The 72,089-nt window shown below is 35.6% G+C and overlaps 3 protein-coding genes and 2 long non-coding RNA genes across 6 annotated transcripts in view; 2 read left to right on the top strand and 3 right to left on the bottom strand.

Annotated features, from left to right (window-relative positions):
• LOC107629865 (putative serine/threonine-protein kinase At1g54610) overlaps positions 1–6,187 on the top strand; it is a 6,193-nt gene extending 6 nt beyond the window's left edge. The window contains exons 1-8 of one of the 2 annotated variants that reach the window (XM_088509854.1): positions 1–704; positions 1,112–1,621; positions 1,982–2,191; positions 2,378–2,695; positions 3,091–3,318; positions 4,268–4,368; positions 5,089–5,197; positions 5,762–6,187. The exon at positions 1–704 is cut by the window's left edge and continues 6 nt beyond it. In XM_088509854.1, coding sequence (XP_088365980.1) covers positions 1,205–1,621; positions 1,982–2,191; positions 2,378–2,695; positions 3,091–3,318; positions 4,268–4,368; positions 5,089–5,197; positions 5,762–6,052 — 1,674 coding nt within the window. In that variant the 5' untranslated portion in view covers positions 1–704; positions 1,112–1,204 and the 3' untranslated portion in view covers positions 6,053–6,187. Of the gene's footprint in view, positions 705–1,111; positions 1,622–1,906; positions 2,192–2,377; positions 2,696–3,090; positions 3,319–4,267; positions 4,369–5,088; positions 5,198–5,761 lie in introns of both variants that reach the window. The other variant, XM_088509853.1, reaches the window with a different exon arrangement.
• Positions 6,188–23,667: 17,480 nt separating this feature from the next.
• Positions 23,668–25,021, bottom strand: LOC148570031 (uncharacterized). The gene is made up of 3 exons (XR_015907679.1): positions 24,797–25,021; positions 24,304–24,440; positions 23,668–23,865 (listed from the first exon to the last, which is right to left on the bottom strand). It is a non-coding gene; the product is annotated as an uncharacterized LOC148570031 (long non-coding RNA).
• Positions 25,022–26,883: 1,862 nt separating this feature from the next.
• On the bottom strand, positions 26,884–29,547 carry LOC107629867 (heavy metal-associated isoprenylated plant protein 3-like). Its single transcript, XM_016332803.3, has 4 exons — positions 29,172–29,547; positions 28,940–29,081; positions 28,640–28,833; positions 26,884–27,667 (listed from the first exon to the last, which is right to left on the bottom strand). Exons 1-4 carry the CDS (start codon positions 29,178–29,180, stop codon positions 27,170–27,172), a joined length of 843 nt encoding a protein of 280 aa, XP_016188289.1. The 5' UTR covers positions 29,181–29,547; the 3' UTR covers positions 26,884–27,169.
• A 943-nt stretch (positions 29,548–30,490) lies between these two features.
• Positions 30,491–32,745, bottom strand: LOC107629868 (uncharacterized). Its single transcript, XR_001618060.3, has 2 exons — positions 30,990–32,745; positions 30,491–30,922 (listed from the first exon to the last, which is right to left on the bottom strand). It is a non-coding gene; the product is annotated as an uncharacterized LOC107629868 (long non-coding RNA).
• A 2,257-nt stretch (positions 32,746–35,002) lies between these two features.
• LOC107629869 (aminodeoxychorismate synthase, chloroplastic) lies at positions 35,003–42,880 on the top strand. Its single transcript, XM_016332804.3, has 14 exons — positions 35,003–35,151; positions 35,734–36,156; positions 36,500–36,631; positions 37,163–37,230; positions 37,537–37,601; positions 37,761–37,827; positions 38,245–38,502; positions 38,602–38,728; positions 38,975–39,300; positions 39,541–39,620; positions 39,924–40,026; positions 40,838–40,920; positions 41,091–41,708; positions 42,071–42,880. The coding sequence occupies exons 2-14, from the start codon at positions 35,823–35,825 to the stop codon at positions 42,549–42,551; spliced, it is 2,742 nt and encodes a 913-aa protein (XP_016188290.1). The 5' UTR covers positions 35,003–35,151; positions 35,734–35,822; the 3' UTR covers positions 42,552–42,880.
• Positions 42,881–72,089: the final 29,209 nt, after the last annotated feature.

The raw sequence follows: 72,089 nt of genomic DNA, 5'->3' as shown, positions 1-72,089 counted from the left end.
ACATAGACTCAATATCCATCGTTCTTTGTTAGAGCAAAAACATAGTGGATGAAGTCATCACTCTCACTCATTTACTCATACCATAGCACCACTCATTCTAGAGAGAGAAAGTGCTTTCTTTTGATTGAGCATAGGCATAGCTAATAAAAGCATATAAGGTTGTTTTATGCTTCATCATCAAATTCTCTTTTTCTATTTTTCTTTTCTCTCTTTATTTTAATTTTTTTTAATACAAGTTTTTGAACTTTTTTAGAATCTTCCTTGAGAAAAGAGAATGAAATAGCATCCTTCCCTACTCCTAGGATAAATGGCCTTTTTTCAAAGAATAAATTCCTTTTCTTAAGCTTAAGCCTATGTACTTTTTTTTCAGTAGAATCTGCTTTCCTAGATTCATCGTCTAACCTTCTTTCAAAGCTCACTTGAAACTCTATACCTATTGTTTGATAGGGTCAAGAGTCCTCCTCCTTCAGTAGCTCTATTATTTAGTTAGAATATGCTTACTAAATCCCACTTTTGATGAGCAGAAGTCACACTCAATTTGATTAGTATTTTACTACTAGGTGATATCTATGAATATTCTCATATTTGTGCAAACTCCAGTCGAAGACAGAATATTCACACATATTGTTTATGCTCCTGATACTGATACTGATACCATACTTAAACCACATCTTAATCCCAATTCTAAGTTCCTACCACTTGAGGTATATTTTTTATTCATTAATTTGTTTCAATTTTTAATTTTTTAATTTGATGGCTAAATTTTCTTTTCATTGTTGTCATTACTATCTAGTATTTTTTTCTCTTTGTTGAACGTTGCTTTTTTTTGCTTAGATTTTATTTGTGAAAAGTGTTATTTTTTACGGTGGTTAACTATTACTAACAGTGTGTGAGTTTTGTATGTTTGGTTTAATTGAGTCAAAGTAAAATATTCAATTAGACTCCAAAATTGTAGTTTTTTGTGATTTGTGTTTATGGTATGTGTTGCAATAGAAAAAGTATCTGTATATCCCCATAGAGAAAAAAAATTCTAACTTTGATTTTATATAGAATAAAATTAAAAATTTTATTTATTTAGTTTGTGACTATTCATGAATTTTTTGGTTTGCAGTTAGAAGATGATGAAGTACTAGTTGGTGGGTGGTAGTCCTAATTATTATTTTATTAAAAGGGCAATTTTATATATAAACTTTGTTACTGCAACATGGGTTGTATATGTTCAAAGAGTTCGAACATAGAAGACTGTAGAGAATGGATCACAAACAAATTATCATGTTGCACTAGGGCATCAGATCAAAATATTTTACAGTTGAATTCCTCGAAGATGGTTGAGGGTATTCAAGTTAAAGATAAGTCACTTGATAATTATGATGTGAAAGTTTCATCAATTGATAAGAAAGACAATGGTTCAGTTCAGCCATATCATGATCAAACTGGGAAGAAGAAGATAGAGAAACCTGAATTGACTATTATTGACCATCCTGCTATTGGAAGGATTCCAAAGGCTGAAAAGGCAGAGCAAGTTTCAGCAGGATGGCCGGATTGGCTTTCTTCTGTTGCTGGTGAAGCTATCAAGGGATGGATACCAAGGAGCGCAAATACTTTTGAAAGGTTACATAAAGTAAGATGCTAATTACTTTTTTTCGTTGTCTATCTATGTTTGTATTATGATTCAACTATTAAGTAATTTTTAATGTTATTCTGTGAATGTGCTTGCGAGGCTTTTTTTAAACTCTACCATGATAAAGAGACCCTTCTTTTTCTGTTGTGGTTAAAATGTTATTCATTGGTTTTGTAAATTGTGTACTTTGAATCTTACGAAACAAATTGTACACTGATACTTTTATCATTGATGATATTAGTCTATGGCACTGAATGAATCTTTTGATGACATTCTATTACGTAGATTGGGCAAGGAACTTATAGTACTGTTTATAAGGCACGTGATGTGACTAATCAAAAGATTGTTGCGTTAAAAAAGGTACATTTTGACAGTCTTAACCCTGAGAGCATCAAGTTTATGGCAAGAGAAATCCTTATTCTTCGTAGGCTCAACCATCCAAACATAATAAAGTTGGATAGCTTGATAACATCAGAGACATCCCACAACTTGTACCTTGTTTTTGAGTATATGGAACATGATCTTAAAGGACTTGCATCAAATCCTGCCATTAAATTCTCTGAACCACAGGTAGTCATGTTTCTTTTCATTCTATGTCTTCTATTTTACTTAGAATTGAGATCATTATGCATACGTGTATTGAATAAGATAAGAAGCAACATAGGAAGCATTATCCCTTTTCAAAGCTTCGATTATTGACTATCTTTCTACATCATTTTTTATAGAAAAACTTCTAACAATACCTTTTTGTGTCAGCTAAAATGCTACATGCAACAACTTCTTAGTGGATTGGATCATTGTCATAGTCATGGTGTCATCCATCGTGATATAAAGGGATCAAATATTCTCATTGACAACAATAATGTCTTAAAGATTGCAGATTTTGGTTTGGCAAGTTTTTTTGACCCCCATCATAGTATTCCATTGACAAGACGTGTTGTAACTCTTTGGTATAGACCACCAGAACTTTTACTCGGAGCAAACCATTATGGGGTTGCTGTAGATTTATGGAGCACTGGTTGCATATTAGGAGAACTATATAGTGGCAGACCTATATTGCCAGGAAAAACCGAGGTGTGATGTTCTGGTGTCCATCATTTAGTTATTACGAATGCTCTATTAGCCATTTATCTTTGTTAATAGTTAATATGATATCTTTATATTTTGTGGTATGCCTACCAATTTCAAAAACTAAGATCTATCAAAATTGCATATACATACAGTTTTAACATGACCAATAGAACTACCAAGAAAAGGCGTTTTCCCAATGTTGTTACATTATGAAATTGATCTTATTTAATTAAAATGAATTATTTTAGCCATCTTTGAAACATTAATGAACTCTACTTCCTATGTACAACTCTAGTTTTTAATTCATATTTACTATTGTTGACTGTGAGTTCAAATTTTAATGCACAATGTTATTGATGGTATATAAGAGGTAACTGAAGGTTACTTCTTCCTTATAGGTTGAGCAGATACATCGGATTTTTAAACTTTGTGGTTCCCCATCTGATGATTATTGGATGAAATTGCGGTTGCCACTTTCAACAGTATTTAAGTCTCCACACCATTATAGGAGATGTATTGCAGACACATTCAAGGATTATCCACATGCTGCTGTGAAGCTTATAGAGACTTTATTATCTATTGATCCAACACACCGAGGGACAGCTGCCGCTGCTCTCAAAAGTGAGGTATGAAGTTTTCTTTTTTTAGCAAGTAATTTATCTAATCTAATTCAGCTAGCTTCATCATTCTCTTATCTAATCTAAGTGATATTTTGAGGTCATTTACTTACTGTTTATAACATGCATGATAAAAAGTTCATGATGTTTCCTACTATCATATTGTTCATATCACAAAACTCTACTATAACTGATAAGCCAATAGATTTTGTGAAAATTTATTCAATGACTCAATGCTATTGTGTTGTTTGATAAATAATTTAACTTGAATTTCTCCAATGTACATGGAAAAACTGATGTTTTTTATGCTCACTTAACTCATAAATGTTTTTTTTTTAGAATTTTCAACAATTGTGCAAGAACATTTGCCATAACATAAAGGAATTTTTTTATAATGAAAATATCCAAATTACATTCATTTGATGAGATATTTGACAGATGTCCAGAGATATCTTCATAATTCTACATGCAGTTTCTGCCGTAATTTCTTGTTAAACAATAAATACAATGGAAATTAGTTAATGAAAAAAAATTCAATTGAATTTTAACTTTAGTGTTCTTTATATGTGTTTTATGTCATCCCATCTGTTATAGATCATGCATGCTACATCTAGAGGAGTAATGATAACTTTGTTCTTTCACCCCTTAAACAATGTATTATTCTCAAATTTTTAAGATATATTTTATTTTTTATAATTCCTCATGTGCTTAAATAGCATCTTTTTGCTATGGCATACAAGAAGTGATACCCACAGTGGCCAGTATGTACTTACCGAGGCTTAATTTGTAATCTACAAATAAATTATTACAAATAAATATAACCTCTGTGTGTGTGTGGAATAAATGAAGAAATAATAATTGTTACTCACACTCTTGAGTTATATGTAATATTGTTTGAACTTTTTTGTATTAGAGGGGTGTGATTTTCTATTTTAAAATTTTTTTTATTTATTCACAGTTCTTTACATTAGAACCTCTGCCTTGTGATCCATCAAGCTTACCAAAATATCCTCCCAGCAAAGAAATCGACGCCAAATTGCGAGATGAAGCAAACAGAAGGTACTTGAATAGTTGATTTTTTTAAAATTGAGACAAAAATAGTTAATTTTTGTTATCCTTTTATTTTATTACTAGTTTGTATTATTAGTTATCTTTCACCCCCTAATAAAGTCCTTGGATTATAATTGTTGTTAGTAGTCATTTTTTTATTCCAGCACTATGTATATTTTTTTTTACATTTTATAATACATGATAGATTTTTTCATTTGCTTTCCCTATAACCACTAGTATGGAATTTCATGTCTTAATATATTATTGGTTAACTAAGTTGATCTCTTATTTATTATTTAATTTGAATGTTAAACTCTACTATGAACAAAAGAATCATTGATAGAGTTTTGCATGTACTTGTAGTAAATATGATAATCCCTCCTTCTTCCAAGTCTTGCATGCTCACTCATACGAAAGTTTAAACTTTATAGTTATTTAATTTTTGAATTAATCTCATGAATAGACTATCTTCAATGCTTAAACTATTAGGAGAAGATCAATCAATGACTTTGGTGGCTTCTTGAAGATATTATTTTATATCATAGCTAGTTAACCTAAACAATATTGCAAATGCAACAAAAATTGTATGCTTCTAATAATTCAATTGCTATTTTTTGTCATACTTTTTAAGTCACTCGATCAATTCATTTTTAAAAAGGTGTTCCTTGTTCCATAAGTCTATTGTTGATAAGATAACTAATACATATCCATTTTTTAATATCCTTTCAGGCAGTGTTATGCTGGAGATAGGGAGAAAAAAATTGACTCAAGAATTAGACAAGTATCAAAGGCATATGTCACGTCAAAAGACAATATTGGTTCAAAAACATCAATACAGGTAATTCAAAAAAAAGATTCAATTTTTATTGTAACAATTTTTATTGGATACCTCTTGAATCATGAAAATATCGTATAGTATAGTAATTAAGAAATTAGGGAAAGGAAGAAGTTATAATTCTTTGGACTTTGTATTGATTCAGTTAACAAATTTGTAGATAGGAAATGAATCATTGTGAAATATAAAGAAATTTATTTGTTTGAAATTTAGTTATTTACCTGATATTATTATTAAAGTCAACAAAAATATTTAACTAATGCTTTTTTTGCTAAGTTATTTGTAACACATGCTAATTGTGTTATGGTTGCAGTTGACTTTTTAGTCATGTGGCACATATTCTTATTTAATTTTGAGATGTAGAAAAGAAATAATGTATGAGCACAGAAAAGGATGTAGATTTGTATGACTATTATTGGTTGCTTATTTCGTATATAACATTTTATTAACCCATTAATATGCTTTGCAATAATAATCTTTTTTTTTACCCTACATTTGTGGTTATTTTTCATTATCTTCTTTTTATCTCTCTTTTTATCCCTCAGTTGGTTATATTGTTTGATGCAGCAAGTACAACGATATTCATTTACAAAGAATCGAAGTGAAGTCTCCAACTCTCATAGAGAATATGTGTCCAAACAACTAATTTACCTACCTAAACATTCAGAAGATGCTAAAGAAACCGAAAACAATCACTCTGGGCATATCCATAGGAGGCCTTTGCATATAGGTCCATTGGTTCATGTTAGTTCTGGTTGGGCAACAAGTGGAAATAAAATTGATGATGAGCCTCTTATTTCGCACAGAATAGATCATATGAAACTATCTAGGTTAATAGCATCTAAGACTCAAGTCTAAAGATTGGAAAGAAAAATTAGTTCCCTCACAATAATTTATTGCAGATCTCAACTGAATATAAAATAGAAAGGGCCTACTAAAAAGTCAAACATTAGTTAATTTCTTTTTCTAGTTGTTATTTCTTTCCCTTCTTCATTTCTTGTCTTTTCTCTATGTTATTAATTCTAAGTATTTGGAAGTGACTATTTAAAGGGTCTCATTTTATAATTTTGTAACCAATGAATAAGTACTAGTTAGGCATAAACACATATGATATGGTATGTCAAACCACTCCTAATTCACAAAGTTATAGAAAATTTTGACAAATTAGGAAAACAAACAAATCAATTTAGAATTATTGATGAATGATATGTTGAACCATAGCAAAATCACAAAGTTATGTAAAATGGAGTAAATAGCCATTTTAGCCCCCGAAAAATTCTGGTTTTGTCAAAATGGACCCTACCATTTGTTTTTGACAAAATGAACCTAAAAAATTATGCACCATTTGAAAAAATGGCCTCGACGTTAACTCCTCACTCTAGACATTAATGGAGATGTTTATGTGATGCATTAAGTATTTACCTGGAGGATTAGAGTGATCTACATGGGGAGTCCATCACATTTTAACCTGAATTAAACCCTAAGCACCAAATTAAGTAGTTAGTGGAGCAAAAATACGGAAAAAATATTTGTTGATGGAGAATGATGATTCTATCTATGAGAACAACTATGAGGGCTGCACCAAAAGAAGGGGAAATCATTTGATGGAAGCTGCTTCTGCCGTGAGGAGGTGGTGATGCTAAAATTGAATACGCATGCCAATCCTAGGCATTGGTTTTTTCATCGTCTTTCTTGGCAGGTATATCGTTTTGAATGAAACCCATTGAAACAAATTTTATGATTCTTTTTATTTGTTGAATCTTTCCCTTTTTGCTTTCTATTTTAACAGAAATTGAGAATGGGATGTGAGTATTTTGTTTGGGTTGATGAAGTGGAAGAAGATATTAAGAAAATTAATCTGAAAACTGGAAAGAGTGAAGGAATGAAAATCTTGGACAATGAGGGAGTTACAGAGCACATAGCTATGAGGTCATATGTGATTGAAGAGCACATGAGGATGATAGATACTTTGTTGTTGGTGCTTGTAATTGGGGTAGCTTTTATTATAATAATGAACATTTTGTCATTATTTAGGTAGTAGTGGTAGTGTTGTTGTTGCTATATGGTGGTAAAAATTATTAGTAGTAGAGAGTGCTATCTTTGGGTGTGCTTAATGCTAAAATTGTAATTGAAATGAACATGTATTTCTTGCTATTTATGAATGAATAATGACTACATTGTATTCATTGCATATTTTTGCTTATGTGTGAACTTGAGAATGTTGGAATAGATTAAAGTATCCATGTTACATAAAGTAGTACAAAATAACAACACCAAATGCTAGAAATGTTTATAACTAAATACAGTTGTGGCAGTCAGGGATGGACCCAAAAAAAATTAACAATGGGACAAAAATATATAAAGTAAAATTTATGTATAGATATTTTATTTTATCTTTTTTTATATTATATTCTAACATAATAGATCAAAGATTAATCTATCGTAGATCTAAACTCTATTTAAGAGTCTGTTAATGTCCAATAAATTATTATATATACAAAGTAAAATTTAAATTCTGGACATTTTCTTAAATGAACTACTGATATTTAAGACATATTCCAAATAACTCCTAATTAGCTAGTTCATGAAGTTAATTATCACTATTTTTTAATTAATTAATTAATTAATTAATTAATTAATTTTAAAAATAAACATAATATAATAAAAAGATAAATATTAACATTTATATATAATTATATTTTTTTTATCAAGATTTTTGTGGGGGCAAATGCCCCCTTTTACTTCTACCTGGATCCATGCCTGGTGGCAGTAAACTCAAAAAACAATCAAACCATAAAATGTTTATACCTAAATATAATTATGGCAAAAAATAAAAAAGCCACCAAGAAAGAGTTGTTCAGCATATATTTGACATAATTCTTGTTAAGCCTTAATTGATCAAAAACCATTAAAAAAAAAAGACTTGCAGTTCATGTTGGGACCTTGTTTGGGACTGAGACACTTGGTCCACTTTGGGGCTGAGTTGTCAAAGTTGATGTGGGCATGAATTGCATAAATATGCTGCTTGTTGCAAGACTTGCTGCTTCCATGGTTTCAACACTCACAGATAGCCTTATGCTTGAAGATGTAGCCCTATTCACTACTGTAGAAGGCCTCACCGATGTTGGTTTTGAATTAACTGGATTTAAAGGCCTATATGTGGCTAATTTGGCCCTGTGCTATGGTGCATGTAGTCTGGTTGCTGCTACAGTTGGTCTAGTTGGTCTTTGTAATGCTCCTGGTGGTTTGAATGGTGCATAGTAGCTGATCTTGTCTGACTTGTTGATACAGTAACTCTTTGTGGTCGTTCTTAAGGTGTGGTTGGGATGACATATGACTTTGTTGGAGCACCAACTTTTGTCTTCTTTTTGTTGTTATCCTTTCTTACTAGAACTTGCTGCTGACTTAGTTTGTTTGGTACATGCTGCATTTGGCTGTTATGCCTAAGAAAAATTCATAAATTTTTGTAATTCTCTGTTTGAGAAAAAAAATAATCATTCAATGATATAATATGTAATGATGGTTCTTATCACAGCAGCTTGTTCCTGTGTCTGAGGATGCCTTTGTGTCAATGCCTCTTCCTTAGTTACAGCTAAACTTTCTTCATGGGTCTGATCCATTGTCTCTTCCCAATTAGCCTCTTACTCTCTTTGCTCATCGTCCATCTAATCTACTTCTAACTGCTGCTTCTTTTGGGGATAAGTTCTTCTATTGTGTCCATCCTAAAATAATATTAAGTAGTGTATCATGCTGCTTTAAAGTATCTTTTGACCAAACAGGATGCTAAGCCCAGGTTAATAAGATGGGTGCTCCTTCTTTAGGAGTTTGATGTTAAGATCAGAGATAGGAAAAGTATGGAGAATAAGGTAGCCGACCACCTTTCCAGTTAATGAAGCCTTTCCTAATGAGCAGCTATTTGCTATATTTGGAGCTCCGTGGTTTGCGGACATTGCAAACTATAAGGCTAGCCAGATTATTCCTACTTACACTAAGCAACAAGTTAGGAAGTTGCTCTATGATGCCAAATGTTTCTTGTGGGAGGAGCCTTATTTGTTTAAGAGACACTCTAATGGAATCATTTGTTGATGTATTCCGGATGCAGAAGTACAAGCCGTGCTCTGTCACTGTCATGGTTCTGAGTATGGTGGCCATTTTGGTAGAGAGAGAACTGTAGCAAAAGTTCTCTAGTGCAGGTTTTATTGGCCTACCCTCTTCAGTGATGCCAGAAAATTTGTGAGGAACTGTGACCAGTGTCAGAGGACTGAGAATTTACCTAACACAATGAGATGCCACAGCAAGCTATCCTAGAGATTGAGTTGTTTGACGTGTGGAGAATTGATTTCATGGGACCTTTTCCTCCCTCACACTCAAACAACTATATGTTGGTAGCTGTAGATTATGTATCCAAGCGGGTGGAGGCGATAGCCTTGCCCACTAATGATGCCAGAGTTGTGATGAGCTTCCTTCAGAGGTATATTTTCAATAGGTTTGGTGTCCCACGGACTTTGATTAGTGATGGGAGAAGTCACTTCTGTAATAAACAGCTAAATTCTCTTCTTTAAAAGTATGGAGTTTGACACAAGGTAGCCACCCCTATTACCCTGAGACAAATGGACAGGTGGAGGTCTCTAACAGAGAGCTAAAACAGAGTCTAGAGAAGACCGTCAATGCTTCAAGAAAAGATTGGGCTAGGAAGATTCATGATGCTCTCTGGGTGTACCGGATAGCTTTCAAGACTCCTATCGGCATGTCCCCTTACCAGTTGATCTATGACAAGGCCTGTCACTTTCCTGTGGAGTTGGAGCATAAAGCTTATTGGGCTACAAAGTTCTTGAACTTTGATACAAAAGTTGTTGGAGAAAAGAGGCTCCTCCAACTCAATGAGCTTGATGAATTTCCAAACACATCATATGAAAAGCCAAGCTCTACAAGGAGAAGACAAAGGCATGGCATGATAAAAAGATAGCCACCAGAGTGTTTGAGCCGGGTCAGAAAGTCCTTTTATTCAATTCGAGGCTCAAGATCTTTCTCGAGAAGCTGAAATCCCAGTGGTCAGGACTATTTCTAGTCACCAAGGTTTCTCCTTATGGTCATATTGAAATCATGGATGAGAAGACTAACAAGAGGTTCACTGTAAATGGCCAGAGGTTGAAATACTATCTTGAAGGCAACGTTGATCGCCAGAAGACTACTAACATGCTCACTTAGCAGGGGTGAACCGTCAAGCTAGTGACATTAAAGAAGCGCTTGTTGGAAGGCAAATCAACGCCTTATTATCCTTTAGTTATATTTTATTCTTCGTGTTTTATTTGTTTTATTTTCATATCTCATAGTTTTCCTTGTTTTTAATTGTATTTGAGTCATGCATTCTGAGAAAAACAAGAATAGGTGCGTTTGGAATGGAGCTGGGAGCTCCATGAAGGAGGAATTTGATTCTGGTAGTTGGGCACTAAATGTCGAGACCTGGCGTTTAGCGCCAAGAGGCACATAACTCGAGGAAGGTTCACTGCCACCCTAGCGTCTAGCGCCAGGGGTGGTACTTTTGTTGAATTGTTCTTTGCCACTTTGGTGCCCAGTGTCAGTCTTGGGCATTTAGCACTAGAGTCTACAAAAAAAAGGAGTTGGCGCTAAACGCCAGCAACCCGACATTTAGTGCTGAGAGCACGCAAAGGTGTGAATTCAATTCGAGAAGGGTGGCGCTAAATGCCTACATCCTGGCGTTTAGCTCCGGGTGCGCAGTAACTTCTCCTTCCCTCAATTTGAATTCAAATCTTTCACACATTCCCAATATTCTCTCTACAACTCCTCTTCCCCATAATCTTCTCCCCTATCCTATCAATCCCCTTCCCCATTATTCTTTCCTATTCCCTATAACCAACCCAAATCACATTTAAATCCCCCACCAACCCCCCTATTCAATCCCCTTTTAACCACCCTCCACTATAGATACCTCTTTCTCCCCTTCCCCATTCCACACACCATAATTCATATTCTTTCTTCCTCTTCTTACTTTCTTCCTTCCCTAACCCCCAAAAATTGTGCCGCACCCTCCCTCTCCCCCTATTATTTCTTTTTCTTCTTTTCCCACCACCACTCCACTTTCACATACCCAATCTCCATTCCTTCTTCTTCTTCTCCCTCTTAACTCTTCTTCTCCACAAGTCATGCCCTTCTTTGCTCTCTTTTATTTTGCTCGGAGACGAGCAAACTTTTAAGTTTAGTATTGTCGTGCCACTCTTTCTATTTTTCATCAATGGCACCAAAGGGAGGAGACCCTTCCTCAAGGAAGAGAAAGGGCAAGACACCACAATCCGATGACTTCGAGTCAAATAGGTTCTCCTCTAAGTTACATGAGGAGCACTTCCTTGAGATCACAAGCAAGAAGAAAGTGATTCTAGAAATTAAGTTCAACCTCAAGCCGGATGAATATCCAGAGATTCGACAACAAATTGATATAAGAGGTTGGCAATTGTTGAGCAATACACATACCGATGTGGGCCAGCTGAAGGTCTAAAAATTCTACAGTAATGCATCGATTACTTACAAGGATTTTGCTCGTGGGGTGAATGACAAGAACTACCGAATTTAGGTTAAGGGGAAAGTCTTAGACTTTAATCCAAGGATTGTTAAGGCGACTCTTCGACTCCCACCTCCAAATTATGGTTTGGATTCTTACAATGAGAGGATGAGCCAGGACCGAAGGTATGATTAAATACTTACAGACATTTGTCTTTCGGAAGCTCAGTGGAGGTTGAGTGCGAATGGATAGCCGAACCAACTAGGGCGGCATAACCTCAAGCCAGTTGGTAGAGGTTGGTTAGAGTTTATCCAATGCTCCATTCTTCCCACTAGCAACCATATGGAATGCACTGTGGATAGAGCCATCATTCCACAACAAATATATAGCATCGCCTCCAACACCTCAATGCATGCAAAGCTAGCCTTCCCTCACTTTCTTTACCGGCTTTGTGAGGTCGCAAGAGTCCGCCTGGATAATGATATCCCTATTCCCACAGAGCAGCTGATCTCAAGGAAGACTATGGAGAATGCAAGAGAGTATGCAAGGGTTCCGAGGAGAGGTCAAGTCGAAGAAGAAGCTCAACAAGTTCCTCCACCACCTCTTATGCCTCAAGGGTACTACTTTCTGCCTTAGGAGTACTAGCAGCAGCTGACATCATCCCTTGAGCATATGAGGGTCACTATGTGTCCTCCTCCATCAGATTGTGGCAGAGCAAGAGGGTCAACGCCACGAGCTTCGCCAAGCGAGGCAAGACATAGGGCGTCTAAGAGGACTATATAAAGCGCAGCCTAAGGAGGGAGATGACCACCATGATGACTGAGGTGGTTGAGTTCTTTTCATCCTATTTTCCTTTCTGTTATGCTGACGTTGTTTTCCTATTTCTTGTTTTCTAGTATTTTTCGTAATGCATGATTTCTAGTTTTTTGTTTTCTTTAGTTTCTAGTTCATTTTTAGTTTTATATTTTTTATTTTCAATGGTGTCTCATGTACTGTTCTCAAGTAGTATTAAAAAAAAAGAAGAAAAAAAGTGGTGTTTAATGTTAGAAAGTTAAGTTTATTTTACAATTACCTTGCTACATTATATGTGGTGGTATATATATACTTGTGGTTGTGATTGCACTAAGAGAATAATGTGTGATATTCCTTGAGCAAGAGTAAAATTGACTCTTGAGGAACAAGAATTTAGAGAAGTGTTATGAAACCTCCACAAGTAAGCAAGAGGTTGATCCTTGAACCAAAAGAATTGAAAAGAAAAACAAGAAAAAGAGAGAAAAAAAAAAAGAGCAAGAAAAAGAAAAATAATATGAAAAGAATAAAATGAAAGCTAAGTTGCAAAACTTTGAGCATCAATGGCTAAGACCCAATTATGTGTCTGTGATGTTCATAGTCCAAGGACGACTTGGGTGATTAGATCCGAAGGGTGCTTCATCACTCGAAAACTTGGATCAACTAGTCCGGGATTGTCGATTGAAAACCCGTTACACAAGCTACCTTGAGACAAGACACAGTCCAAAGAGACTCTAGGCATCAATGTTTGGAATCAAAGTCTTATGTATATGCTTGTAGCGCAACCGTTTCAAGGAGAGGCTTGAGTAACTAGATCTGCGAGGTGCCTTATCACCCGGTAACTTGGACTAACTGGTCCGGGATTACCAATCGAACGTTCACTATCAAGAGTTGCCTTGAGACGGAGTATTTAGAGTTATAAATAGAAAAGTTCTCTCTAAGTTCAAAGAAAAGGGAGGATCAATCTGGACTTAATGGGAATGAGATTTCATAATATCATCCGGGTTCTAGTTCCTTTAAGGTATTGACATTCCCAAGTCTTCAAGGAACAAGGAAAAGTAAAGGAGCATTCATGATCACAAGGTTGCTAAACCCCACTCTTAGGACAAGTATGAGCTTCAATGGAACTTCAACTTTTAACCGACCCCACTTTAGCTTTTCGGTGCTTAAGTTGCTTGAGGACAAGCAATACTTTAAATTTAGTATTGTGATGCGTGAGCATCATTAGTATATTCTCTATATGGTTTATATGGAATTCTATTGATTTGTTAGAGAATTTTAATGGATTATGCCCCCATTGGATGCTACTTTGAGTTGTTGTGGATTTTGATTGATTTCAGGTAGCATTCGGATGAAGATTTGATGAAAAGTGCATGAAGAAGCAAAGGAGCCTTATGCGTACGCATCATGCATGCGTACGCATCACTGGAGCAACAAGGGAGGTCATGCGAACACATGTGCTGTGCGTACGCACGATTGGAAGAGCTCAACAAGGCCAATTCTCCACTGTATAGGTGGCGTTAAATGCCATGACTCAGCGTTTAGCACCAAGTGCTTCATAAATCGTGCTTATCTTTCTAAATAGCTGGCGTTAAATGCCCAGCCATTGCCGTTTAGCGCTGAGACTCTTATTTTGCGTGCAAGGCTTTCTGGATGACTGGAGCTAAACGCCCATTCACTGACGTTTAGCGCCGATAGCATGGACAAGAATGCAGACCACACGTGCATATTGAATCAACGGAAGCATATCTTTTAATTTCAAGTCAATTTACTAATTAGAAAAACTTTGTTATGGTTTTATTTAAGTTTTAAATCAATTTTAATTAGGATTATAAAGAGGACAAAGATCCGCCCTCGCGGGACTTCTCTTCTACTAATTTGGATTCCACAATTTTATACTTTTCTCTGCTAGGGTTTTATTCTCACTATGAGTAACTAAACCTCCATTGTTAAGGTTAGGAGCTCTGTTTACTTTGATGGATTAATAATTATTTGTTTTTCTACTCTTAGATTAAAGAAGATTGAAATACCTAGGAATAGGAATTCAATCACTTGGGATTTACCATAAACTAAATCATTGCATGATCAAGGTAGTTGATATTGAATATTAATCCGCATATTTAAACATCTCTAAAGCCTTAACTCCATTCTCATTCTGTTTTCTCGACCATTCATTGTTTGCTTTCCTTAATTTACTGTCTTTTATGCTTTTGGATACTCTAAACTCTTATTTCAACTTGTCTAACTAGAACAAATAATCAATCATTGCTTTCTTAGTCCATTAATCCTCGTGGGATCAACACTTACTCACCCGAGTTTATTATTTGGTACGACCCGGTGCACTTGCCGGTAAGTTGTGGTTAGAAATTCCGCACCAGGGGTCGACCTCATGGGCCCCTTCCCGACTACGCCAGGCCAGCTCAAATATCTGATAGTGGTCATTAATTACTTCACTAAAAAGATCAAAGCGGGCCACAATAACAGCTGCCCGATGCGGCAAGTTCTTTTGGAGGCAAGCAATCAACCGCTTCGGAATCCCGAAAATCGTCATATCCGACAATCATATTCAATTCTCCAACAAAAATTTTTGGAGTCTCGTTGATTGGTTGGGGATCCAATAGTGCTTCACCTCCGTCAAACACCCTCAAGCCAACGGCTAGGTAGAAGCCACCAACAAGGTAATCCTAAAGGAGATCATGAAGAGGCTGGAAGCCTGGAACAAAAGAAAGGGGATTGGGCGGAATAGCTCTGCTCAGTCCTTTGGTCCTACCGCACCATACCGTAGTTGGCAATGGGAGAGACCCCCTTTCAGTTAACTTACGATACGAAGGCTGTGATCCCAGTAAAGATTGGGAAACTTAGTCCCAGGTTCCTTAGTGGGGCGATTGACCGAGGGCAGGGCTAGACTTGCTGACGAAGTTCGGGACCTAGCTCACCTAAGAAAAATAGTATTTAAGCAATAATTGGCCCTTAAGTATAACCGAGACGTCAGTAAAAGATCTTTCGACGTAGCGGAACCTAGAATTCCAGAGAAGGCAAGTTAGCAGCAAAATAGGAATGATCCTACCTTATTCGGGAAGCATGCGGCAAGGGAGCGTATCAGTTGGAACGACTTAATGGTTTGGCCATCCCCAGAACTTGGAACGTCGTCAACCTCAAGAGATTCTACTCATAAGAAGTATGATTTGTAAAAGGTTTAGCCCCTATGTATCTTTGCGTCCTTTCTCGTTTAGTTATTTTCTCATGGGTACTCTTTTCTCACCTCTCGGCCTACCAGTGACCTAAGAAAGGTTTTAATGAGACCCAAATAATAAAATGATTTTAAGTTATTTCTCTTTAGTTTCACTTACAAGTACTAAAATATACAAGGATAATTGCTAATGTTATACACTTTAAAAACATTTGGAGGAAAGTAACAAAAGCGACACCCTGGTCCTGATCAACCCGGTAGCCTAAAGGCCATCCGCACGGATATCCAAAAGATGAAACAGCATTTACAGAAAAGAGTACAAACTAACACGATCTCACAACAAGTCGGCCCATCGGGTATAAATACAGAATACAAAGAAATCCAGTATATGGCAAACATAAAAATAAAAAGACAGGGAAGCCGCTACACTCTCTTATCAACACTGAGGTCCACGATTTAGCCATAATTGTCTTGAAGGCACCAATCCGGGATATGTCAAAGTTAGGAGCAAGAAGAGCTACCTGCAACTTCAAGGATTCCTTGGTGGCAGAGATGGTCTCTTTCGCATTCCGGACGACCTCTTTATTTCTCTTCCTCAAGGTATCCACCAAAGCCTCGGCAACCTTCATCTTCTTCTTGGCCTCTATCACCCGAGTCTCCGCCTTCGCGGCCTCTGACCTCAGTAGCATCTCTAGATCCTTAAGGCGTTGAACTTCATTAGCAGCCTCTTGAACCGACTTCTCCGCCTTAACCCTGGCCTCTTCAGCCGATTCCTTCTCTTGATGAGCCATCACTAGGTGCACCTGAGCCTGGTGGAGGTTGTCGTCTAAGATGTGAAATTGCCCTAGAACTGTCTCTATCATGCGCACCACGACAGCTAAGCGAAGCAAAGAGCGATAAACCCACTTTGCCTGCGTCGCCACATCACAGTTGGCAAAGAATTCCTCAGTCCCCGAGAGTAGCTGCTCGTTAATAAAGGCAGGGGCATCGAAGGACTTCTCCATCACAGAGGGGACAATGACCCCTTTTTCCCTTCTCGCCAGGCGCGGTCTTCCTCTTCTTCCGAGGCAACAATGCAAAATACCAAGACACCTACCCACATACTAACGACCGGCATTTCGATCACTCATCACATGGCGAGGGTACAATGGCCTATTCCCAAATATGGTCGTCAACACCTCAACAATTTTCTTGCTTTCCCGGCTCAAACCCTTGTAAGTCACTTTAACGAGGTAGTCGGCCACAGCTTCATACTTTCAGTACGCAGGGAACCGGTGCTCCCCCTCCAGGGAGGCCAGAAGGGGTGATGACCCCTGGCCGGCCCTACTTTGAAGTACTCCTCCTTGAACCTGTGAAACAAGTCCTCGAAGAGACCAATGATCTTCCAGCCATGCACAGCCTGGAAGGACATGCACCCTTTTCTTTAACTTATCCTCCCGATGGGGCACGGTCAGAAGGAAGAAAAACAAGAAGACCTCCGCCACAGCAGGGATCTCCAAATACTCGCACGCGAGCTCGAAATATCTAATTGCGGCCCAGCTATTAGGGTGGAGCTACAACGGAGCAATGCTGCATTGGTTCAGGAGTCCGATGATGAAATCGGGGAATGAGAATCAAACTTTAACAACGTCAAACATGGGTTTGTAAACCTACATCTAGTCAGGAACCCGAGGAGCATTCGTGTTGATGCATTAGACTCGCTCGTAGGGCTTGGGAAGTGAAAGCCCGTATTGTTCTTCCGCGGCGAAACCCACACCGTAGATCGCTCCAGCATCCTAGAATTATTGGAGAGCCCCCTTAGTAAGACTTGAGGGGGTCCCCACCACCTCCGTATTGCACCAAAAATATGTCCAGGGCATCCCCCTGCCAGAAAGATAAGTCCCCGAGGTTTGGCCCTCCTTCGCGCCATTCCTACAAATGGGGGGCACCACCACCATTGTGAGCCTACAAGCTACGACTGAAACATGAAGACCAAAATACTAAGGGAAATAAACAGAAGAAAGCTAGCTTAAAACCCTGGTCGAGACAATAGCGGCACCCTCATTACACCACCCAACGCCACCGCCATGGTGGCGTCTAACCACCATAGCCATGTAGCAAGACGAATAAAGAACAATGCAAGACTTACGTATGGCTAAGTAAATGAAGACTCATTGAGAAAATAAAGACTTACTTGGACAACGACGATGATAAGTGAGTGAGGAGAGATTGTCAAAGCAAGCAAAACAGAACCCAAAGCGAAGAAGGAAGCTAAGAAAAATGGCAAAAATATGCGGAGGAAAGTAGTAAAGCTTGCGAAGAAGAAGAAGTGGAATTAGAGGAGTGGGAAAAGCAAAACTGAAGCCAAGTTTTAAATGATGGCTCCCCAAAAAGCGCGAACTGAAAGGACTGAAGGGGTGATATGGGGAATTCGGCCCCATGGCAATAAATGTCCTTCCCATCAAACTGACATGATGCCTCAAAAGTTGCAAGTACGTCCACCACGATTAGGAGCTTCTGGAAACCATTTGTCTCCAGCTGAGCTTCCGTGATCGACACCACCTCGAGATCCCTGAAACGTGACAACGCTGTTAAAACTCAGTATGTCACGTTTGGGGGGCTATTATTTCGGGCCAGGGTTCCGGACCCGATGGCCCAACAATGAACGAGCCCTGAACTTGACTCGTCAGGGACCTGCACGGTAACTCGACCAATCACGAGAAATCCGCTCGTCTCATCTCTAACACTTAATACTGCAGATATGCATCGTATCTTTCCGATTTAAGGACCACCCGAGTCTTATAAAAGGAGAACCATGATTCTTCCAAGGTATGCATGATAACCTTAACTTTTGACCTCGTAAACACTCTTTTGACTTTAGCATCAGAATATCATTGCAAGTCCATTCCCCATCCGATTCTCACCCAGCGCCACGGAGTGTCGTAGCAATGGCACACCCACTATCTAGTCGCAGTCCTGTAGAGTCAGGTCAGACCTGAACATATATTTATTTCGTTCTCATTTTAAACAATATGTGTACATGCATAAAAATGTAGATATTTGTGTATATTGATAGTTATTATATTTGTTTAAAAAAACCTATGGGGTTAGTTAGAGAATATTTATAATTTTTTTAGTTTTTTTTTTTCATCAAATTTGTATATAAGAGCCCGTTTGGTTGGTGTTTATGTTTATTAGGTTGCGTTTGTTTATAGGTATGGGACACTAAAAGAGGAGCACAAAGACATAAAAATATATTTGATAGATAAGACATGGATAAAAATATTGTATTCAGAGACATTGAATTAGTGTATTTTGTGTTCTTTCTGTCAGAAAGGACGCAAAACACTAACAAAAGAAACAACTTATTTTTCATTTTTTCTTTTATTATTTTTAACAAATTTTCATAATTATATTTTTCTTCCTAATTATTTTTTTTATAAAAAATAGAATAAATTATATTTTCATAATTTTTTTTAGTTTGTCACCAAACAAAATACAAAAATACTAATTTTTGTATCTCTGTCATTTGTGTCTTATTTTCGGTGTCTTCTCTTGTCCTGTTTCTAGAGCCAAACGCAGTCTTAAAGTCATGAACACAGTTACACGTACAGTGTTTATTTTGTGAGACATAAAAAAGAAAGAAATATGGTTACATACAAAAATACATAAAATACGTGTATGTTGTGTCTCTCTAAAACGATGCAACACGAATTTATTACCTGAGACACAATATAAACTTTATTTTTAAGACGAATTTACCCTTAATATTTTTTAAAAAATTTAAAATTTATCCTGTCCATTTAACCTTTTCACTATCTTCTTCTCTCTTGCATTCTCACTACTATAGCAACTTTCTTACTCTTTCAAATCAATTTCACTTTTATCCACAAAACAATTCTTTTTTTCATTTTCTTCTCTCTCAAATTTGACCGTGAAACTCCTCTTACTTTTGAGCCTCTGCATCTCGCCATGCCTTCTTCCTTCTTTGTCACAGTTGTTACCGCGTCGCCCCACCTTTACCATTGTATTTCATCACCACCATGGGTTTTACTACGTCATTATCGTCATTTTTCAAATCTATTTCGGCTCCCTCTTTTTCTTTTTTACCATGTTTGCACTCTTCTATCACCTTCTTCTTTGCTTCGTCATTTTTCTCAATCCTCATCACATTTTTTTCACCTTTATTTTTGTTTTTTGATTTTGTATCAATTTTGATTTTTAAAATATAATTGTTGAATTTTTTGACTTTGTTTTAACTTTTTTATTTTATTTTTTTGGTGACTTTTTAATCTTTTTATTTGGTTGAACTAGTAACTGATTTAGATTGAGGTTTAAAAATTAATAGTGGTGGTGAAAATAAATGATAATGATAGTGGTAATGGTTATACTTAGAAATAAAATAATTTGAATTAGATAATTGTATTATGTGTATTATTATTAAACATGGAAAACAAAAATTTGTACATATATATGTGTGTGTCAATGTCTACTTAGCTTGCATATTTATGTTTGTGTTTTTGTGTCTAAATGACACTAACTAAATGCAGTCTGAGTTCAAAAACAAATTTCGGACAATTGTTGCATACGCTAAGGGTGTATCAATCATATCAGTATGAAAATATTGATTGTGCTGAACGATGTTGGGATTGTAGACTGTAACAAAATCACACAACCAAATCAATTAAAAGAAAAATAACTATGAATCTTAATTTATTTTCTACATTTTTAAATAGAATTTTAAATTTTACTTTTTATGTTTATAAAAAGCGACATATATGTTTAAATTTTTCTTTCTTTAAGTATTAGAAGGATAATTAAAAAATAAATTAGAATTTCAATAATTACTCTAGTTAAAATATAGTAGTGATTTTGAGAAACATTAATCGTGAATAAACACTGTAGGCCGACCTCTACGTTGTCATCTTGTGTGTTATTTGCTTATTTCCGAATAAGAGTTGATTTTGGAGGATTGAGCGCATAAGAGTTGATTTTGGAGGAGGGGGAGTCACAATGACACCATTATACACATATAAAAACCTTAATTTACAGTTTTTTTTCTTTTTTGGTTCACTTATCTCCACTATTTAAGAAATTAGGATGATGATCTAGTCACAATGACATTATTATACACATATTAAAACATTAATTTATAATTTTTTCCCTTTTTTATTTCACTTATGTCCACTATTTAAGAAACTACTATAATAGAAGTTCATACTCGATCCCGATTTTGACAATCTTAAAATGTTTCAACTATTAAACGGTCTTAGTTATAAAATATGTTGTTTAAATCTTTTAATAATGATCAAATAACCTTTCTTTAATTTTATTTATTAATTTATTAATTAGTTCTTCATATATTACTTAATTTTAGAACCAACTTTCTATTTTTTAGATTATTATTTTATTATTCATCCTGTATTTTATATTTACAATTCTAGCATTAACAATTTGATATTCTATCAGTATCTATTTTTAATATCCTATCCAATTTTATTTTGAGTTTGAAATTCCGATCTTATCTTTTCATTCCTAAGATTAACAATTTCATATAGCGTGGTTTGTAAACTCGAACAGTCGCTCCATAAGCTGAGACAAGCCTCAAGGTAGTGGAACACCAAGCTGTGAATTGTTTTACTCATCTCTGAATACACTCAATCCCGTGCTAATCACTCACAGGTCACAAAAAGATAGATCTAGGCTTTACCTCTATCTTGGTATATGTTAATGACTTAATCCTAACAGGAGACGATATGCATAAAATTGACGTTATTAAGAAGATGTTGGACACAGGACACCGGATTTACGATTAAAGATATTGAGAAGTTGAAATTCTTCCTAGGATTGGAAGTGGCATGCAACACTGATGGAATTTTCTTGTATCAAAGGAAATATACACTGGATTAAGCGAGAACAACCCATCACTTTGTACTGCGACAATCAAGCAACACTATACATTGCCGCCAACTCCATTTTCCACGAACGAACTAAGCATATTGACATTGATTGCCATATTGTTCATGACAAGGCTCAAGAAGCTAAGGTGTGCTAAAGCTCTTCCCAGTCACCTTTGCCAACCAGGTTGCTTATGCACTCATGAAATCCCTTGCTCCTGGCCCATTTTCATTGTTTCATTCCAAGTTTGATATGGTTGATTTTCATACGCCAAGCTTGAGGGGGATGTTAGTGTATAGCTCAGTTCCATACAAATTGGTGCGTGAAGTTAGTTAGAATTTAAAGTTAGAATCAATTACTAATGCAATTAGTTAGCTAAATCCCATGTAAAATGTTTTTTTTTTTTGAATGAACATAAGCTCAACACACTAACCTGGAGCAACAAAAGAAATACAGAAAACAATTCATAAAAGCCATAAAACCCCTGTTACTTCCGGCAATGCCATCAACCACCAAATGAATCACTCTTGGTCCATTCGTTGTAGCTCAGAACCGTCTTCTTGATGACAAACTCCACATTTGATTCCCATATAAAATGTTAGTTAGTAATTAGCTCGGTGCTCATAGAAAGTAGTATATAAGGACATAGTATATCACTTATAAACACATTTCATCACTCTGTTATTGGAATTCATTTGAATGCTCTCAAAATTCTGCTCATGCAACTTCTCTCTCACCATCACTTCTAAGTTCTCTGTTAACCAAGAACAAATTTTCACAATAATCTATCATTATTCCCTTTCTCAATTACCCAATTTTATAATTGAAATCATTTATGAATCTCTTTGCAGTGTGATTATCAATTTGTTGTAGCGACTCTGACCGTTTATCAATTGCCAGATATACGTTCTTTGAATCTTTGTAGTTAGAGAAATTGCAATTTATAAAAGAACAATCAATTTTTTCGTTCAAGTAATCGATTGGTTAGGAAATGGATATTGTTTTCCTTTTAAAACAATCGGTTGTTTTACGTAGAGACAAAAATTCTATTTTTCTTTTACTTAGTCCATTTTATTACTTATCCAATTGATTAGATCTCTTCACAATTTATTGTTTTTTTTTTTATACAAACAACACCCAATTGATTGAAAGATTTTTTAATCGAGGAAACATATATCTCATTCACTTTATTAATCGATTTCTAACTTAAAGAAATCGATTTTTTTATACATATAATCGACTTAGTGAGAATCCAATTGACAATTGATGTTAAAATTCAGATTCGTTACCTACTAATTGATTGTTATTTTATTCAATCGATTTTATTCATAAAAAGCATATTTTTGCCATCATTTATGCTATTGAACTGATCAAACATTGATTTATTATATAACTTCTTAAATGATTGACGTTGCTTCTCCTTTTTCTTCCAGTAACATTTCAATTCAAAAGAACGATAAAAGTTGAATCTTAATATATTATAATACTTGACTTTGGAAAATAGCAGAAGTTGTTCCTACGGCTTTTTTATTAAAATAAGCAAAAAAAAATTCATTATTTCCTGAAATACGCATGCTTGATAATAATGCCTAGAATACGCAGGTCCATTTCAAGCCAAGCACCCACTAAATGGGTTTGGCCTCCATTTCACTAGAGCCACCCACGAAATGGACCAAAGTTTCTGACACAGCTCCAACTCAAGCCTGGCATAAACGAAATGGCACAAATCCTTGGCGGCGGCTGCGAAATGGGCACCTCAAGCTGGGTGACCGCGAGTTGGACCAATCCAAGACTGGCGGAACATTTTTATGATTCATATATTTACACTAATTGATCCTTAAACCTCAAGACCTTTTTTTTTTTGCCATAATACCTCACAAACTAAAGCTACATTTAAATTTTGCATCTAATAGCTTGAGAATTGCTAATTTATCCTGAAAACCTCAAAGCAGAGACAGCAGCATCACAACAATGTCAAATGCTAGTTATTCTTTTCTTTAAATAAACAAAAAAAAAGTCCTGAAGACTGCATGATGTATAGTTCAATTAATGGACAATTCATGAAATCAATCAAACTAAAATTTAGAAATTATGCTGCTCCTTTGGTATCACAGTTTCAGCAGACATGAAGAAAATCATGGTAATATATTGTTGCAAAGAAAAGCATGTTATCTAACATTACAAATTATGGTATCAACTACATTAAAAGAGTCCTAAAACAAGTTTGTCGAGTGATGATAATGCCTTCCTCACTAAACTGCCCATTCATGCTTAGGTGCTTGAGTTTACAGATTTTTCCTGGCAGAAAGAAACATTAAAATTGATTAGTCCAAATGGAACGACGAAATACACAAGTTAAACTCAATCTCGCTCAGTATGTTTTTCAACCATGGAGATTAAGGTGTGCTTGTATTATCTCCCCCCGCCGCCCAAAAAAAAAAAAAAACAAAAACAAAAACATCCCAACAAAAAAAAAGTTGAACATTTATTTGGATAAATTTTCAAAATAGTAATTTGTTTTCAGCTAAGATGAAACAAAAGCCTTTCATTTCCGAAAATTCATTAAGCTTTCCCAATTATATAAAAGGTCTGAGATGTAAAATATTTTTTTTTCCAAACGCCGAAACAATTAAACAAATGCACCTAATCCTTCAAAAAGAAGTTGTATACAACATTCAATATAGGCCAAACCGCCAAAGAACATAGCAGAGTAACTATGTCAGATCATTTGATTACCTTAATGCAAATATAAATATAATGGACATCGAGATTCCGTCCCAGCGCCTCCTCCACAGAGCTTCCATCATTATTGAGTGGAACAGGTTTGGTTAGCTCCCATATTGGTTCAGATTTCTCTTCCGATGCAAGTTTCTCTGCATATATAGTGACAGCCGTCATTGACACAGGTTTAGTTAATCGTCATTCTCCAAATCTCGATGCACGAGGCTAAAGTTACATTTACATAATCAAATAGTAGCAAATTAGCGATTCATTACATAAAATATAAATAGGATGCCTTTTTAAGGGGAAAACATTTGTTACAAGTTACAACATATCAAGAGTAAGAGAGTAAGTATTTCCTCAGTAATTCACAACGATTGCTTATATGCAGATCAGGTTTAATGCAACTTATAAGTTATTCCCATCGTTGCCTTTTTATTTATCACACTTTTTGGCACTTCCTTGGATTAATGTATCTGGAAATATCATTCAGGAAACTCTAAATTACCAAAGGTAAATGATAAAACTGTGAAATAGGAAAAACTAGAAGCCTAGGAGATGGTCCACTTCGCGTCCGCCAGTCTTGGATTCCGTCCCCAGCTTGAGGTGCCCATTTCGCAGCCGCCGCCAAGGATTTGTGCCATTTTGTTTATGCCAGGCTTGAGTTGGAGCTGTGTCAGAAATTTTGGTCCATTTCGTGAGTGGCTCTAGTGAAATGGAGGCCAAACCCATTTCGTGGGTGCTTGGCTTGAAATGGACCTGCGTATTCTAGGCATTATTATCAAGCATGCGTATTTCAGAAAATAATGAATTTTTTTTGCTTATTTTAATAAAAAAGCCTTGTTCCTACATCGTCGAACTCATGGTCGTATTCATGAAACATATCATGATGAAATTAAAGTCACGATTGATGGGTGCTCTATTTTTCTATAGTTCTGAATTGGTAATGTTAGAATTGTTAAGTAAGATATATGAATAATGAATAATAAAATAATATCTTAAAAATAGATGATAGATTTTTAAAATTAAATAATATATAATAAAAACTAATTAATAAATAAAATAAAATAAAACTATTTAACAATTATTTAAAAATTTAAAAATATATTTTATTACTAAAATCACTTAATAGACTCAATATTTTGAAATTATCCTTTGCCCTCAAAAAAACTCTCTCTCTCTCTCTCACATTCACTTGTACATATCTTCCATGACTTCTTTTTACATTATTATTTCTTAATGACTTTATATATATCTATATAAATAAACTAACTTCTAACTATTATTTGTTAAATTATTTTTATTGTAAATTTTAATTTTTAATTTTTGGAAGGTTAGAATTTAGGTATTAAAATTTATGATTTAGGATAAAAATATAACTTTAAAAAATTGACTAATATTAGTTGAAAATTTGACTCTCTAGTTAAAATAATAGAGGTAATAATGTCTAAAATAGTCCTATCAAATTTCTCTGAGCACAAATTAAAATAGTCTCTACTTTTATAATTGACCAAATAAATTTCTCAAATTTATTTTCATGAATCTCTGTGTATATGTTCTTAATCCAAACTTCTATTATTACAGTGTTGATTTAGACTGTTAAATACTAGCATGGAATTCTAACATTAAAATAATATAGACACCACATAAAATTAATATGATCAAAAAAATAGTATCCTAAATTAATTTATTAGACTCAATTTAATCTCCTCAAAATAAAATTCTAACCTTTAAAATATCAAAATCTTTGTCTTTATTTTTATCTTTTCTCTCCTCTGATTTTGTTCACTGTAAGAGTTCTACTCGTTTTATTTGTTTAGTAACTGAATATTGCAATCTGTAGATATGATAAATCTAGAATTGAATAATAAATTTTTCATTTAATAGTGCAAGCTATGAACTGATATACATGTCATCGTAGTAATAAGTATGAATAGGAGGAATAGGAATGGACATGAATGAGCATGATTCCATGATACGCACACAAAGTATATTAAAATGGATGTGAATTGTTATACTTGGCCATAAAAAGACTTCCAGGTATATATGCATTCCTAATGTGCGTCTTCAATAACATGATTTCTTTTTATCAAAAACATGCAAAAAGGTTCTAGCAACTTCAGACAATGATATTATAGACCATGGCCATCAGGCCATGCAAGTTAAGGGAGATCTAAAATGGTGGATAAATTGCTACTCAATTGCAAATCTAATGCTGACACAGAGAGCATTGAATGAAAAAATTTTGCATATTAAATATTAAGTGTTATTATTTTTAACAGCAACGCACATTAATATATGAGAAAGTCTAAAATCTGGCCAACACTTAACCAGTAAATATACCAATAATGGCTACAAATCACAAAACTTACTGCCCCTAACACTCCTCTTAATATATAAGGAAATTAAGCATTTTTTTCCTTCTTAGATACTGTGTAGCTAAAATATGAGTGGCTCTTTTTCACCCAATTCATCCTTATGTTTTCTGTAAAAAACTTGTTGGCCAGGCCCTTAACACTAGAAGAGGAAAAAATTAAAAAGGAAAAAAAAATCAAAACAAATCAGAAAGTAGCCTAAAAGTATCCCTTTATTATATATTGCAAAAGTAATTTATTTAGGTTCTCTTACACAATATATTAGGACAAAAACTTGGTATCATCATTAATTTTGCAATGCGCATATACTAGAAGTAACAAACTCTCAAATTTATAAACACTGAACACTACTAGCTTAATCACATAGTATACCCTTTTGATATATCAAGGCACATAGTCCTATCTCTATGTTTTAACACAGCTATTTCTAGACGAAAAAAAAAAAAAAACAAATAATCCTTTATGTTTCATCTTCTAATGTGTAAGTCTTGAGCAAAGACAAATCATCACATAATAGAACAAGCATTTGGATTTTCTTCACTGAAGATCTGTGGTGCATGGACTTGTCCCATGTAAAATGACCCATAGTTGCAGTCATAGCCATAACCACCATTATATGGCATCAATGTTGGGGACTCCATTTTGTTCTGCTTCAATTTTCCCTCCCCATCACCATCACCACCACTCTTTTTCTTGTTCTTTCCAACAGCTACAATTCCTTCTTTTTCTTTGCCTTTGTCTTTGTCTTTGTCTTTAGCTTTAGCTTTGTCAGCATCCTTATTGTCCTTCCTAGGAGGGACAACTTCGACCTTCCTCTTGAGTCTGTTGGTCAAGCTCCCCACCAGAGCTTTGGCGTCCATTGTTCCCTTCACAGTCACAGTTTCCTTCTCCTTGTCTATAGCCACGTCATTAACACCTTTGATCTTGAAGATGGTGCTTTGAATCCTCTCAATGCAGCCTTGGCAATGTAATGCCACCTTCAACACCACTGTTGTCACTGGAGCCTATTCCATTTTTTTTATGATAATTAGTCACTAACAAAAATAAATCCAAATAGAATGTGAGTTATGTTAGTACATGAGCAAAAGCACCATCAACATTACTACAATTCTCAAAACTAACAAATTCTAACCATCTACATTTACATAATTCATTTCGTTCAAAATTGAAACTAAATCCATTTACATTTGCCAAAATAAACAAAATTCCGGCTATAATAATACAACAAATGCTCAAGCACCCTTAATAAATTAAAGGGTAAATTATCCTCTCTCATACATGATCACATAATAGGTCAATTCTCTACACTTTTGAGACATGAAATAAGCACTCTTTTACCCAATTTTAACTATATTTAAAGTTTAGAAAAAAAAAAGGAACTTATGGAACACATATTAGGTGTGATATAAGAATGTGCAATTATTTTTCAAGTTTTATACTCCTATGATAATAGAAATGATATTATCTAGAATTTAATTTAAATATGACACTCTAAATTCAAATAAATATGCAAATAAATTTATTTTATTTTATAAACATGTGTATATGACTATATGTAGACCTATTATAAAAGAGGATAATCTACCTTCCTATTTCTACTGTGAACAATTGCCTTATAATAATAATAATTAAATATACATTAAAATTAACTACCAAAATATGTAGTTTAATTTGTATTTCAATGTGCATTTTCTACGTATAACTAATTTTGATGGATAATTTTAGTATATACCTAGTATATTTTAATAATAATAATAATAATAATAATAATAATAATACAAAAATATTATTTGTACACTAAAATTAGTTACTAATGTATTTGTATATAAATTCATGATTTGTTTAATTCATTTTTAATGTGTATTTATATTTCAACATGTATTTCATACTAGTAATTAATTTTAGGACATATCTAATAATATTAATAATAATAATAATAATAATAATAATAATAAATCAATGAATGAAAAAATGACCTCTTTTTCCTTGGGTTTCTTGTTGCTGTCTTTGTTGGTGTTGAAGTTGGTGGCAGAAGAGCTGAGATCGACGTTCTTCTTATTCTTGTTGGTGAGTTTGTCTCTCAATTTGGAAGCGTCAACTAAGAACTTGTCAATGCCGGTTTCTTCCTTCACACTCTCCACCCCGTTAACAACAACGTTCAATTTCAATGCTTTATTCATGGGTTTAGTCAACAAATACAAATTCAAAAATAAATAAAATATTACACAAGATTGTTATCGTTACTGAAAACGCAGAGAAGGAAGTATTCGAAGAACCTTGAAAGCGGCGAAGGCATCGAGTTATTTTGTTAGTGCAACCGTCGCAGTGCATGTCGATGTTGAAGATGAGTGTGGTAGCGGGAGTGGTTTCTTCCTTCTCCTTCTTCTTCTTGTTATCATTGGAAGCATCCTTGTTCTTCTACTTCATGATTATAGTTATCAAGATTAGTGTGACACTAAAGGGGTAGAGAGACAGAGAGATTAAAGAGAGAATGAGTGTTGAACTGACCTCGCCCATTGTAGTTGGTTATTATGATTTGGGAATGCATTCAACAAAATCCTAAATTGTTAAGGGAAGATGAAAGTGGTTACTGAAAATAAACACCACTCTCTCTCCACAACATTCCACGTTTTTTCTTCTCCCTTAATTTTTTACCGGTTTGTTTTAACTTCTCACTCACTCCTTTTTCTCACTCACTCCTTTTTCTAAGTTTAAATAGTGAAGTGCGTATGACAAGTTTAATGAAAAATATTTAATATTAAAATATTATTAAATTAAGTAAGTAACATAGACTTTTTATATTAAATTGAAATATAAGAATAAAGATGTGATTTTATTTTTTAGAAGAATGCAAGAATATATAAAATAAAATAAAAAAACACAATTTAATTATAATAAATACATTATAATATAATTATATAATAAAATTGTGAATAAAATAATTTAATATTAAAATTCCATTAAAAAAAGGTTTATGAATCAACACAAATATTAAAAAATCTAAAATCAAGGTACAACACAATTTGCATTACAATAATAAATTTGATTTTTTATTTTTTTCAAATCATGAAAACTATACATAATCATCTCGTCATTTCCATTATTTTTCAATTTTCACATTTATTTCAAAACTCTTATGTGCCAAACCCATTGTTCTTTTTAATTTCCCCTTTTTAAGAAAAAAAAAGCTTTAATACCAAAAACTGAAATACTGAAAAATAAAGCAAGTAAAAAATGAATAAAAATAAACAATCAGATTCAACCAAATAAAAATTACTATAAAATAAAAATGATTAACTTTTCTTGATCCTCAATATGATGACTACTTGGACATAAGAACATGAGATGAATTTTCATCAATTTTTTTTCCAAAAACAATGCATAGATATTCTCATATATCAAGACATCACCAGTGATTTCTAGCAATGAAAATGGTTAAGTCAAAACTTGGGAAAACAAACTTAATATGATATAAACCAAATTGAATCATACGAGAAGAAAGGTGAAAAATATTCTATTCATAATGCAACACTATCCAATTTTTGTATGCTCTCATCTTATGTCAATCGAAACTAATAAGGTCTGTTTTTCTGAAATTAACTTCCTATTATCAGTTTTTATTTTTTCTTCATTGACAAAAATAGTCTAAAACCATGATATTGGATTCGAAGCACTTACTAAAAGAGGAAAAGATACTAAAAGAGGAAAAGATACGCACATAGTGGAATTTCACAAACTGATGTGTGCATAACAGCTTTCATTCAAAAGAGCCACAGGATACCAAAATATTATAAAAGATTGACATGAGTACCATTTGAGAAGGAAGGTGAGAATGAAATTTGAGTTTGTAATTTATATAAGAACATATAAATCACGTTTCCAACTACCATACTCCATAAAGAAAAGACTTCAACCATAACATGCTTATAGATTGCCCAATGTCCACAACAAATAATCGTTTCATTTGTGTCTACTACAGCAAGAAAAGTAAATTGAAAATTAGCCTAAATAAATTAGCAACTAAAAATATAAATTAATAGCTAACAATAACCAAGGATATGTTTCTTCCGGACAGTGTTAACCTTCCACTCTTAGGGTGTGTGGTGCTTCAACCATAAAGTACCAGGATATGTCATATTCACCTTCAAGCATTAGAATTGGAAGTGTTCTCTATAATTCCCTTCCCATCAAAAAAGCATAAAAAAAAAAAAAGACTTGTTGAGAGGATCTCCTTTCCCAGATATTGCCTTGATAACCTCCTGTGATTGAAATTAGTCTGTTAGAGATATTATAGAAACCTAAAAGAAACATGGTTGAATAAAATACCTGTCCAAGGATTCCCCCGATAATAGCACAAACTGGTAAAAAAGTCTAGAGGCTGAGCCCAAATGAACATCACAGAAATTGAAGGAAGTCACATTAGTAGCTACAGAAGAGTCTGAGAAGTGTAAATCTGCGAGAGGTTATAAAGTCATTGACTGTTCAAGTTGTATTCTGTTAATAGTTTTCTCCCTATTTTATATTCTATTATAACAATATTAATTCAAAATAAGACCCACGCAATGTAGTAAAGTTAACATAAATATGGAATTTTCAAAGTTTGCTAGGATACAAATTGCCCTAAAGCTAAGTTCCTTCGCCTAAGAGGAAGGAGAACCTGGCACCCTCTAAAGTTATATTAAACATGAAATCAACTCCCAGCAAAATCGCTCTTATACTTGATAGAGGTTAGTAGTGCCATGTACTAATTAGAAATTCTAATTTCTCTCGTGGCCCTAATTCTAGGGACTCTAATTCTATCTATCTCTTGATAGAATATCATATCAAGTAGTAATTTTATTGAACACCATGCTGACGATGATCACCACGTCCCATAGTGGTTCGGATTCAAGCCACACTCTTTGGTATGATGATCTTCCAATGTTCGAAGGTGAGAATGGCTATTGGTAAATTCTTTGTGTTTGGAAGCTGTGGAATGCCAAAGGAACATCTGAAGCTCAACGTTTTCAAAAGTTCATCGGGACAGTGATCGATCGCGATCTAACATGGTTCCAACACTGGCGGCAGCGCAATCCAGTAGCAGATTGGTGTTCCTGCATCGATTCCAACTAGATTTCCAACTAGTATCACCAGAAATTGCTCAAAACAACATTTCAGATTGAAAAATTGATTTAGAAGAAGTAATGTCCAAATTCAGATATCAACCACACAACAATTCAACAACAGCAGGACATAGATTTGAAAACTCATTTCCAAAGATTTCAACCACAACAGATCCAGCATTTCTAGAGGCAAATGATTATAGTGCAATTCCAAAACTTACAAATAAGAACGATGAAGAAATTACAAACAAACCTGGTGGTAGCGATACTGTGTGGACCGAAGGAGATCGATAGTGGTTCGAATCTGCGATGGTGCACAGAAGAGATTTGAGGACAAATCACAATGAAGGAAGGGAGGACGAACAACAGTTTCCATCACCGAAGCCGCCGGATCCGTGGACGCCCATCACGGATGACGAAGATAAGCAAAACGGCAGAGTTTCCATCGGCGCAAGGACGACACCTCTGTGACAGGGAGGGACGAATACGACCGAGATCTGAGGCAATTCGACGACGACAACAAAGCCAGGAGCCGCGGCGAGGGAGTCGAGGACAACTTTGCCGTGAAGGGGAGATAGAGAACGTCCGATGGAGTGGCAATGGTGGCGAAGGCAAGGACGGCGAAGGTGCGGATGCCATCACCAAAGCCACCGCATATTAACTCGCACATGGCGGTTGGGGGCGAAACAGCAGCGAGAAAGACCACACCTATAGCGAAGCCTCGCGAGACAAATGGCGTGGCGAAAGGAAGCCGTGATTGGTTCCTGGTTGTTATGAGGGTCTCTCTTTGGTCTGAGAATAAGTTGAACACGACCCCTGTTGGACGATCGGAGACGGATGACGGATTGTGATCGGTGGCAGCGAGTCAAATCCTCATCTTCTAATCCTTGTGCAAAAGCTTCGGATGACTGCTGTTCTAGAGTTGGGCTTTCCTTGGATGTGGAACTCAATTATAAGAAGACAAAAATTATATTGGATTCTCTAATGAATTTCATTTTAAACAATGGAATTCTGAATGTCAATTTTTAATATTTATGGAGTTTTTTTTTCCTACCTATTTTTTACTTTTAATAATACAGGTGAAGTCGAATTTACGTGAAGTTGATATTGAGAATCGTTAGATAATTTGATTGATTTGACTAAATTTTCATCCAACGACTCTTAAGTATATGTTTTTCAGAAGGCATTAGCAAGTAGGAGTGTAATCGGTTCGGTTCGATTTGGTTCGATTTTGGACCGAAAACCAACCAAACCGATCTGATCGGTTCTATAATGATATTAATCATTCGGTTGGCTGCTGTTTGAACAACCGAATCGAATTGAACCAAACCAACAGCAATTTAGTTCGATTAGTTTTTTCGGTTTTTAATTTGATTAGCAAGAAGTATATTAACAATAGCAACAAATAATATAAGATTATTATGAGCATACATTGAGCTTACAGTGAGTAAAAAAGTTAATAAGTACTCATCAATAGTTAAATATAACATTAAATATTGGATAACATTGTTCTCAATGTTCTAATATCATATATATTAAATATCAGTGAATATATTTGGACAGAAAGAATGGCTGAAGCAGATCATTAAGATTTTCTGTTTTAGAATCAATATTAGTTTTGTTGATTAGGATTTGGACGGAAAAAGAATATGTTAATTAATGATGTATATTGCTCCCTAATTGGGTCATCAAAATGGCAAAATCCATGCCTTTAGTCATAGTAGGGGCAGCTACGCTGACCGGACACTCCTTTGAAAATCCTTCCTTCCTAAATTTCTGAACGTCGATTAAGCACTTTTTCAACTTGTGGTGACAATCCACATAAATCATTCCTGTATTAAAACAAGAACACCATATTTAGTTAGTTACATTGTTAATGATGCAGAAACAATCTTCTGTAAATAAGTTTACTATGCTGATAGTTATGGGATATGGCGATGCAGCAGAAATAGTTTCCATATCCATAATAAACACAACGCCACATATCTCTCTATCTAAACACTTAGTCAGAGGTTTGCATATGAGGTTAAAGGGAAAACTTGTAAAAACAAGCATTTCTGAACCAATATTTCGGTTCGGTTTGGTTTGGTTCGGTTTTTATTGAGCCAACCGAAAATCGAATCGAACCGATCGATTTAATTAAAAAAATCAATTTTTTTTCGATTTTCTCTTTGGTTGTTATAAATTTTGGTTCGGTTTTACAATAAATTTCGGTCCGATTCGATAACTTACACCTCTATTAGCAAGGATGGAATTATTAATCTAATTTGACATGAAGATACTATTTCAGTATTTCTTTAAAAGTTTAATTTAATAAAAAAAAGGATGATTATATTTTTAATATTTTTTATTAAACAATTTTTTTGAGATTTATATGAATTGTGTATAGAGTTTTTTTATCTGTTCAACATCTTACTATAGTTTTGTCATTTTTTGTTTTTAATATTAAAATAGCAATGGTATTTTTTTGAAATGTGAACCGTTAGAATGTTATTATCAAATGTAAAACCGTTTAATTAGAGAAGTAGAAATCGAACCGTCTGATTTATTAGAAATACAGAAATTAGACTATCCGATTTATATAGGTATAGAAATTAGACCGTCTAATTTGTAAGAGAAACACAAATCAGACCGTCCGATTTGTGTTAAAAAATTAAAATATTTGAGATATAAAAATCGAACGGTCTAATTTGTGTACCTCTCACAGTTTTAAAAAACACAAAAAAATACTATGTTAAGGTATTTCACTCGTATCACTCTCATATCTAAAATTTTTAGCCTAATTTGACTAAAATTTTTATATATAAATAATTTTAATGTGAAATACAAAAATATTTTATTATTTTAGTATTCTACATAGTTGTAATAATAGCACAAAATATCATTGACATTTTTGTAATAAAAAAATTTTAAATTATAAAAAAATAAAATATTACTAACGTTTTGTAATAAAAAGTATTATTTTAATTTAAAAAAACACAAAATATCACTCACCTTTTATAAATAGTCATAGTAACTTTCAACGCACACAGTTTTTTTTTTTTTTTTTGTGACTGTTCAACACACAGTTTAATTCATAATAAAAGATTTCACCCCTAATCATACAATATTAAAAAGAAAAAGTTCACCGTATAACATCAACTTTCTTTTTTAATTGGTACTTCTGTCGGCGCAAAATTCTTGCGTGAAAATGGTTGTTTTTCCATGTAAGAATGCTATGGTGAAAAAAAAAAAAATGAGTGCATTGTCGCAATATATATAATAAACTAAATAAAGTGAGCTGATTTATTGTTCGGCATCTATCTGCACCACCCGCTCCGAATCCTCACCGCCTTCCTCACCATTCGCCACCATCTCTTTCAGCCATGCTTCTTCCATAAACTTCGGTATTTATTTCCTTCTCCTCCTTTTTTTTTGTTGGCACCCACACTTTCCCTTCTTTCATCTCTCTGTATGCTTATTGTTTCTAATTCCAATTTGTTACTTTCAGCTTCTTCTTGTTCTGTTTCTTTTCATCTTTTTTTCTCCTACGTGATCTGGGTTATTGATATTTGCATCCTTTTGTGATCTCTTGAATCTACAACTTCTATTACAATCCAAAAAAGCAGCGAAAAAAAGATGTGTATGTGTTAGTTATCAACACCTACATATGTGTCTCTGTTTCATTGTTCTTCATTTTTCATGTTGAGCTGCATTCTAGGCTGTTTCCAAAATCACCTTTTTAACCCCATTCAAACTTGAATTTGTTTCTGCTTATGTTCACTTTGTTTACATGCTCACATGTTCTATTAGTTGATATGATGTAATAAAAGCTGGTTTTTGCATATAATTTCTTGGTAAACTGACTGGTGTACGGTGACATGAGCTTAGCACTTAATTTATGACATTTTCTGAGTTTAGAAGGCATAAAAAATAGAGCACAGCTTAGATCATAGACTGAGAATTTTGCATGCATATTTCATCTGCAGAAGGTGGTGTTGGCAGTGGTGTGGAGGCTGCAGCTTCTTGCTCGAATCCAATTTAGTTCTTCAGAGTTTGGACAATTTCTCTATGAAAAATGAACCTTGCTCTGCGGTTGCTGCCTTCAGAGCTCACTTGTCCAACAAGTGAAGACATTCAATATGCAAATGTGAACTTTCTTTTGTCCAAACCATCAGTGAGGGTCGCTTGTTTCATTAAGAAAGATGATGTGCAGCCATTGAATTGTGATAGAAAGAATGTGACTATATCTTGCCAATTGATGCATAGTCACTTAGAGTCATCTAAAAGAAAGAAAAGGCTACAAGTGCCTTTGCCTTTACAGAAGCTGGATTTTGTGAGAACATTGTTGATTGATAACTATGACAGTTACACATATAATATATATCAGGAGTTATCTGTTGTTAATGGAGGTATGTCATTTTTATCTTCTCATTTGAAGGTGGATGTGATTTAAAGTTGAAGACCTGCAGAATAGTAGTGCTGTAATGGTCAATCATTAGATTCTCTCCTTAGAATTGCTGTTTTATATAGATTCAAATATATATCAGCAGTGAATAATTACCTTCCCACTTGTTTGGAAATTAATTATCTTGTAATTAAGAATCAAAATGACACTATATTCCAAAGATATTAAAAATCTGTTCTGAACATTCTAAAATACCATGCATAATACTTTGTGCTTGAAAGGATTAAAAAGTTTATGCAAGGAGTTGAATTCCCTAAACAGTTGGTTTTGTTTTTTCATTTTGCCAGTCCCTCCTGTGGTGATCCAAAATGATGATTGGACATGGGAAGAACTTAGCCATTACTTGTATGAAGAAAATGCATTTGATAACATTGTAATATCACCTGGACCTGGTTCTCCAGCATGCCCACAAGATATAGGTGAGAACATGGATGCCTTTGTGGAGTTTTCATTATGCATTTATTTACTGCTCTAGAAGATGCAACAGAAAAATAAGTTTCTAAACTTGTGGATTGATGGTCTCCGGGCATGATTTTGGCATCTTAGACGAGTATTTGTCATATTGTCATTGGATGCTACTTCAATTTTCCCCACCGATACACTTTTGACTCTTATTTCTTAGGGGGTTGTTTGTGAGTTGGGGTTTTGGAGGGAAAGAGAGGGAAAGAAAACATTTATGGTGTCATATTATGAATTTTTTATGCTACAAACCCTTCTTTCTCTTCCCCTTCCCTCCAAAGTCCCACATCGTAGATTCATCTCCTCCTTTTTCTAACCATATAAGTGAAATATCCTCAAAAGAATGGATTGCCGGTATAACTATGCCGTTTGATATAATTTTCTTAATGTAATCTTAAAATTTTAGTGTACGATGTGTGTTGATCTTTGTGTTATGGGCTGTGGAGATTCTTTATTCTAATACTTTTTGGAAATGATTCTGTATGCTTCAGGTATTTGTCTTCAACTACTGCATAAATGCTGGGATATACCTGTTTTGGGTGTTTGCCTCGGACACCAGGTATTTTCTCCTTATTTATGCTTTGTTTTTGCCCTTTTTTCCTATATAATGGTCTATTGTTTGATTATATGGTAAAGGAATCCTTGTCCAAAGATAATTGATATTGGCTATGAAGTTATCACCAATTTCTCTTGTAATCTTGGTGTGTTTTCACATCTTACCTGCTGCTATGTAGTATCTTAAAGTTAATACTTTTGTTACTCATCTTTTTGGTTCATGATATCAGGTTTCATCCTTCGCCTTTTGATACTGTAGCTCATGTTATGTTATTTTGATGATGTATTTGCTTAATGTATGATTTGGTAGGCATTGGGATATGTCCATGGAGCTCACATTGTCCATGCGCCTGAACCAATCCATGGGCGTTTGAGGTATGACCCAAAAATTTAGAAACTTGTATGCTGGTTTTTCAGTAATTATTATGTACTTATTATCATCAGGAAGAAGATTTAACCTAAATTAAAATGTCATTTAAAGGTATCATATTTATTCCTTACTTTGTTTGTATTTTCTCTCTTTCTACCATGAAGTGAAGTTGAGCATAGCGGCTGCGAGCTTTTTCATGGCATACCATCTGGCAGGAATTCAGGTTTCAAGGTTTGTTTTCCACTATAGTCTAAAGATTATTAATTTGAATCCTCAAACATTTTAAAGAATTCAAATATTCACGTAGTATTCAATCCTGAAGTTATCATATTCCTAATTGAGACATAAAAGTTCTTCAATATTAACCAAAGATTGTTGCATTCAGCAATTCTAGAACATTTCACAAACTAAATGTCACTTGTTGTAGATCATTATAATAATTTGGATTTCAGGGTGAAAAAATGGCTGTGCAATTATATAATTTGTTGATAACATCAGAATATTACATCTGGTGCACCATGATGGGGATTGGATGTAAACTGGTCCCTTGCAATTTATGGTCAATTTGTTTTATTTATGTGAAAAGTTGAAAAAGAGCTATCTGATCTACCATCAGCAGTCGTAATCATTGTTTATCCTATATTTCAGGTGGTTCGATATCATTCATTGGTTATAGATTCTGAATCACTTCCTGAAGTGCTCATTCCGATAGCTTGGACGTCTTCCTCAAACACACTTCCATTTGTTGGGGCCAAGGATCATAACGTCTCCAATGCTCTTGGAACACAGACAGAACAAAATGTCTTCGTTGATTCTTGTTCACCTAAAGCAGGAAATGGAACACCAAGAAGTTCAAGAGTTCTTATGGGGATCAAGCATTGTACAAGACCGCACTATGGTGTGCAGGTGTTATATACAGACATTGTTTAATTATAATCGTTCTTTGTTTTTATTGGTTTAATCTTTTCTGTGAACTACGTTCAACTCAACACTTTTGACCTTCAGTTTCATCCAGAGAGTGTTGCAACATGCCATGGAAGTCAAATATTCAAGAATTTCAGAGATATTACAAATGAGTATTGGCTGAGATACAAGTCATCACAAAGCATAGAAAAGCGTGCTCATTCTTATGGTAAAATGAAGAACTTTTTGTATGTAAATGCAAATTCATTGTGTCATGTGTGCTTATCAAATTATTTTTGTATGGCCACCCTTCTTGCGCAGTGTGGTATAAATATTAAACAGTATGGCGGTTGTACCAAAGTGATTAAAATACTTTTAACACTGTTTACATGTTCCATGTTTTTACTATTATTTTTAGACATCCAAATTACCATTGAGTTCCTTGCAATTTACTTGAGCAGTAAACTTTCTTTAGCACACATGCAGGTTTCAAGTGCTAGTAGACATTATGGAGATTTGCATAGAAGTATTAGTTCGGAGACCAGTACAGTTGATCAGCTAAATAAGGTAGTTAATGGTCATCGACATATGGTAGATGATAATGCTGAGAAGACTCGTTTAGAAAAGTGCAACGTTGCAAATGGTCATCATGCAAGAACTGATCGAAAATGTTTGAAGTTGAAATGGAGGAAATGCACTCACCTGGCTAGTCAAGTTGGTGGTGCGAAAGGTATATTTTGTGGGTTGTTCGGACATGAAACTGAAAACACTTTCTGGTTGGATAGTTCTTCCACAGAGAAGGTATTTTTTGTATGAATTCATGGCTTTTCTTTCCCCTCCTTTTCTTTTTAGTGTTTTTGGATAAGCGAAAGAAAACTCTTATTTTAATCATCTTCCACAGGGTATATCTTTTGTCACTTGGATCATCAAACTGTAATTTTTGTCAACTTGCATCTCATCATCTGTGCTAATGTATATGCCACATCTTCCATCACAACTTAACTGTTCTATATTTAACATTATTCTTGCCATCCTAATTAGGGAAGAGCACGCTTCTCATTCATGGGAGGAAAAGGTGGATCACTTTGGAAGCATTTGACTTTCAGATTATCTGATCAAAGGTTTGAAATTGATCCTATTTACTGTTGGATTACTTTATAATTATCTTTTCCCCTTTCATCTATTCTCTTCCATATTATAGATTATTTTTCTCTATCATCATCATCGTTAATATAAATGTTATTTTCAACATTGGTGAATGTTCTAGTGTGCTTGTGTTTTAGTTTATGCATCATGCATTGTCCTAGTTATCTGCATTGATGCATTGACATGAAAAAACCTTTCTATTTACCATTACAATGGTCATACCTTTGAGTCTACGGTATATTCTTAGATAAATAATGTATATTTCATTATTTTTCCAGTGATCGGTGTTCGAAAGGTGGTGGCTACTTGTCAATGGAAAATTGTCAAGGTTCCACTGAAACAAGATTTTTGGAAGAAGGTTTTTTCGATTTTTTGAACAAGGTTTGTAATTTTACCTTGTACCTTGGAACCGATAAGCTTCTTTATTGTACCTTGGAGATATAGGGCTATGCCTAATCCTTTTCTATTTGCTTAAGGTTGCTGGGAAATGGATTCTAGACATGGGATCAGTGTCTTTATTAGGAATACTATCCTTATCATCTCCATTTACCATAATTAAGTTGAATCTAAGCAGAAGGTAAAAATGGGTCCACACGCCTATGTTTCAATGCCAAAAATTCTACCCAGAAGGAGAGTGCTAGAGGGTAGAGATATAAAATCACAATTGGCTCAATGGCTCCTGCCTAACAACTTAAGATTTCAAGATAGTTGGTCCTTGACACTTGTCATGTTTAGTTTCTATGGTTTGGTTTTTGGACGATATTTTGCCTTTCCTTTGCTATGTTGTCCCCTTTTTCTCCAATGAAATTTCTTTTTCCCGAGAGAATGTGTATATCCTAATTAATAAACAAGAAATATGTAGATATGACATATATAATAAAGATCCTTAATGTGCATGATTGTCATTTAGACCAATAAAATGCCATATATGGCCTTGAATTTCGCTCTTCTGATTAGAAATGAAGAAAAGGGGTATTTAGGATGCAGGATAAAGTAAACTGAGAAGAGACATTAAAAAAGTGTAAATTTTCTTTAAACAGCCTTCATTTGTGTACTTTGTATTTTTCTTTGTACAAACTTGTATCTTCCGAATATTAACAGGTCTATATTCATTTATCTAATTATCATAACTAAATATCCGATATGTTCTTTTTTCTTCCCATGTAAATAAATTGCCTTCTTCATTTGGCAGGAGCTTCAATCATATCACTATGATGAAAAAGATTACGAAGGTCTGCCATTTGACTTTCATGGTGGATATGTTGGTTACATCGGGTAGGTGGTAAACTCAAAGCTATTGTATGTCTACACTGAGTAACCTGAATGCTTAGTTCAAGCAATTACATTTTTTTTTTTCTTCCAGTTGTGCCTTTCTAGTTGTGATCTCTTTATTTTCTGCACGCGATCTCCTTTTCTTTCTCACCTGTTAATATCCTCTGTTGCAGGTACAACCTCAAAAGTGAATGTTGTGTCACATCTAACCGTAACAAGTCCAAAACTCCAGACGCTTGTTTTTTCTTTGCCGATAACTTTATAGCTATTGACCACAAAAATGACAATGTTTATATATTGGCTATACATGAAGAAAGCTCAAGCATGACACAATGGTTGGATGATGCTGAGGAGAAGCTTCTGAACTTATATGGTTCTGAGATAATGGGGTCAGAAAAGCAGTATCCACATCCTCTAACTTGTTCCTCACAAAAGGTCGGTTTTGCAGCTGAAAAATCTAGAGAGCAGTACATTAAGGATGTAAAGAAGTGCCTGGAATACATTAAAGATGGAGAAAGCTATGAGTTGTGCCTCACAAATCAGATGAGGAAACCGATCGAGAATTTAGACTCTCTTGGACTTTATCTTCATTTGAGAGAAAGGAATCCAGCACCTTATGCTGCATGGCTTAATTTTCCGAAGGAAGACTTGTGTATTTGCTGCTCTTCCCCTGAAAGGTTCTTGCAGTTGGATAGAAATGATATACTAGAAGCTAAGCCCATTAAGGGTACAATAGCTCGTGGTGCTACCGCCGAGGAAGATGAGCGACTCAAATTGAAATTGCAACTCAGGTGATCCACTTTTCTCTGGGTACTATATAGGTCTTTTCATCATCATATCCTGAAATATTGCTACTGCAGTTTAAACTTTGGTTACTCGCTTTCTCGAAAGTTGTTTTGTCATGTGATATATTGATTCTCGGAGTTTATCTGATGCTTCTGTGATTTGAAAAATTATCAAGACTCTTTGAAATGTGTGATGACCTATGCTTGGTTGCAAATGAAGTTGTGTATGTAGTTCAGAATATTTTATCTATAGACTTGTGCTGTCCAAGAAAAACTTTTAAATTAACAGAATCCGAAATTTTAACATGCTGGTAGTTTAAGATGAAGATGGGTGAATATGTTATGAACTAACTGGCTTGCTCTTTCAGTGAAAAGGATCAAGCTGAAAATCTGATGATTGTAGACCTTCTAAGGAATGATCTCGGTCGGGTCTGTGATCCAGGATCTGTACATGTGCCACGTCTCATGGATGTGGAGTCATATGCAACTGTTCACACAATGGTGAGCACGATTCGTGGGAAGAAGAGGTCTGACGCCAGTGCAGTAGATTGCGTAAAAGCTGCATTCCCAGGTGGTTCGATGACCGGTGCTCCAAAGCTGAGATCGATGGAACTTCTTGATTCCATTGAAAGTTGTTCTCGAGGTATATACTCCGGTTGTATCGGATTTTTTTCGTACAACCAGACATTTGATCTTAATATTGTCATAAGAACGGTGATTATACATGATGGTGAAGCTTCAATAGGAGCTGGAGGTGCCATTGTTTCTTTGTCGAACCCCGAAGACGAATACAAAGAGATGATCTTGAAAACAAAAGCCCCAGCAAAGGCTGTGCTAGATTTTGAATAGTTTTGAGAAGTCACACGATAACTTCCCCCATCAAACTTCAATCAAAGCATTTATTTCATATCATCCCACTAATTATTTAATCTTTACATAGAAGGAATATTAAAGAATATATTGGTATAGGTACTTGATTCAATTGTTTTGGGGTTAGAATTCAATTGGTTTTCTTTTCAATCTGAAGTGTGTCTTATTATTCTGTTGTAGCAATGACTGCATTGTACTATAGGTTTCTGTATACTATAATTTCCCCAGTTTCTTGTATACATGAATTTCCTTGCAGTTTGGTGACAATTTTATTCATATACTAATATAATATACTCGTGTTTGCCTCACGCTGTTTCTGCTATTATGTTGCTGCTACATGAAGAATAATAAAATCATTTACTGTTAGAAAGATGTTTATTTGGAATGAGTGGTTTATTTTGTTGCTTGGAAGCACAGAACAGAAGTTTTGTGAAAAGCCTTAATTTTGCATTAATTCATGAATCGTTGTAAGCTCATAAGATTTAGTTTTTTTTTTTTTCTTTTTTAAATGAAACTCCAACCGCTGCAACAATTTATAACCAGCATGTAATATCAATATTCAGCCATGGTCATTGCTTAGATCACAACAGTTCTTTCCTTGAGTTGGCATATGAAAAAACTAGGGGTGGCTGTTGCGGGTAGGTTGAGTGCGGAGCAGGTTTGAGCGCAGGTCAAGTAAGGTGCGGGTTGAGTTTTATATTAGCAGCTAATTAAGATTGGGTTGTAGCAATGTGTCACATTAACAAATTTTAATACTGTTATGGTGGGTAACCGGAGATTAATGGGCTGGACGGTATTGGTTGGCCCAAACGTATGGGAGAGGAGGCCTGTAGGTGGATTAACGATCCACGGGCTCCGTCCGACCTGCTCGTGAGAGGTGAGGGGGGGTGTTACCTGCAAAGATACTCCGATGCCAAAGTCAGCAAAGGGAGCAAAACAGGTCTAGAGAGTATTGAGACTTAGAGATACCTGAGAGATGTCAGTGTACTTATAGTGGTGAACCAATAACCACCGTTGAAGTAGTGCCACTTTTTTAGGGTGTTAACCGTCCCTTTATCTTGGGGAGGTTAAGATATGGCTCCTAGAAGTGGTTAGAGAGATTCTAGGGGTAGTTACTCATTCAAACGAGTGTTTATCTGCCAGCTAACTCTCGTCCCCGACTTCTTTAGAGTAAGTCGTGATAGGAACCGACTTCCTGGGAGGAAGGTGGGTGAAATGCGGGGCTCATCCTTTAGGATTGGGCCTTTTATTTAGACCTGGGCCTTATCATTGGGTCAGGGTATTTAACATTGCCCCTACTCGAGCCCAATTTTTTAAGATTTGGGTTCGAGTATTCCACTCGGGGTTGTAGCCGACTTGTTGGGGGACCGACGTGATGGTCTAAAACTGACGTGACTTTTCGTGACCTTTTGGTTCTGACAGTTACGTCTAATCAAGCGTCGCGTCCGTTAGGGATGTGCGTAGGGATTGATGGTCTTGGTAACGGTGCGTCTTTATTAATGACTGCCCCGTTTTTACCATTGTGTCCCTAGCGTACTTATAAATACCTTCCCTCTCTTTCCTTGTTTCGTTTCTGCGTTTTTCAAATTTCCTCTTCATCTGTTCGTGCTGCACTCTTGTGTTCGAAGACTTTTACTTCCTCCAACCCTCATTTTCAGATAAAGGTTAGTTTTTTCTCCTTCTGTAACATGCTTTTCTATTTGCAAGCCTTTATTTTGTAGATAGATAGGTTGGTTTGTAGACTTCCGTTTAGTTCCGTATTCCCTCCCTTTAGAGACCGTGTTTTTTGATTTTCCTTTTCTCTTTCCCTTGTAGGTTTTTGTCACCTTTTTAAGAAAAGAAAATGGCTTCCGTAGATGTTCTTTCTCAGTGGGTTGATGTCACGGTCCTAGGGGAGGAACCTTCGGTCGATACTGAGTTTATCACCCACCTTCGTACTCGCCACAGAATTTGTACTTATGAGGAGGACGAGCCGAAGTATGAGTTGGTAGTCCCGGGTCCAGAAGACCGGGTTTGCTTCGGGAGGGCCAATGAAGCAGCCCCCCATTTTTTCTTTATGTATGAGTGTATGATCACCCGTTTGGGTGTTTTTCTTTCTTTTTCAAAATTTGAGATGTCTGTTTTGCATCACTGCCGAGTTGCCCCGACTCAATTTCACCCCAACTCTTGGGGTTTTTTGAAAATTTATCAACTTATTAGCCAGGCTTTGGAGTTTCTGACCTCTTTGAAGATTTTTTTCTATCTTTTTCATATGACCAAACCCTTTAGTGGGTTAAATAATAAGCAACAGTGGGTGTCTTTTCGAGCCATACAGGGTCGGAGAGTCTTCACCCTTTTTGACGAATCCTTTCATGACTTTAAAAATTATTTTTTCAAAGTGCAAGCTGTAGAGGGTCACCACCCCTTTTTTCTGGATGATACTTCTTCTCCTCGCTTTCCCCTGTACTGGTTGGAGGCCTCCACCTGTGAGAAATATGGTCTGGATGACCTAGACGAAGTGGAGGCGGCCGTTGTGGGGTTCCTCCGAGAAGTGTGGAGGAGGGCCCTATACCTGGACACTAAGAAATTCCTCCAGGGGTCTCCGACTTTTATCCAGGCGCAAATAGGTAGCTTTTGTTTTTCTAATTTACTTTCGACTTGTGATTTCTTGTACCGACTTGTTTGACTTTTAGTTGCTTCTTGTTTTTGTAGAAATGATGAAGAAGAATGCTCAGGAATCTTACCAGAGAGTCCAGGAGGCCAAAGCAAGGTCTCGAGCCAGGACTGGTGGCTCCAAGGCGGTTATCTCTCCTCCTCCTCCTCCTCCTCCTCCTCCTCGGAACGTTGGGACTCCTTCCCAGCCCATTGTGATTTCTTCTTCAGCTTTCTCTCAGCCGTCCCCCTCCGCCCGACCTTCTCCTGAGCTCGAGAGGAGGAAGCGCAAGACTTTAGAGTCTGGCTCTTCTTTTGAGGGTGAGATTAAGGCGGATGCCCTTGCATTCGTCCAAAAGTACATCTACTCCCATGCTCATATGAGGATGGATGATGTATCTGTTCGGAATCACCTTACCACTTTGGTTGAGGAGAATCTCAGGGCGGCGGGTGTTTGTGGTAAACTCTTAGATATTTTTGAGAAGGCTCCTCTCAACTCTCTGGGTTCAACCTCGAAGGTTGAGGAGCTGGAAGGAAGGCTTCTTATACATCAAGAGCATGAGAGGGGGTTGAAGGAGGAGGTCGCCAAGCTGAGGGAGGAGAGAGATGGCCTTTAGGAGAGGGAGAGGAAGTTGCAAGCCCAATGCAACATAGAGGTGGGCTTGAGGAAAACAGCGTAGGACAGCTACCAAAGTTTATTTGAAGATCTTGTGTCTGTGAAGAATGATTTGCTGAATTCTCGGAAGGCATATACCGAGTTGGAGGACTCTATTGCTGAGGCTGCCGAGGAGGCTTGGAGGATCTTTAAGGAACAAGTTGGAGTCATTGCTCCTGACTTGGATCTTTCTCCTTTGGATCCTGACAAAGTTGTCCTTGACGGTGCCATAGTTGATCCCCCTGCTCCCATGATCGTTTCCGAGTCAGAATTGAAGACTCGGGGGCAGAGGATCATTGAGTCCCTCCTCACTCAAAGGACGCTCCGAGTTCTTCAGCAGTTCCTCCGACTTCCTCTTCGTCTCCAATGGATGCCTCTCTCCCTGGTCCTGGTGGCGCTCTTCCTGACTCTGATGGTGGTGATCCGTCTACTCCTCTTTCGAAAAAGTAATTTGTTGGCTATTTGGGGGCCCGGCCTATGGGTCCCCCCCTTTAAACTTTTATTTGTGTTTGGTGGTGTTTGAACAATTTGCTTCTGGCCTTATAAGGCCGTAAACAAAATATTTAAAATACCCTTTTTTAATAAGGGTTTAAGCTAAAAATAAATACCCCTTCTTGGATAAGGGTTTAATGTTAATAATAAATACCCTTTTTTGGATAAGGGTTTGAGTTACCTTATGCGTGCATGCTTTTTGATAGTGATTTTTCAAACTCCCCTTGATCTTTTCTAAAAAACCTTTTCTTTGGCTTGTCTGTTTTTCTGAACCTTTTTTGTTTTAAGGATTTTTAGGACATCTTTCTAACCTTTTCCTGGGTTTTTTCGATCTCTTTTGTTTATTCCTCGTACTCAATTTTGTTTTATTGAGTTTTTATGACTTAGGCTACTTTTGTGATTCATTTTTGTTTTACTCGATTTCCTATCTCGACTTATGAGTCGGAATGTTTCCGAGTTTATCATGATCAACCTCTGTAACCTCTTTACACCGACTTGTACCTCGTCGTTTTATCCTGACGACCATCTAGGTCGGTTCATGGGATTTTCACGTTTTGTCGAGCTTAAGTCGGCGCGTTTCGTCGAAAGAAAGAGAAAACAAAGAAGGAATTTATAAGAGATATTTGTAAGATGAAAAAGATCTTTATTAATTGGGGAGGTACCTTATTGCTAATAAGGGTTTTTGATAACCTATTTCCCTTAGTCTCTACTATGATGCCTCGTTAAAAATCCTTCTTCAGAAAAAATTCTTTGATTTTTGGAAAAAAATCATGAAGTTGGGAAAAGAGTACATCAGGGAGTAGAGTTCGCTTTTAACTGTAGTACCTTTTCATATTACAAGCATGCCACGACCTTGGTAACTCGGTTCCGTTCAGGTCGGTTACTTTATAATAACCTTTTCCTAAGACTTCATTGACTTTGTATGGTCTCTTCCAATTTGCAGCGAGTTTTCCTTCCCCTGATTTGTTGACTCCAATGTCGTTTCTGATCAAGACCAAGTCGTTCGGGGCGAATGCTCTTCGAATGACTTTTTTGTTGTACCTTGTAGTCATCCTTTGCTTCAACGCTGCTTCTCTTATCTGGGCTTCTTCTCGGACTTCGGGGAGCAAGTCGAGCTCCTCTTTGTGTCCCTGTATGTTTCCGATCTCGTCATGGAGAATTACTCTTGGGCTTTGTTCGTTGACTTCTATAGGTATCATGGCTTCTACGCCATAGACTAGTCGGAACGGCGTTTCTCCAGTGGCGGACTGGGGGTTGTCCTGTAAGCCCATAGCACTTGTGGGAGCTCTTCGGCCCAGGTTCCTTTTGCATCTTGTAATCTTTTCTTCAATTCTGTCAGTATGACTTTGTTGGCTGCCTCGGCTTGCCCATTGGCTTGCGGATGCTCCACCGAGGTGAACTGGTGTTTGATTTTCATACTGGCTACTAGGCTTCTAAAGGTAGAGTCGGTGAACTGAGTTCCATTGTCTGTAGTAATGGAATAGGGTATCCCATATCTTGTGATGATATTTTTGTAGAGGAACCTCCGACTTCTTTGTGCGGTGATGGTGGCCAATGGTTCTGCTTCTATCCATTTTGTGAAGTAATCTATTCCCACGATCAGGTATTTGACTTGTCCTGGCGCCTGGGGAAAAGGACCTAACAAATCCATTCCCCATTTCGCAAAGGGCCATGGAGAAGTGATGCTGATGAGCTCCTCCGGGGGAGCCACGTGAAAATTTGCATGCATTTGGCATGGTTGACACTTTTTCACAAATTCGGTCGCATCTTTCTGCAAGGTCGGCCAGTAGAACCCAGCTCGGATCACTTTCCTGGCTAATGACCTTGCTCCGAGATGATTTCCGCAGATCCCACTATGGACTTCCTCCAATACCTCGGTGGTTTTTGAGGTCGGTACGCACTTTAATAATGGTGTTGATATCCCCCTCCTGTAGAGAATATTTTTCACCAAGGTGTAGTGTTGTGCTTCTCTCCGGATTTTCTTAGCCTCTTTTTCCTCTTTTGGGAGGATGTCAAATTTCATGTATTCGACCAAGGGGTTCATCCATCCGAGGCTTAATCCGACTACCTTAAGGACCTCTTGTTTGTCTTTCTCTTTTACTACGGAGAGTTCCTGGAGAGTTTCCTGGATCAGGCTTCTGTTATTCCCTCCTGGCTTGGTACTTGCTAACTTGGATAGGGCGTCTGTTCTACTATTTAGATCCCGAGTTATGTGTTTGACCTCGGTTTCTGCAAAGCGCCCAAGGTGTTCCAGAGTTTTTTCCAAGTACCTCTTCATATTTGGGTCCTTTGCCTGATACTCTCCACTTATCTGGGAGGTCACCACTTGCGAGTCGCTATATATCATCACCTTTGTAGCATCGACTTCTTCCGCCAGCTTCAATCCAGCAATCAAGGCTTCATACTCTGCCTGATTATTTGAAGCTGGGAATTCAAATTTGAGGGAAACCTCTATCTGGGTTCCTCTTTCATTCACCAATATTATGCCTGTGCCGCTTCCTGTTTTGTTTGAGGATCCATCTACATAGAGTTCCCATGTAGTTGGTTTTTCCTCTTGGTCTCCTGCGTATTCTGCAATGAAGTCGGTGAGGCACTGGGCTTTAATCGCCGTCCGAGTTTCATACTTCAAGTCGAACTCGGAGAGTTCTATTGCCCATTGAACCATTCTCCCTGCAACATCTGTCTTTTGGAGGATTTGCTTCATGGGTTGGTTCGTGCGGACTCTTATTGTGTGAGCTTGAAAGTAAGGCCGTAGCCTTCGTGAGGCTACTACTAAGAAGTAGGCAAACTTCTCTAGTTTGTGGTACCTTAGCTCAGGACCTTGTAGAGCTTTACTGATGAAATATACTGGGTGCTGACCAGCCTCGTCTTCTCTTATCGGGGCCAATGAGACTGCCTTGTCTGCTACAGATAAGTATAGGACGAGGTCTTCTCCAGCTATAGGTCGGGTCAGGATAGGAGGTTGGCTCAAGAATCTTTTGAACTCCTGGAACGCCTCCTCGCATTCAGAAGTCCATTCGAACTGACATCCCTTTCTCAATAAGGAGAATAGTGGAAGGGATTTTAGTGCTGATCCTGCCAAAAATCTGGAGAGGACTGCAAGTCGGCCATTCAGTTGTTGGACCTCTCTTAAACAAGTCGGGCTTTTCATCTCCAGGATAGCTCTACACTTATCGGGATTTGCTTCGATCCCTCTTTGTGTCAGCATAAATCCTAGAAATTTTCCTGCCTCTACCGCGAAGGCACACTTTGCGGGATTTAATCTCATCCCGTGTAACCTTATGGTGTCAAAGACTCGTGAGAGATCTGACAAGAGGTCGACTTCTTTTTCGGTTTTCACCAGCATGTCGTCGACGTATACTTCCATTAGGCTTCCAAGGTGAGAGGCGAACACCTTATTCATCAACCTCTGGTATGTGGCTCCTGCATTTTTCAATCCAAATGGCATGACCACGTAGCAGAAGTTAGCTCTGAGCATGATGAATGACGTCTTCTCCTAGTCTGGCTCATACATCGGGATTTGGTTATACCCCAAGTAGGCGTCCATGAACGACAAGTATTGATACCCCGAGCTGGAGTCTACTAGGGTGTCAATACTTGACAGTGGATAAGGGTCCTTAGGACAGGTCTTATTTAAGTCGGTATAGTCGACACACATTCTCCATTTGTCATTTTGTTTTTTGACTAGCACTACATTGGCTAGCCATGTTGGGTACTTGACTTCTCTGATGAAACCGGCTTCCAGGAGCGCCTGTACTTGCTCTTCTACTATCAGGGCTCGTTCTGGGCCGAGCTTGCGTCTTCTTTGTTGTACAGGTCGGGACCCCGGGTAGACCAAAGCTTGTGGGACATGAGCTCGGGGTCTATTCCAGGCATGTCGGATGCCTTCCAGGCGAAGAGATCGGAGTTATCTCTTAGGAGCTTAGTCAACCCTTGTTTTAGGGTTTTCCCTAGGTTGGCTCCTATGTGAGTATTTTTCCCTTCCTCTTCGCCTACCTGTATCTCTTCGGTTTTTCCTCCCGGCTGTAGTCGCAGCTCTTCTCTGGTCCTTGCACCTCCGAGCTCTATTGTGTGGACTTCTCGGCCCTTTCTTCTCAGGTTTAGGCTTTCATTGTAGCATTTCCTTGCCAATTTCTGGTCTTCTTTTACCGTTGCTATCCCCGCTGAGGTCGGGAATTTCATACAAAGGTGGGGAGTGGATACCACCGCTCCGAGTCGATTGAGGGTAGCTCTGCCGATTAAAGCATTATATGCTGACCCTACATCGATGACTATGAAGTCTATACTCAGAGTTTTTGATTTTTTCCCTTTTCCAAAAGTGGTGTGGAGGGGCAAAAATTCCAGTGGCTTTATTGGCATGTCACCTAATCCGTACATGGTGTCGGGGTAGGCTCTTAACTCTTTTTCATCCAACCCTAGTTTGTCGAAAGCGGGCTTGAAAAGAATGTCCGCTGAGCTTCCTTGGTCTACTAGGGTTCTATGGAGATGGGCATTTGCTAGGATCATAGTTATTACCACCGGATCATCGTGTCCAGGGATTATTCCTTGCCCATCTTCTTTTGTGAATGAAATGGTAGGGAGGTCGGATGAATCTCCTCCGACCTGATAGACTCTCTTGAGATGCCTTTTGCGAGAGGATTTGGTGAGTCCCCCTCCTGCGAACCCTCCTGAGATCATATGGATATGTCTCTCCGGAGTCTGCGGTGGTGGGTCTCTTCTATCCATATCATCTCGCTTTCTCTTCCCATGACTGTCCGACCTTTCTATGAGATATTTGTCGAGCCGACCTTCTCTAGCCAGCTTTTCTATCATATTTTTAAGGTCGTAACAGTCGTTTGTGGAGTGACCATATACTTTATGGTACTCACAGTAGTCGCTGCGGCTCCCCCCTTTTTTATTTTTAATGGGTCTGGGGGGTGGCAGCCTTTCAGTATTACAAATCTCTCTGTATACATCCACTATAGAGACCTTTAGAGGAGTATAAGAGTGATATTTCCTTGGTCTATCGAGACCGAGTTCTTCCTTCTTCTTGGTTTTCCTCTCCCTCTCTTTTGTTGAGGGAGGGTGCCCAGGTCGACAGCTTAGGTCTCTCAGTTTAGCATTTTCCTCCATGTTGATGTACTTTTCGGCTCTTTCCTGTACATCGCTTAGGGAGGTGGGGTGTCTTTTAGATATGGACTGTGAGGAGGGACCTTCTCTAAGCCCATTGACTAACCCCATTATGACTGCCTCTGTGGGCAGGTCTTGAATCTCTAAACATGCTTTGTTGAACCTTTCCATATAGGCTCGTAAGGATTCTCCGACCTCCTGCTTTATTCCCAGGAGGCTTGGCGCATGTTTCACTTTATCTTTCTGGATAGAAAACCTCATCAAAAACTTCCTTGAGAGGTCTTCAAAACTGGTTACCGACCTCGGGGGAGTCTGTTGAACCATTTCATCGCTGCTTTCGACAAGGTGGTCGGAAAAGCTTTGCAACGCGTTGCGTCGGAAGCATCAGCCAGATACATCCGACTTTTAAAGTTGCTCAAGTGATGTTTTGGATATGTGGTTCTATCATAGAGGTCCATATCGGGGCTTTTAAAGTTTCTTGGAACCTTTTCCCTCATTATGTCCTCACTGAAGGGATCCTCCCCTCCTAGGGGCGACTCTTCTCTATCGTCACGGGAGTTTCGACCTGTGAGGGAGGATTCCAACTTTAAGAGTTTTTTCTCTAACTTTTTTCGTCGATCCATCTCCTCTCTTAGGTGTTTTTCTACCTCCCTTTGTCGCTCCCGTTCCTGTTCTAGTTGTTCCAAGCGACTTTGGTGGACATGAACTAATCCCATAAATTCAGTTGCATGGGACTGTCCGTCCTTCTCCGATTCACGGCCTTCAGAGGAATTCACCTTTGGGGTTTTGACTCCGAAGGTACCCTCTCTTTGTTGATCGTTGGTTTCCTGGTGGAGGGTTAGGTCCGGTCGTTATTTCCGGTATCCAGATTCTCTTGTTCGGAATCTGTTTCTACATGACCCTCCTCAGGGGATCTGTCCGCCATCACTGGTTGATCTCTCGGATCTCCGGCAACGGCGCCAATGTTACGGTGGGTAACCGGAGATTAATGGGCTGGACGGTATTGGTTGGCCCAAACGTATGGGAGAGGAGGCCTGTAGGTGGATTGACGATCCACGGGCTCCGTCCGACCTGCTCGTGAGAGGTGAGGGGGGTGGTACCTGCAAAGACACTCCGATGCCAAAGTCAGCAAAGGGAGCAAAACAGGTCTAGAGAGTATTGGGACTTAGAGATACCTGAGAGATGTCAGTGTACTTATAGTGGTGAACCAATAACCACCGTTAAAGTAGTGCCACTTTTTTAGGGTGTTAACCGTCCCTTTATCTTAGGGAGGTTAAGATATGGCTCCTAGAAGTGGTTAGAGAGATTCTAGGGGCAGTTACTCATTCAAACGAGTGTTTATCTGCCAGCTAACTCTCGTCCCCGACTTCTTTAGAGTAAGTCGTGGTAGGAACCGACTTCCTGGGAGGAAGGTGGGTGAAATGCGAGGCTCATCCTTTAGGATTGGGCCTTTTATTTAGACCTGGGCCTTATCATTGGGTCAGGGTATGAACAAATACAATAGGCTATTAGCGACGGAAGTGACGGAAAGACTAAAATGACTAACTTAAAATCTTTGAAAGATGAATTTGATTAAAAAAATTTTTTGAGATTCAATTTGAAGAATAAGTGATCTTTTAGAAATAATTTTGATTATTTACTCGTTTACTTTTAAAGTGATAATTTGACAAAAATATATTAGCAAGTATTAAAATTTCAAAAATTAAAAGGTGTTTTAGAAGACGACCCCTAATTAATTGAGTATAATTGGCAAAAAAAAAAAAAATCGTGGTGATTGTCATCAATGTGATTATTTTGTTGGTAATTTAATTTATAGCGGTAAAATTAAAATAAGTGAGTATAAACATGTCTAAGAGATGACAACTAAGAATGAAGTGCACTTGCCCATAAGGCGCTCCCCTTGTACATCAGAGCCATGTCTCTTCCCTAAAACAAGACAAATTACAAATAGCAGAGATAAGATACCATAAGATCATTTTTTTTTTCAGAAAAAAAAAGTATTAAAAGCCACCTTGTGAGTTGTGACTCTCTAGTCGCCGTCCAATTATTAAGAGTGTTTTGTTTTTCTCAATTTCTTTTTTATAATAATACAACCTAAAGGAATCATATAAAGCATGATAATGAAATTATGATGGAAAGTTGGAAACTCGACTCAAAATTTATAGTAAGATGTTGAACATATCAAATTCCACCCCTTTTATAAAGATTGGGCCGAGATTAAGCAATGTTTTCTTTAAGGTGAATTATATGGTAAAGATGTAAGTTTATAGATCTTTCTTTATATGGAATGAAAGAGAGGTTGAAAAAGGTATGACCCACACTTTGAAAGATGAAAGACCAAATAAATGCTGTTTTTTTTTTTATTTTTTGGTTTAGAAATAAATGCTGTTAACCCCTCAACCATTACAACCCAAAGCCCAACCCAAGTCGTTTTTGTATCAACCCAACCTGACCTTATTGGAACCCCAACCCAGTGTCCCAGTTTCTAAACAAAGAATTTTGTGAACCATATCCCACCCTCTAACCATTTTTTGAAAACAAGCCACCCCCTAATGATCAACCCATCCCTCCACACCCTCTTCCGATCTCTCAATCTTCTAATGCCAACAACCAACAATACTTCCAGGAGAACTGGATGGACACCGCTTCTAGTATGGACATCCAAACTTCAGTTATTTCGATTACTGAAAAAGATGATATTGACATGGAAACTCAACCGAAATCCAAACCACTAGATTTTAGCTTGGTGGAATCTGAAGTATTGGTTAATGCCATGATTCAGGTGGAGAAGCATATGGCAGAAAAGAATGAAGAGGAGGTTCAAATCCAATATGAAAAAAATAATCGTGAAGAATCCTTACTGCAGGGAGATAAAATGCAATTGGTGTGAAAGGCCTCCTTAGCCAACTCCTGGGGTTCGTATTTTCCTTCCTTCCTTTCTTTTACTATGATTATCATGGCTTGGAATATAAGAGGGGTCGTGAACAAAGCTACAGTTCACACCCTTAAGAATCTTGTTAATCAGAACAGACCTAGTATAGTCATGCTACTTGAACCTAAGTGCAGTGGAGACACTGCTAGTAAGGCTATTCAAGAAATGGATTTTTTTTTCTCTATTAGAGAAGAAGTTGTGGGATTTTCAGGTGGAATTTAGATGCTTTGAAACAATAATAATCTAGGAATTCAATGCATTACCTCCCATAGGCAGTTTATCCATCTGAGAATCAGAGGTAAAAGAAATAGGACTTGGCTCCTAACTACTGTCTATTCAAGCCTATAGGAAGGAAATCGAAAAATTTTGTGGGATGAACTTGTGGGGATTTCTATTAGTAACAAGGAGCCATGGATGCTGATAGGAGATTATAATGATATAACAGATGAAGGGGAAAAGAAAGGGGGAGCTAGGGTAGACCTCCATGCTTGTCGCAGGTTCAAAGGCTGGATTGAAATATGCAAATTAATAGACCTGGGATACACAGGGTCGAAATTTACATGGGTTGGAGACATAAGGGACAGTATGGATAGAGTATTTAAGAGATTAGATAAGGCCTATTCACACGTTGAATGGCGTATCATGTTCCCTGAGGCCAGAATCTAGGTGCTTCCGCAAGTTTAGTCTGACCACCATCCTCTGCTGACAGTGCTTGACCCGGATCGTGTTGATAGGGGAGAGAAGCTCTTCCATTTCGAAAGAGTTGTGACTGAGTTTTGGAATGCACAGCTATCTTTTTCGCGTGCCCTGTCAAAATTCGGATGATTTGAGAAAATGGAATAGAGAGATTTTTGGCCAAATGTTCAAAAGAAAAGGGAGAATTTTAAATAGGTTGGCTGGAATACAGAAGGCTCCATCTTACGGACAAAACTCTTTTTTGGAAAGACTCGAGAAGGAATTAAAAGAAGAGTTTCAAGAAATTCTCGATCAAGAAGAAATTTTTTGGCTTCAAAAATCTAGGCAAAGGTGGATTGTGGAAGGTGATCAAAACGCTAAATTTTACCATACTAAAACGGTTATTAGAAGGGGGAAGAATAAAATCATCAAATTGAGAGATGAAGGAGGAGCTTGGTGTGAAGATCAGGAAGAGCTAAAGAATAAAGCTTTGCATTTCTTTAAAAAGCTTTATCAGAAAGAAAATACTTCAAGGCCCTATCCCCAAACTCTGTTTACTTTCCCTGACATGACAAGCCAACAGAGAATTGATCTATCCAAGATGTCGATAAATGAGGAGATAAAAGCTGCTATCTTTAACATCGGTTCCCTTAAAGCGCCCGGAGAAGATGGGTACCATGCTGTCTTTTATAAGGAAAACTGGGAGACCATTGGAACATCCCTTTGCCAATTCATCAAAGAAGCTTGAAAAAATTCGTCACTTATACAACATATGAACTAGACGCTTATAGCTCTCATTCCCAAAACTAACCAACCTGAGTTTATAACCCAGTTTAGACCGATCGTCTTATGTAATGTTATTTACAAATGTCTCACAAAGTTGCTGGTTGAGAAAATAAAACCGACCCTTGCTAGTCGTATAACCCCAAACCAGACCAGTTTTGTCCCTTGACGAATCATCCATGAAAACATCATAATTGCAAAGGAGATGATGCATGATATGAAGAAGATGAAAGGGAAGAGTCAATTTATGTCTATTAAAATTGATTTTGAGAAAGCTTATGACCGGCTAAATTGGCATTTTTTGGAAGATGTGTTGAAAGAATATGAGCTGCCTGAATCTATTATTACCATCATCATGGACTGCGTCTCCTCAGTTTCTTATGAATTAATTTGGAATGGGGTCAAAACTGAAGCTTTTTATCCAGAAAGAGGTTCTCATATGATTGAGGAGAAAGTGATGAATGGGGAATGGGTTCCAATGAAAGTTGGGAGGAATGGACCTGCTATCTCTCACCTCCTTTTTGCCGATGACATTCTTCTTTTTGCCAAAGCTTCAAAGGAGCAAATGAGAACAGTGTTGGATGCTCTTCATCAATTTAGTGAGGCCTCAATATTGATGGTTAGTGTGTTTAAAATATCTATTTATTTTTCCAAAAGTGTGCAAAGAGGAGAAAGGGCATATATTTGTGAGATTAGTGGATATAAGGAGGTCCCTTACTTGGGATGTTATCTGAGTTCCATGATAACGAATGAAAGAAAAATCAAGAAAAATTACAAGACAACACTTGAAAGAGCTAAGGGAAAGATGAGGGGATGGAAAGCACATTGCTTATCCTTTGTAGGTAGAGTAACTTTGGCTAAGTCTGTGATAAGCCCAGCTATCAACTATAAGATGATGCATGAAAAAGTCCCTAAGGGCATATGCTATGAAGTGGAAAAAATGCAAAAGCAGTTCATATGGGGCGATAGTGAAGAAGGACGGAAGTTTCACGCTATTGAAGATAATCATAGAACCGAAAGCTCTTTAGGCAAGAGTCCTGTACAGTAAATATGGGAGAAATAGTATGAAGTTTCCTATTACAAGCTCAGATTCGCGATATTGGAATAACCTTGCAAAGGTTTGGGAGAAAACTCTGAGAAATATATCGTGCTCCATTAGAAATGGGGAGAGAGTTAACTTTTGGCTAGACAAATGGATGAATAGGAGGAACCGTTGGTTAATTTGTTAATGTTCCCCATTGAAGATAGGGACAGAGAATTCAAAGCAAAGGACCTTGTTAGAAATAACAGGGAATGGGACCTGGAGCTCATAAACAAGTACCTTCCCATTCATATAATAAACAAAATTTGAGCCTATCACCCTCCAAGGGATTATCTGGGCCAGAATAGATACTTTTAAAGCCTCACCAATGATGGAAGCTTTAGCGTGGCAAGCGCTTACAAGAACATTACGCAACATGGGAAAGAACAAGACCAAATTTGGAACATTGTATGGAAGTGAAAAGGGCCGCAAAGAGTTAAAACGTTCAATTAGCTTGCTATCCACAACAAGTTGTTAACCTCTAGTAGAAGAGCTTGATTCATGGGATCATATCCGAACTGCCACAAATGCGGGGGACAACTTGAAAACAACTACATATCCTAAGGGATTGTCCTGAGACATCTTTTATTTGGTCAGTCATGATCAATCATTCTCATCTAAACTCCTTCTTTAGAGCTCCCTTCGATGTCTGGTTTTGCTAAAACCTTACAGTAGAAATCAGAGAACCAAACCACAATGACTGAAAATTCCTTTTTTTAGTAACTTATTGGTGGCTATGAAAATGGCAAAACAGAAAGGTATTCTCCCCACCTTTCCAAAGACAACTGAAGGCACACAAATTCATATTCGATTATGTCAAGGGCATAAAACAAGCCTTTGATAAGGAAAGTCTTGTCAAACCTGCACCCAGGAGAAGAGAGACACACATAGCATGGACAACCCCACCTAACGGGTGGATCAAGTTTAATCCGAACGGAGCTTCTATAGGAAACCCAAGCATAGCCGGATGTGATGAAGTCATTAGAAATGACTAAGGCATGTGGGTGGCTGGTTTTATGACTAATATATGAGTGTGTATTGCATACCAATCGGAACTTTGAGGAGTTTTACATGGCTTAAACATTGCTTGGAACTTAGGGTGTAAAAAAGTGATGGTAGAAATAGACTCAAAGGCAGTAACAGTGATGCTCAATGCTAGAGAGAAAAGCAAATATCACCATGACCTTTTAATTCGGAGAATTGCTCAATGTATAGATCAAAATTGGATGGTGGTATTGAAACACAACTTCAGAGAAAGCAATCAACTGGCGGACTAGCTTGCGAAAGAGAAGGAGAATATAAGCATGCATCCAGATTTTCTTTTTCTAGATCAACCCCCTAGGGTGTTAAGCAAATCTTAGCTGATGATTTAAGAGGGGTATTGTTACCCCGAATGACCTCTTCTCTGTAATCTCTTCTTGGGCTTTAGACCCGTTTTTTTAACAAAAAAAAATTAATTATATTCGGAGGTTTTATCATCCAACTCCTCTTCTGAACTTAGTTGTAGAAACTTTATAATTTTTGAAGTTCGAATATTGATCACAGCACCTTAGGCCCAGACCAAAAAAAAAAAAAAAAAGAATATTGATCACAGCAGCGACAAAGGAGGAAAATATATTCCAGTATAAAATATAAGTCAGTATAGACTCACTTCAACAAAGAGCCAAGAAACCATTGAAGGACACATCTAGTGACAAATCCACCTAATATAACATAGCACACCTAACCAAATGATATGGATTTATGTTTATTTATTCAAACTATCAAGACTTGAAACCAAAACCTCTATGGATAATTTTAATGATATTAAGAATAACTCTAATAGAATGGTTTTAGGGTTTTAAAATTTACGTGTGTATAAAGCAAAATGGTTTTTTTTTTTTTTTTCGTGACTTGCAAAACGGTTTTAATAACTCTTTGATTGAGACAATTAATAAAATAAAACTTGTTTCATTTTAGAAAGACGTTTTTACTTTGGTAAAAATCTATTAAATTTTTAAAAATATTATATGCTCACAAAAAATCGGTCACGGTGTATGTTAAGTTTGAAAAATAATAATATTAATTTTTTTTTTGTCAAGTGGATTGGACAATCCTATAATATTAGTTTGATGATGGCAAATATATAAGTGTTTGGGTTTAAAAGTTCAAATAGTATTTGATTAATGTTATTTATGTAGATCCAAATAAGAAAAGTTGCTCAGTACAAAAAAAAAAAAAAACATTGATCAGTTTTGGACAAAATTAAATGGGCATTGCAGCTACAAGTTGGACAGGAATAACAAAAAGTATTATGCATCTTAGTCCAGCATCTCATATTCGAGTATAGCACACAACCACACAGCAAGAAGAAAAAGTGTGTTTATTTCATCTTTGGTACCAAATCATTTACATCAAAGTATGATGGAGGCAAATTAACAAAACTTGGAGCCAAAAAACAAAATTAAGTGGTGCAGTTTTGGTTTGTCCAACCAAGGACAACGTGCTACCCACAAAAGAAAGAAAAAGAAACAGCAAAGACAGCACATTCCTACCCATGATCTTCTGTCACTGTAACATTGTTTTTCTGTCATTTTGCACCTCCACTACTCTTATGTTGTATTCATTTTTTGAAGGAGAATACAATCATGTTTTAGCCCTTGATGCTCAACAATTGTCACCAAGAACAACTTCAAGTTTTAGAAGCAATCCATCTATACAAAAAGAGCATTTGGCCAAAAATTGAAGATAAGGAGTAAGAGCACTAAATCTGATTTTTTTTTTATAGCATTCTTGCTATATTTATCTTTTCGTGCATGTTGTTCATTGAATATATTGTTTTTTAGTTTATCTTTCTTTGTTTTCATGGTAAAGACAAATATGTGAGGCATTAGTAAAGTTATTAAGAGAAAAGACAAAAAGAGATATACTTGTAAAAAAAGTCATTGAATGTATCAAATATTTTTTATGTATTTTTTTTATTTTTTGTCATGAACTTGAGAGGTTCTCCTTACTAAATTTGGAGTGTACTTAGTATTGAAGTCTAAGTTAGGTAGCTTAGTGGTTACAAGTTTAGTTAGAAACTTATGTCCTTCTTGATAGGATTAGAAAGAATCCTAAGAAATTGATGTATGTAATTCTTGAAACTATAATAAAAATTCTATCATTGTTATGGTAAAAACTAGATGTAGGCCACATTGTACTAAGTGGCTAAACTAGGATATTCTATTTTTTATTCTACTTTTATGAGATAAAAATAAAAAATCTCCTGCATAATTATTTTAACAGACACTATAACATTTAAGATTCAATCCGTTTTGGTTACTAAGTTAAAAAGTTGTCTTAGATTCAATCTTTTTTTTCTAAGTTATTAATAATCTTTAATGTATTTGTGTATAAATACATATAATTTATTTTTAATATATATTTATATTTTAATATATATTTTATATAAATAATTATTTTGATAGTTAATCTTTTATGTATATTTAATATAATTGTAAATTTTATCATTTTATATAAAATTTAAAATAAATTTAAACTAAATATTAAAACAATAAATTTTATATTTAATTTTAAATTATTATTTATCATATGTGATTTTACAAATATTAATAATATAATATTTTATAAGATCTAAAATAAAATTAAACTGAAACAGAATATTAGAAATATTCTAAAGTAACACACTATGAAAGTATGAATAGTTACTCAGACATTTTCTTCAATTTCTCTTTCCTTGTTTTACAATGGTCAACAAAATTAACAATTTCATTTTCCATAAGGATCAACAACTCTTATATTGTTTATGTGGACCATGTGGACAGCTAATCACATTACTTGGTTGCGTAAGAGTTTATTACTTCCCTTGGATAAAATTCAATTACCGGCCAATAATATCTAATTAATTAACAATGATCGGTCAAGTGGATGATGATCACAGGATCTTATCCATGAAGCCATGCTACTTTGATATTATTTGAAAAAAGAAAATGACACTAGCTAGCCGACACATGAAGCCATATGGTTTATTTTATGATTCTGGAATGCGTTTTTGTACTTATCTTTACTCAATTTCCTTTATCTTTTTAAAGAATTTAACTTTTGTTTATATCTAATGACTAATGAAACGTTACTTTATTAATGTCTGTTTGGAAGACATCAAAAAATAAAATAAGATTATCAGTTTGGAATGTCTTTAATTTCTTGGGTTAGTTCTTTGAAGCATTCTATCAACATCTTTGGACATGTAATTTTTCAAAGAAAAGTAGCGTTGGATTACACCGCACTGGATAATTTACTAAATTTGATAAAATTTTCATCTTGTAACCTTTATTTTAGTTTTCAAGTTTGTTCTCTATCATTTAAGATCTCATATATATATACTGCTCAAATAAACCGTTATTACTAGACTGCTTGATTGCTCCTTGTGTGGGGTTTTCTATTTTCCATTTTTTTTTATTTATTCTCTGGACCATTTGCTTTGGATTCATTTTTTCCACCAAAATACTATAATTGTGAATAGCAAAATTAATTAGGAGACTGATAATATATTCTAGTCGGTCATTTTTCCTGGCTTGCTAACTCACTACTCTTTGTTGGATTGTCTTCTAGTGTTGACACACATAACTTATTTTTTGGATCATCTTTAATTTCTAATTTCTTTCATCTCATCTTGATTTATTATTTATTTATTTTTGGGATAAAAGTTTTCTTGCCTTTTTGGTAAACTCTCATATCATCTCCCATTAGAATGTCATGTGTCAGAGTGTAAGATTATGTTAACCTTAAAATGTTAATTTTGTTGAGTTTAATTGTTAATGTACTAATTATCATCTAATTCGAAACTTACATTATTATTTACTCAGGCAATTTTGTTTATATAATAACATATAGTTGAATGTCTATTGGAAACATTTTTACATTAATAAAATAAGAGAAAATGACAAGTAGGTCCCTGACCTTTTGTCCCGCGGACAGTTTCGTCCCTAACCATTGAAAAATACTTTTAAGTCACTGACCTTCACAAAATTTGGACGAATCAGTCCCTCTGTCCAAATGCCTCCGTCAGAGACTGATCCGTCTAAATGCCTCCGTCAGAGACTGATCCGTCCAAATTTTGTGAAGTTTAGGGACTTAAAAGTATTTTTCAATGGTCAAGGACAAAAATGTCCACAGAGCAAAAGGTCAAGGACCTATTCGTCATTTTCTCATAAAATAACATAACTTTTAATGCGTAGAGTTAAATTCTAAAGTAGTATCTAAAATTGGTATTGTATACTAAAATTATTCCAAAATTTTCATTATAGTAAATACATTTTTGAAATTAATAAAAGTACACCACGTTGATCCCTGACCTATTTTTTGTTACCACTATACTGATGTAATTTGATGACGTAGATTATTAACGACACATATCAATTCATGGTTTAATCACGTGTAATAATATGATAACGGGTCGATGAGTAACACGTGACATGCTGACATAGACAAATGTGCCGCGTGCTATAATACTATTTAGCCATGTGTCAAGTTGTGTCACATGTCACAACATTATTTGTCCACGTTTCATTTATTATATCATCAATATAAATGCATCAAATTGATCATTGACTTTGCATAAGTGACTCATTTTAGTCTCTAAAATTGAATATCATGCATCAAATTAGTTATTTCACTATTTTTTTGTTTGTTTTATAAATTCAAAATTCTCAATATTTTTAAATGCACTAATTTTAATTCTATTTTTCATATATTATTTAAATACAAATATTTTTTGATATATTTTTTTTTAATTATCATACAAATTTTTTCATAATAATTTAATACTGATAAATATGTAATGTGAGATAACTTCCCATGCAATAAAGAAAGAAATCATACACTCGCTTTCGATAAGATCATCAATTCAGTCATCATCCTTCTCTATAAATATCTCAACAAATTCAGGTATTTTTCAACTCAATTTTCACATAAACTAACTTAAACTCTAACTAACTTAAACATCGAAGTCTCTTGCAGATATCTTCAACCACCATCTTAAAATACATAAAGGCACTTCAAGTATTTTCACTATCATTTCTGATCTCTTTCACTTAGTCCATTTACACACAACTGATTACAAATACACCTCATAATAATGATTATGATATTTAATAAAAGGATTATATAATTAATTTAAAAGAATATATTTTTTAAGTTTAAAAAATATGTATTTTGTAGAAACCAAGAAGATAAAAAAGGTATATTTTAATTTTTGATTTTTTAAAAAAACACGTGTGTTTTTGGACACAAAAAAAAGGTGTATTTGACTAATTATATATTTTTTTAAATAATATATTTATATATTACAAAATTTATTAATATTAAATTATTTTAAAAAAAAGTGTATAACTAAAACTAAAATTTAAAAATATTCTATAAAAGTACTTATATTTAAATGACATATAAAAAAATAAAAGTAAAATTAGTGTATCTAAAGATATTGATAATTTTTAATTTAAAAAAATGGTGAAGAAATTAATTTGGTTGGGACATTTAATTTTAGAAACTAAAATGAATTAATTAATGCAAAGTTAGAAACTAATTTGGTATATCTACAATAACGATATAGTAGATGACATATAGACAAATAATGTTGTGATATGTGGTACAATCTGACACATGTCAAATAGTATTGTGATATATGACACACTTTTTTATATCATCATGTTATGTGTCATTGATTGATCCGTCATTGTGTAATTATATGTGATTAAATCATTAAGTAATATGTGTTATTAATAATTCACATCATCAAATCATGTTAACATACACACCATTAACAAAAAATAGATTAAAGACTAATGTAGTATATTTTTGATAATTAAAAAACGTATTAATGCAACTAAAATCTCACGAAAGATTTTAGTAAACTATCCTAACTCCTGAGACCACTTTAAAAATTAGATGGTCTTTATTATTATTTTTTTTTATAGGTAAGCTATATATAAATTCCAAAGATAGAGAGGGAGACCCAAACAAGACAGCTAGACAACACTTGCAAAAAAGAGAAACAACACATGCAAAGGTATATATGAGATGAGGATAATTCTATGAAAAAAATATTTTTCTGTGGAGAAAATGTATAAGAGTATATAATAATTATAAAATGATATATTTTTTAGACAAATTTCTTCTTTTTTTTTATGAAAGAGAATTTTTATCTTTTTATTATTTTTCTTTTTTACTATAGTATATATCATAAGATAAATGTCGGATTAAAATAAATAAAATTGCTATTTATTTTTTAAATATCATTTTTTACTCGGTCTTTAAATTTAATATATTATTATTTTATTTTTTAATTAATCATATTTTTTATTTTTCAAGAACCAGTGAACCACTATTATTTTTTATTTAATTTAAATTTCATAATAATTATACTTAGCACTACAAAAATGATAACCACCTCTAATATACTGATTTTTTTTTTCACAAAATCAGGATAGTTTTCATAACAAATTTAATTTTGTTTCTTAATTTACAACAAACTCTTACAACGGGAGTAAATGAGGGGATTCAATTTTTTCGGAGGAGGTGAATATTAAAGAAGAGATAGTGATAGTGGCGGAGAATAATAATATTGTGGATGTTAAGTACAAGATAGGAGGTGTATGCTTCACTAAGCGAATAAAGTGGGAGAGTATAGTAATAACAAAGAATGAAAGATGGGTGAGATGAGAATACGAAGAACAAATTATAGCTTGAAGATGCAATCAGGTGTAAGAAAGATGGGGAGTAATCTTGAGCAACTAACAAGATGCATTTTCAAAAGGTAGAAGTATATTGATAATTTTCCTTTTTGTTTGTATGCATTAGGAACTTATCTATGTTGTTGCTTTACCGTAACAGTTTTCTGACTTGTTATTTCATAACACATCTAAAATAATAAGATAACATAGAAAATTTTTAGTATGTATTTAAAATTTGTTTAAATTTATGCTGATATTTTTTAATATAAATAATTTTTTAACATATTTAAAATAATAAAATAACACAAATTATTTTTTGTAAACATCTAAAATTTTTTTAAATTTATATTTATATTTTTTAATATAAATTTTTTAACACATCTAAAATTATATAATTGTTTTTATTATTTTTGTTAAATAATAATATTACACTTAAAACCAAAAAAATTAATTTTGATAGTATTATTTTAATTTTAACTTATCTAGGATTTAATTTAGTTTGTTATTTTTGTTTTTCTAGGTTTAAATTTAAATATTTTAAATTTTGAAGATATTATTTTAAAAATATAAAAAAATTGAGACATAATATCTAAAAATAATTAGTATAATTATTTTGTTGAATTTTTTTAGATAATGTCTGAGTAAATAATAAATTTTGATAGATACCTAGTTATACTATTTAAAAAAAATACTAGGCGTCTCACATCCAAACATTTTTTTAAATCAAATCTGCATGCTTCTTCTTTTTCGTATACACACAACACTTCTTCTTTTCTTGCTTCTTCTTCTCGTCGTCGTCATTCACTCATTCCCACTGTTGTTTGATCTTCTTCTTTTTTTGATGTTGTTGTTTATTTTATTTTTATTTTTTTTTCTTTGTCCTCTTTTGTTATCATTATCATTGTCTTCGTCGTCTTCATCAAGAAAACTAGAGCACATAAATTTTGATGTATAACACATAAATTCTGGTACACAACACACGAATTTTGAGTTAATACTCAAAATGGTCCCTGAAATTTGACCCGCGACTCAATTTAGCAGTCAAGATTTTAATTGACTCTAATTGTACTCTGAAATTTTGACCCGTGTTTCAATTTGGCCCTTCCATCGTTTTCCGTCACTGAAAAACTAACCTGACAATTTTAGTTAACACATGGCACGGTAAAAACAACGTCGTTTAACTCTTGGCGCCAAAAATATTTAGAAACGACGTCGTGTGACATGAGAAAGGAGTTAAACCTAGGGGTCGCAAGCGGGGAAGCCCACCCCGCCACGCCAGAAGCCCGCCAAGGACTAGCTCTTTTTTTTTTTACTATTAATTACTAAATAATATATATAATTTTACAACCATATTAATAAATTTATAATTTCTAAAAGTATAAAAAAATATATTTTTTATATTCACAAACATTAAAATCTTTGTAATTATAAATATCTAATAAACATAATTATAAACTAAATTTTCATCCAAAACATAATTATAAATATTCTCTCCAAAGCAAAATAAACATAATCCAAAACATAATTATAAATATTGTCTCCAAAACAACATAAACATAATCTAAAACACTCAATTTTCATCTTCATACTCTTGTAAGTTGGGTCGGAGGGAAGTTGGATTTTGACAAAAAAAATTACAAAAATACCCCCTTACCAAAAAAAACTAAGCCCGACGGGGAAGCCCACCCCGCCCCGCCTCGCCAAAGCCCGCAGTTTAAGCGGTGCGGGTTAGGCGGGCTTTTGCTCTTTGGCAGTCCTAATTTTCCAACCCGACCTGCCTTTTTTGACGGACTACGCAAGCCGGCCCAACGGATTTAGACCCGTTTGCCACCCCTAGTTAAACCAAAACCCAAACAAAAACCACTTCAAAAATGAAACTCCAATTGACCCTTCTTCTTCCTCCTCCTCCCTTCGTATACGTACCATCAGAGAAGAATCATGGTTGTCACTGTAGCTGAAGTTTGAAATTTTTCTTACTTGTTTCGTCCCCTCATTGTGAAGACTAATTACCTGAAAATCACCATCTTTTTCAAAAACAGGTTCGTAACAAAATCGTTGCTCTTAATATACCATGCTCTGTTTTTTACAAAATATTCGTTGAGATTTGTTTTTAATTTTTTTCGCTCTACTTCATCAATGAAACTTTAGGGGATTTTGGTTGATTATGGTTGTTGATGATGGTAGAGTTCTTGTATGTTAGGGTTTAATTTTTTTTGTATGTATGTGGTTGTGATCAACTGAATCTTTCAATTCTTTGTCCGTTTGAACAGTCATTGATTCTTCATATTCCATTTTAGAATGACAATCTTACTTCTTCATATCCCAATTTAATTTAATTATCTGTCCAATATTTTTCAGTTGAAATTACATATATTTATGATGGTTTCAGTGGCTAAGAGAAGGGGGGTTGAATCTTAGCCCCCTTTTTGCTTAGTAACACTTGCTGGCCTTTGAAATACCTTCAGGAGACTTTTCTGTTTGAGTAAAGTATCGTTTTTGTCCCTGACGTTTGGGGTAAATCTTATTTGTGTCCCTAACGTTTAAATCGTCTTATTTGTATCCCTAACGTTTGTAAAAGTGATTCAATGTTATCCTGCCGTCAATTACACATTATGAACGCTTTAGTTTTAATTTTAAAAACCTCTTCTTGAAGTTAAAATATAAATGTTTGGGATAGAATCGATGATCTACTCCAAAAAATAGCTCATCAAATGTTAAAACTAATTCCTATAACATTTACATAATTCACTTTTCTAATAATATAATTGAATCTAAACACAAATAGTAGGTATAATATTAAAATCGACCACATCTAAGTGAGACCTAATTGAGAATGAATACATCCAAGTGAGAATAATTGAAAAACATAATCTGATTTGTTAGTATAATTGATAGTAGGATAACATTGAATCACTTTTATAAACGTTAAGGATACAAATAGGACGATTTAAACGTTAGGGACACAAACAGGACTTACCGCAAACATTGGGGACAAAAATGATACTTTACTCTTTCTGTTTTTATCTCGTCACTAGCCACGAGACTTTTTCTTTTTGTCTCGTCCCTAGCCACGAGACTTTTCTTTTTGTCTCGTCACTTGACACGAGATATTTTTGGTTTTTGCTCCTGTGCAGTGGAAACAAAAATGGAGTAGAGAAGAGAGAAAATTATACCCAGATATATCCTGGTTCAGCTGCTAAGTGCAGTGCAGCCTACATCCAGTCTCCATCACAAACATGATGGAATTTCACTATAATCTTCCTGATTACAATCTGTAAAGTGCTAACCCAACTTACAAGAGGATTCCCACAGAATCATGAAACACAACATAGATGAACAAATGAACTCTAAGACATCTATGGCTTTTTCTTTTAATTTTGCACTCTCTGCCTTTTTTCGCTCTATGGATTTTTCATACAAACCTCACTGTTTTCCTTTTTCCATGAGACTCAAGACATGACAAAATTAAACAGAAAAATACTAAACAGAATACATTGAAGGAGAAGAAAATCTGTAAGCTTAGGTAGCTCTGAGAATCCTGTGCCTTGCACTCTCACTGCTTACTTCTAACTCCTTGCTCCAAACAGTGGCTGTTCTCTCTTTTTATAGAAGAGAGAAGCCTCCACACTTGAAGCCAAAACCCAAGCCAACTTCTTCTTCTTCAAGAAACAGAACCGGTTCGGCCACATAGAGAGAGAAGAGATAACCATGCAAAACCCAACATGCAATTACCTCTAGTCCTTCCTTGGTCACCACTCTTCATCAATCCGAGCGCTCCATCCTTGGCTTGCTCTCCAAGATGGATTTCTGGCCCTTGATGCTTCATGATGATGATGACTTCATCTGCTTCAATCTCTGCCTCTTCCATCACTTCGCCACTCTAGCTACTTCCTGTGGTGGTTGAGCAGAATCAAAGACAAGCCATGCCTCCAAGAATCTCTTCCTTGCTGGCCGAATCTTCTTCTTTCATTTTGAGCATGAAGAGCTCGAGATTACCTCACCAAATCTACCCATATTTGGTGAAAATCTCACCAACAGCACACTTTTGTTTTGTTATGTTTTCTTGCCATCAACATGATGGTCTTGTAGAGTGTTCTTCCTTCACTTCAGTAGCTCATTTTTGCTTTCATGGTTTCCTGGTTAATGACCGAAGAGAAAAAAGAGATGAGAGAATAGGAAATATAGAAAGAGAAGCAATCAAGTATTTTTGAACAAATAAACTAAAGTAAATTAATTTACTTCCCTTTTCTTTGCTATTGGTAGCGTGCAGCACTATGGCAATCAATCAATTCAGCTGCGAATTTCTCTCTCATATTTCCCATGCAATAAATGACAATTCAATGAATTTTGGAATCCATTGCATGGTAAAATTCTTGGATCCGTTGGAAGCAAACTAAGCTTTGTTTTCTTTGCTTCATGGTTACGGACCAAACATGCTTGCCTTCAAGCAATTATATTTTGGGCTTGTATCATTGATAATCACAATTGGCCCAAAAATATTTCATCCATGAGATCCGATGAAGGGCATAAGGCAAATGATAACATTTGCTTTCCTGATGAATTTTTTTCGGATCAAACATTGGATCTTTAGCATACATCACAATAGGGCTTGGAGCAACAAGAATTTATTCTGGCCAAGTGATATATTTTTCATTCAGCCATAAGAAACTAACTTCATATTAATGCTGAATGTTTTAATCATTGGGCTAGCAACATTTTCTTTTTATTTCGGCCCATTTATAAACCTGTATTGCAAAATTATTTTAATCAACATTTAATCCAAAGTTAATTTTGCAATAAATTATATTAATAATGTTTGGTCATCATAAATATTAATTTGGAGTTTTCCAAACTCATCAATTTATTTATTGGAGCAACCATTGTTAGAATAATTGTATTACTCCTTGATTAATTTAAAATGACATTCTTATTCTTTTATGTTTCTCTAATAGTATAACTGTACAATTACATATATTTAGACAATTGTATTACTATAGCACAAAAATTGCCAGGTCAGTTTTTCGGTGACGAAAAACGACAGAATGGCTAAATTGAGGCACGAATCAAAATTTTAGGTTACAATTAGAGTCAATTGAATTCTTGAGGGCTAAATTGAGTCGCGGGTCAATTTTTAGGGGCCATTTTGAATATTAATTCCACAAATTTTAGTATGCATCACAAAAATTTTTGAAATACCACATGCCCAAAATATTAACAAGCAACCAATGAAATATGCACAACACATAAATTTTTGTATACAACACAAAAATCTTGGTACATAGCACAAAAATTTTGATGTGTAGTACCCAAATTTTTAGAGGACTATATATTCAGAATGTTGACTCACTCAGCAAAGAAAATACATTCGCAACAATATTTGTATGCTATGTGCAAAAATTTGTTATATGTAAATATTTGTATACTATACCAAATTACCAATGAAATACGCATAACACATAAATTTTAATGTATAACACAAAAATTTTGATGTGCAATATAAAATTTTTTTACAAAATCTCTCTGTGAAGACAGATTCTGCACCTTAAGGAAAAGTTTGGGAATGTTAGATTTAAGTTCTATTGATAACTTGTGAATATTTGACTCTGTTCAGTTTTGTCTCGTAGGTTTGGACTAGATAAAAATGAGGGTATGATGGAAGAGCTATAATTAAGGGGGAGGCAACTCAGAATTTAATTCTAATGGGCCCCACCAAATATCTTTTGACCCCACCATGACAGTTTTGTTAGTTCCTCATTTTTTTGAAAAGTAAATTCACAAAATCTCTTGGTTGTCTTATCAAATCTTGTTGGAAGAAGAAGAAGCATGTTGTCAAATCAAATATTTCCTTCCAACTAATCCCTTGATTCAAGGAAACTCCCTTTTAAGTTTTTTTTTGAAACCTCCTTTGGTTAATAACCGCGCCTTAATGGTCATTAACTTCCCCATCATCTCTTTCCAATCAACATTTAATGCCCTCTAACCTCCCTCCACTCACCACACCTTCGGGCATCACTTCATCTTCCACCCCATTCTTTTCGCTCACCATGAAAAAGAAAATGGCATTTAGAAGAAGTGGCCGAACCCCCATTCCTAAAAATCCACCTTTTTCATCACCTCAAACTCATACCCATATCCATCTTCATTCAACATCCTCTTCTACTCATACATCCCCCTCCAAAAAGACCAAAACTATGCGCCGAAAAGTCGTTGCTCAGAAAACTTCAGGGAGAGGAAAGACTGGAAAGAACAAGCAACCTAGTGTTGAAGAAGATGAAGAGGAATCACACACTTCACCCCCTCCATCACCACCCAAGAAATCTACTCCACATGCAAAAAGCTCTCAGAAGAAGAAAAGCTTTGTGTTACATGATACGAGAGAACCCGCAAATTTGGAATCACTAGAGTTCAAGAACAAATTCCACAAAACTCACTCACATTTTGATCCCTCTCGGTTCTACTCTTATACTTTCTACGAATTCCACAAAGAGGTTCTGCTGAAACGTCATCTCTGCCCCTCATTAATATTTTGGGTATGTAGTCCTCTAAAAATTTTCTATATTGCACATCAAAATTTTTGTGTTATACATTAAAATTTATGTGTTTTGCGTATTTCATTGGTAATTTGGTATAGTATACAAATATTTACATATAACACAAATTTTTAGAGGACTATATATTCAAAATGTTGACTTAAGATTTACCAAGTATGAGGGATAGAGAAGACGTTTCAGTAGAACCTCTTTGTGGAATTCGTAGAAAGCACAGGAGTAGAACCGAGAGGGATCAAAATGTGAGTGAGTTTTGTGGAATTTGTTCTTGAACTCTAGTGATTCCAAATTTGCGGGTTCTCTCGTATCATGTAACACAAAGCTTTTCTTCTTCTGAGAGCTTTTTGCATGTGGAGTAGATTTCTTGGGTGGTGATGGAGGAGGTGAAGTGTGTGATTCCTCTTCATCTTCTTCAACACTAGGTTGCTTGTTCTTTCCAGTCTTTCCTCTCCCTGAAGTTTTCTGAGCAACGACTTTCCGGCGCATAGTTTCGGTCTTTTTGGAGGGGGATGTATGAGTAGAAGAGGATGTTGAATGAAGATGGATATGGGTATGAGTTTGAGGTGATGAAAAAGGTGGATTTTTAGGAATGGGGGTTCGGCCACTTCTTCTAAGTGCCGTTTTCTTTTTCATGGTGAGCGAAAAGAATGGGGGTGGAAGATGAAGTGATGCCCGAAGGTGTGGTGAGTGGAGGGAGGTTAGAGGGCATTAAATGTTGATTGGAAAGAGATGATGGGGAAGTTAATGACCATTATGGCGCAGTTATTAACCAAAGGAGGTTTAAAAAAAACTGAAAAGGGAGTTTCCTTGAATCAAGGGATTAGTTGGAAGGAAAGATTTGATTTGACAACATGCTTCTTCTTCTTCCAACAAGATTTGATAAGACAACCAAGAGATTT

The sequence above is a fragment of the Arachis ipaensis genome, chromosome B3 (genome assembly GCF_059453495.1).
Source record: "Arachis ipaensis isolate K30076 ecotype BB chromosome B3, ASM5945349v1, whole genome shotgun sequence".
Taxonomy (NCBI): Eukaryota; Viridiplantae; Streptophyta; class Magnoliopsida; order Fabales; family Fabaceae; genus Arachis; species Arachis ipaensis.
The sequence above is the reverse complement of the archived record's forward strand: the minus strand, read 5'-3'. Positions and strand labels throughout refer to the sequence as shown.

Coding starts and splice junctions, on each gene's coding strand:
- LOC107629867 (XM_016332803.3), bottom strand. Junction 28,834..28,939: donor ATGCCTTCGCCGCTTTCAAG/GTTCTTCGAATA, acceptor CCATGAATAAAG/CATTGAAATTGAACGTTGTT. Junction 27,668..28,639: donor AGAAACCCAAGGAAAAAGAG/GTCATTTTTTCA, acceptor AAAATGGAATAG/GCTCCAGTGACAACAGTGGT.
- LOC107629869 (XM_016332804.3), top strand. CDS start 35,823: ATGAACCTTGCTCTGCGGTTGCTGCCTTCAGAGCTCACTTGTCCAACA. Junction 36,157..36,499: donor GTTATCTGTTGTTAATGGAG/GTATGTCATTTT, acceptor TCATTTTGCCAG/TCCCTCCTGTGGTGATCCAA. Junction 40,921..41,090: donor GGATATGTTGGTTACATCGG/GTAGGTGGTAAA, acceptor CCTCTGTTGCAG/GTACAACCTCAAAAGTGAAT.